Source organism: Protopterus annectens, chromosome 1.part0 (assembly GCF_019279795.1).
Source record: "Protopterus annectens isolate FY-2018-M chromosome 1.part0, PAN1.0, whole genome shotgun sequence".
Classification (NCBI taxonomy): domain Eukaryota; kingdom Metazoa; phylum Chordata; order Ceratodontiformes; family Protopteridae; genus Protopterus; species Protopterus annectens.
This window is the reverse complement of record NC_056725.1, coordinates 1,112,088,273-1,112,160,361: the sequence shown is the minus strand read 5'-3', so window position 1 is coordinate 1,112,160,361 and position 72,089 is coordinate 1,112,088,273.

Sequence of the window (72,089 nt, the reverse complement as noted above, 5' to 3'; positions counted from 1 at the left end):
GTGTGTGTGTACGGGAGAGTGAATCGGGGGTACCTGTACTAATGTGATACATGGGCCTCCAGACTGATTACTCTAGCAAAGTACTGGTTAGCACTTGCTGTAAGACTGTGCAGTTTAGAGGCATGCAAATGAGCTGATAATGAGGTCTTTCTTCATTGTGGCTAATCTACCTCTGAATCACAATTTTTTACGATCATGAAAACTGTTTTTTTTTTTTTGCTGCAGCAGTTTACCCTTGAGGCTAGATTCTTTCTCAATCTAGACCCTGATGCCTAGTCAATGTCTGTATGGTTAATGCATGTTCTAACTGTGAATGTGCTGTTTTTTGTTAGTTACTATGATGTGGTGTTGCTTTCAAAACAAATAAAATAGATTATGGATCACACTTGCAACATGATTTCTGAACTGCAGGCAGTGCAGCACGTATCTGCAAAGGTAGTGTGATACGTTTTTGTGCAAGTCATCAGCACCACCTTGCAGACATAAGATATCACTAGCAATCACAGGCAGCAAGCTGCACTTTAATTTCAGATGCCTGGAGACAAAATGAATCTTTTCATAGACTTTAATGCAACCTCAATAAAATGATGTTGTTGAAGTGCACCACCATTTTATATGCTAAGTCATGCAGATCTTGGAAGCTATATTAGATAACTGGTTAGCCCTATACAGAAGGAATACCCACACTTTCTGGATATACACACAACTCTGAGGAGGTACACAGTACTTTATACATGCCTTTGTACTTAAGGATGTGGTTCATTGGACTGGAATTCATCCCACATAAAGCTATCGGGTTCCTATAAAGTCATTGAACTTTTACAAGTTCGAACTACATATGGTCGAGACCATATGTTCGAATTTATAAAAGTTCGAGGGTGTGAATGGAAATCTCCATAGGCGGAGGTTTCCATTCACTTCAAAGTGGTGGGATCTCGGAGTTGGTATATTTAAGTAGCGGGGGGGGCACAGGTCCCCCAATTGCAACAGTTTATTTTGTTGTCCGTTGTGTTTTTTTTTTAGGTAGTCAAAGTTATGTAACTTCGAACATAATGGTTTGACCATTAGTTGTTCAAAGTTATGTAACTTTGACAATGTGATATAGACCCAAGCTATCAATATGTGTATATTGTACTGAGAGAGAGAGAGAGAAAGAGAGAGACAGAGAGAGTATTGGTAACAAGGCAGCCCACAATATCAGAACAAACTGTCCCGGTACATACCTATCTCTACTTATATTGAGGCTATGGCCTGTCTAATCTATATAGTGACCTATGGTAGTGGGGAAAGCATTCCTATTCCTACACACATGTATGTTTCCACTGAACAAGGACAGGGTCATGTCACTGGTATTTTGTGAGGTGTCCAGTAATGTTGGCAGAAGTTATTACTGCCTTAATTTTTGCATGCATATTTGTTCTAACAAACTGGGTGAGCTCTGAGGAAGGCATATGTACAAGTATGTGGCAAATATCAGCACACATTTCTACATTTACATCTAGTTTGACTTACCATAATAGCTGTCCCTTTAACTATACTTTGCACACAGTGCAGACTGGAGAAGTTGTTGACCGCAACTGAGCTACAAAATATAAGTATCTTGATTTTTTTTTTGATTATTTTTACAGATTACTGTTTTTACAATTTAATATATATAAAGCACTTTGTCTATTCAGTATCTTCACAAATCCTTATCTGTTTAAAAACTTTCATTTGTCTCTCTAGTGCTTGCTGTCTGTAGGCTATTGTGTAAACTGAAACATTTCCGCTGTGTAATTATCTCTTGGCTAGTGGGGCCTGGTTCTTTTGTGTTCTTGTCTAACTTTGGTAGGGTTTCTGTCTTTGCACACAGTGCAGACTGGAGAAGTTGTTGACACTGAGCTACAAAATATAAGTATCTTGATTTTTTTATTATTTTTACAGATTACTGTTTTTACAATTTAATATATATAAAGCACTTTGTCTATTCAGTATCTTCACAAATCCTTATCTGTTTAAAAACTTTCATTTGTCTCTCTAGTGCTTGCTGTCTGTAGGCTGTTTTGTCCCACCCTTCCTCACTGTTGGTGTCTTGCTCTTATTGTGACACACCTCCCAGTCTAGTGTCATTAGCTCATTCTGCTTAATACAGAGAGAACATTTGATAAGGCCTTCTGTTCCTCCTTTTTCCCTTTCAAAAAGTAAAACAAAACTTTTTTTTTTCTCTTTCGCCTGAACCTTCTTGTGTTCTGACTGTCCTTCTCAAACATTTTGGAAATATACAGTTTATTTCAGAGCATTTGTTATAACTGTATTTGCTATAACTGATTTAAGTATTTTTTCTGGCTTTTTGATTATTTACTGCTTAGCGACTGCATTTTCACCTGTTTATACAGCTCTGGATTCTATTTAAACTGTTTTTGTGTTGATTAACTGTTTTGCACTTTTAAAAAGTTGTTTGTTGCTTAATTTTACCTGTAGGCTAACTCACTCAAGTGCTCTAGCTGTTTAAAAGCATTTATAGCATTTACTGTCTGTTTTTCCTCTGTTTTCTGCAAAAAAAAAAAAAAAAAAAAAAAATCTTGTTTTCCCACCTTACTGAACTAGAATAGTCCAGTCTTCAGAGTTTGCTGATCTCTGGGCTTTGTCTTGGTTCCTGTGCTATTCCATATCCTTATTTGGATAAAAGGCGTCTTTGTTCACCAGTGGGCCTATTTATCCCTAGAGGAGTGGTTTCCAGCCAGAAACTTGTAGTCTATTGGCCATTTTGGGTCAATTCCTAGCTCTTTTCAGCCCCTGTAATAAAGCCTATTCAACTCAGCACAGCTCCTTGTGGTGTCCTGCAGAGTTCTACAAGCAGCAGAGAGTGACTTTTCCTGATTTAAGTATTTTTTCTGGCTTTTTGATTATTTACTGCTTAGCGACTGCATTTTCGCCTGTTTATACAGCTCTGCATTCTATTTAAACTGTTTTTGTGTTGATTAACTGTTTTGCACTTTTAAAAAGTTATTTGTTGTATAGCATTTACTGTCTGTTTTTCCTCTGTTTTCTGCAAAAAAAAAATCTTGTTTTCCTACTGAACTAGAATAGTCCAGTCTTCAGAGTTTGCTGATCTCTGGGCTTTGGCTTGGTTCCTGTGCTATTCCATATCCTTATTTGGATAAAGGGAAGCTTCTTTGTTCACCAGTGGGAGTGGGGAGCACTGAGCAGCCTATTTGTCCCTAGAGCAGTGGTTCCAGCCAGAAACTTGTAGTCTATTGGCCATTTTGGGTCAATTCCTAGCTCTTTTCAACCCCCTGCTATAAAGAATGCTTTAGCGTGCTTTTGAGTTGCCCATAGAGCACCATCGGGCTATTCGGGTTAAACTATTTCTGGCTCCGTAAAGTCTGCTCTTCAATTTTTCCCTTAGAACTTCTCTACTTGCAATCTACACAGTCTATTCTCTATCTCAAAAGCACATCACTTGCTCCTAAAGCATTTTGATATATATGTAAAGTACTTATATACTAAACAAAGTACTACATTAGCCTAGAATCACCTTGAGTACCCATTTCCCTATAGGTCCCTCCTGACTCAGTTACACAGCAAACTTTTTCACTTTTTCTAGCATGTCGAAGGGTCAGTTGTTAGCGTCCTCTCCTGTTCAGCTGGTGAATCTGGGCATCTTGAGGCAATGTTACAATTGCCTCATGTACACAGACAAACCACTCCTTCTCCCACAAAACACAAATACATGTGAGAGATGCAACTATATAGCCAAACTGGAGGCTGAGCTCTCTCAACTCAGGACTGGCAAGACCAGACAGGAGGAGAAGGAAACCACACACCACAAACCCAGTTTCACATAGAACTATCACAACTGCAAAACAAACACATAAACACACAAAGACATACTGAGGCACTGATCAAAAATCTACCAAAACTACAGAGGCCTCCAAAGCAGACACCCAAGCAACTGCCACCTCAAGACATAAGACATGCAACACATAGTTCTCAAAGTCAGTGTGCTAAACAGTCACAGCCCTTAAGGCCAAACATAATGCCAGACACACTTGTTATAGGTGACTCCATAGTCAGACACACTGACGTCCCACTCACCAGACTGAACAAGGAAAAGATCACAGTAAGCTGCCTGTTAGAATCCGCCACATAACACAAGCACTCAGGTCACTCCACAGCAAGTACAAGTATGACTCAGTCATTGTCCATGCGTGTGAGCGACCTGAGCCTGGACTACATGAAAAGAGACATATAGGAGCTCTCAGATTATGTAGCCCAGGCCGGTATGACCCTGACCCTGAGCAGCATCCTACCCTCACCAAGAATGATGCCACAATACAGAGACAAAATGATCAGCTTTAATAATTGGCTTAATTACTGGTGTCATTCTAAGGGGATCCAATGTCTGTCTGCCTGGGATGACATGCTTGACAAGCCACGCTGCTTTGCAAGGGACAGCTTGCACCTGTCACCCTGGGCTTCGGATATTGGCAAAGGCTCTTGCCACCCCATAGTGCCTTTTAGGCAAGGCTCAAATGATAAACCTACCGCCCTAGAAAACAAAAATGGAGAAAAACTAAGAGTAATACTACTCAATGCCAGAAGTCTAAACCTCAAGATGCACGCAGCCCTCCTCAGTATGGAGAACATCGATGTCTGTGCTGTGACTGAAACCTGGTTCAAGGCTCCTGAGAGCACCCCAGCACTATCAGGTTATACCTCATATCATGCCCCAAAATCCGGACCAAACCACAAAAGGAGGGGGAGTATCCATATTCATAAAGGATACCCACACCTCCAGGTTAGTGGCAATGCACAAAGCATCGGAGACCATCCAGGTGCAATTAACCATAGGTAAAACTGACCTACAGTTTGTAGCATGCTACAGACCACCTTCTCAAACTCAGGAAACCCACACAGCCTTCCTGAAGACACTGGAGAGTATGAATGTCTCTCCAAACACCATCATATTGGGTGACTTCAACTACCCAAACATAGACTGGGAACATTACTCAAGCCCCAACACCCTAGCCCAAAGGTTCCTGGAGTTCATAAACTCAAATGCTATGGAACAACTAGTCACCATTCCCACAAGAGGAGAAAATATACTAGACCTGATCATCACAAACATGGGGACAAAATGCTCCACACCGGAAGTATATCCCTCATTGGTGAAATCAGACCATAAATTAATCTCACTGGAGATCCACATAAAGACCACAGTGAAGAACTTCTCAAAAGCAAACTTCACACTTCTTAAGACTGGAGTGGTATTCTTCAAGGCCCCTGAGCCAGTGGAAACCACAACCCACGCTGCTGAAACCCTTACAAATGCCTTCTACGAGCACCTCCAGGAATGTATGGATCAAGCAATCCCTAATAAAATCAAGACCCTTTCCACCAAAGGCAGGCCGGTCTGGTGGACCCCAGCCATAAACAAACTCTACAACAAGAGGAGAAAGCTACTACATGACAGAGCAAAATCCCTAAAAGGGAAGGCATCTCTGATCAATAATAGCAAAAAACTACGATCACTCATAAAATCATCCAAGGCCAACTTTGAGAGAAAAATCGCTAATGACACAAAAGACAATCATAAGGCCTTCTTTAGCTATGTTAGAAACCTGGGTGGAAACTCCCAGATATGCTCAGAATTAGTCCAAAATGATAAAAAAAATCACTGAACCCACAGACATTGCCAACATACTGGCAGACAGGTTCATTGCAAATTTCTCCCCTCCCTCCCCCTCAAAAGGAGAAATATCTATCCCACCTGAGTCTAGCCTCCCAAACATCTCGGATGCCCAGGTGAGAGCTGCTCTCTCTAAAGCAAAAAACACAGCATCAATGGGACCGGACGGTGTCCCCAGCTGTGTGCTACACGAAATCAATGAGGAACTAAACCCACACATAAGGCTACTGTTTAATCTTAGCCTTACTACAGGATACGTACCCAAAGAATGGAGTATCGGCAATGTGGTCCCACTCCACAAAGGTGGTGCTTCTGACCCTGGAAATTACTGCCCCATAAGCTTGACGAGCCTTGTCTGCAAAGCTATGGAGAGGATCATAATGGAACTCATAAATAAAGACATTGGGGACCTACAGACACTGGATCCTACCCAATTTGGCTTTGTCAAGGGCAGATCCTGCCTCTTGAACTTAACAGTCACTAAGGCCATTGATGAGGGTAAGGCAGTTCACACAGCCTACCTTGACCTAGCAAAAGCGTTCGACACAATACCCCACTCGGGCATCATAGAAAAGCTCACCAGCTTAGATGTAAACCCATATGTCACAAGATGGGTTGCAAACTGGCTCAAGGACAGAGCACACAGGGTTAGAGTTGCTGGTGCCATGTCAGACTCTAAGCCGATAACGCTAGTGGGATGTTTGAATTTAACACGGGGTATGGTAAATTTAATATTCCAAAGGTCCCATGTGTTAGTGAATTCATGCCTGTTAAGAATAATTCTTGTATAGTTTTTTTTGAGAAAGCTTTAAACAAACAGGTTATTGAGGAATATTTTTCGTTTAAAAAACAAAGGAAAAGTTATAATTTATGTAAGGATGAGTGGCAAGCTTTGTGTGAATTAAGAAGAATGAGTGACAAATATGTGTTTTTGGAATCAGATAAAGGAGGTAACTGGGTCGTTTTTGACAAGGATAGATATAATTCCATAGCCCTTGATTTGCTTTCAGACAACAGGGTGTATATTTCTTTATCTGCAAATAGTATTACTGAGTTTAATGTTACACTACTTGAGCTATTGGAAAAAGGTGAAAGGCTTGGTTTTTTCTCTCATGGTGATGTTAAGAAATTGTTTATTAAAAATCCAAATGATGCCAGGTTCTTTATTTTGCCAAAAATACATAAAGACTTGGCAAATCCACCTGGACGTCCGATAGTTTCAGGGGGGCTTTCTTACAAAATGTTGGCATCTTTTTGGACTCTGTATTGAAACAATATTTAAATAGAATTCCATCACATGTTAAGAATACAAAAGAGGTTTGTGATAGTTTCAAAGGAAGGATTTGGCAAGAAAATTATTATTGGGCTTGTGTGGATGTTGTTTCATTATATACATCTATTTCTACACAATGAAGCTATTTATACGTTCTTAGGGGAAGGACCTAAAACTCACTTCATTATTTCACTGGTGGAATTTTGCCTTACTCATAATGTTTTTGAATTTAACAAAAAATATTTTTTGCAAAAAGAGGGGACGGCCATGGGTGCTAGCTTTGCACCCTCCTATGCTATCATTTTCATGGGGCACTTTGAAAATTTATTTGTGTATACCAAAAAGTTTTTTCAGAATAATGTTTTGATCTATAAGAGATTTATAGATGACCTCATATTTTTATGTAGAGGCAACCCCAAAGATTTTGATGAGTTTATTTTAAGTTTAAAATCAAATCCATGTGGTCTAGACTTTACATATCAGGTAAATGTTAAAAGCATGGACTTTTTGGACGTGCATTTTTATATTGGTTCTAAGGGGACGATAGAACACAAGCCTTTTCATAAAAAAACAGCAGTAAATAATTTTTTACATGCTACCAGTATGCATAGCAATTATTTACTCAATTCTTTGCCCTTAGGTGAATTTAAACGAATTGCTGTGAATACATCAGAGAATATTAATATTCAAAGAGAATTTGACATCATCTGTCAAAAATTAATGGACAGAGGTTACTCTAGGGATAATGTTTATTCCCATAGGGCCAATGTGGAAGGAACACTAAATCTGAATAGGCAGGGGGTTGTTAGTAGGAACAGAGAGAGAATTGGGAATAAATCTTTTTATTCCAAGAAAAAGGATTTAACGGAAATGGATAAAATATTTTTTGTGGATAAATTCTCTCCTTTTTCTTCTTTTTTGAAAAGAATTGTTTTAAACATGTGGCCAGTAATAGCTAGTGATGATTTTTTGAGAAATATAATTCCAAAAAGTATTATTTTTTCTTATACAAGATGTAAAAATCTGAAGGAACTAGTTAGAAGTAAGGGCAAGAAAGAGAAAGCTATGGATGCAGGTTCTTTTGCTTGCAGTAGATGTAAGGTTTGTGATAAAATCATTAATTTAGATGACCACAAAATCAATGGAATTTTATATCATGCATTAGATCATTTTGATTGTAATTCCTCTGGGGTGGTATACATTATTGGGTGCAGCTGTGAAGAACGAAAATGGTACATAGGACAAAGGTCAAGCTAAGAATTTTGGAACACTTGGGAGATATTACAAATAGTAGACTTGACAGTCCAGTTGCTAGTCATTTTCATCAATTTCACAATGGGGATCAAACTGGTTTTGAGTTTAGTGTTTTGGCAAGACCGTGGGGAATAGGGGAAAATAATACAAATTTTCAAACTAAATTATTAAATATGGAATCTAAATTTATTATTAATTATGGAACTCTATTTCCCAATGGTATGAATTTAGATGTATAATCATTATCATGAAACATTATATATTATATGCATTGTTTTTGTATGAATTTAATTCAGTATTTCTTTAAAATGTAATATATTTTTATACAATTGATTAATTGTTTAATTGGTGTGATTGATCAATTGAGGTGTGTATTTATACTGGTTTAAGCATAGTATTGTTATTCCATGTGAAGGCGAAGGCCGAGGTACCAGAAGAATTCAGCAAAGAAAATTTCAATCCAGTTTGGCTGCTTCATTTTTTTTTTTTGTTTGTTTTTTATAGTATTCTCATCCTAAGGGCTGGTGAAAGCCACACACACTCTAGCTAGGCTTATAAATGCCCTAGGGCAGATAGCCTAGTATGTAGCCCTGCTACTCCTCTGGCCTAGTGGTTAGGGGGATGGTTTTATGTGTGCAGATTACAGGGTTCGATCCCTGACTACAGTGAAAGGCAGGCAGTTTCTTTGGGAGGGTGGCGTAATGGTTAAGGTGTTTGCCTTACAAACACAAGGTGCAGGGTTTGAGTCTCACAAGGGATACTTGGCTAGGCTTAAAATGGCTCGCATGGGCAGTTAGCTTAGTACTAATCTATGAATCTATGAATCTATGAATCTATGAACCTATGAACCTATGAACCTATAACTAGGTTAATCCTTTGTCTGTAGCTGTTATCATACTATTTGCAATAGTAGACCGTCTATATCTGTGAGTCATGCATTCTTAGGCATCTGCATGTTTGGCGAATGAGGGGGATGGCAGAAGCAGGACAGTTTTAGCCTTTATGAAAATGATGTCCTGCTACAGGCATCCATGATACCAGGGCAGCACCTCTTAGGAAGAAGGGGGTGCTGACCAGTCTTTACTGGACCAAATGTGGAAGACAGTGGCTCATGACGTAAATTCCTTGGGGAGCTACAATCTGATTTTACAACAGTGTTATAAATGTGTCAGCAGTGCAGGAAATGAGCTGCTGCCATTGCGCACTGTGGTACATCCCATACTAGAGGAGAGATCAGCCATGAGGGAGGTATTTGAGAGCAGTGAGCTAACAGAGCTAGAGGTGAATTCGGTGTCTCTATAAGGGAAATCTGTACTGATGTCATCTCTGAAAGACTTAACACTTGTGACAGACCCACCCCATTCATCTTGGTGGATGGTGCACCAGTTTAACAACACATTCAGCAGATTTCACTGCAGCACATCTACACATATAGATTATAGGTTTACCATGGCTTATGATGCTTATATTTTGTTGCAGACTGCAGTAAGATGGTTGCAAAGTTAGGTTTAAATTGTACTGCATGTTTTGCATGGACATATTTGGTATACATAGCATAGGTACACAGCTATAACATTGGAACTGATGATCACTTAAGTCCATCTTTTGATGTGTATTGACAGGGCAACAGTGTTCTGTCCTCTAAATACACAGGAACTGATGATCACTTCTGTAAATCCTTTGATGTGTACTCACAGGGCAGAACACTGCTGTGGTAATACCTCCAGAGGCCAGAATAGGACAATAGCATGGTGGCAAATGTGTATGGACTGACAATGATAATCAGACATAGATACCTGAGTCGCTGTCAGATTACACAGGTGGACTGTCTTTCTCCATCCTGAGTAGACATCTACCCAGAACACTGGATGAAGATATGGTGTTGTACCATACTCAGTGGGCAAAAGTTTCCTCAAAGCTCTGAGTACTGCTGATGCTACCTGAGCTGGTGCAATGACAAATAAATACACATCACCTGACAATGGTGCATTCACCATTGTGGAACCTCACAGTGAAGGTTCACACTGATATGTATCAGAGTTGACCCAAACACATCGGCAGCACTTGAGGAAATGTGTTAGAATATTATCCAGGTGCAAACTACTGCAATGTAGTCCAGCATATAGCTGAGTTTTATGCTGTGTGGCATTCATGAATATATCACCCAGCTCTGTCAGCAACTCCATGGAGTCCAGCATCCCACTATTGATTGCACTTTAGAGATCTGTGGTGGCACATAATGCATCCATCTCCACCACTAAGTAGAATCATGACAGGGCCACCTTCACTGGACAATGTGGCAGTGTTTTATAAATTCAAGGTAAGGCACACACAGGATTGCCATATTTGTGGGCTATGACAGAGTACACAATACTCACCTGTGTTTTGAAATGTATGATATGTTGCTATCTCTTCTTGTTGGGACTGACAGCACCTAGCCTCTACTGGTAGTACACTTCACTGGTAGACTCCATCCAAGTTATGGTCTCACAGTCAGACACATCCCTACCAGGTGAGCCCCAAGTCCTTGTGCAACAAGCAAGTAAAGTGACTGCAACCCTGGGATTGATTAATGTTTACACTAAGTGTACACCATTCTGAGTGAACAGACAACACAGGCATAACTCACAGTAGCAGAAATAAGCTTTTATTATGCCAAACACACAATCTACAATATTGTGCGGTGTGTGTGTGTGTGTGTGTGTGTGTGTGTGTGTGTGTGTGTGTGTGTGTGTGTGTGTGTGTGTGTGTGTGTGTGTGTGTGTTTGTAAGTGTGTGCGTGTGATATTATATTGAAGACTGACGATGCTCTTTAGGTTCCATATGGGCATTATAAGCCAGGGCTATAGCAGATATCCACCATCATCTGGAAGAAAGAATAAGTTTGTTTGGGAGGGGATTAATACATTAATATATTAACACTAGCCAAAATGTCTGTATTTACTGACAAATTAGCTCTGTGGAATGCCGCTATGCAGGAAGCAACAATATAGTTGAAATGCGTGTCATATTATGTGAATCATACAAAATGCTTGGTTGCTGTGCAGATATATTGGCCATGGTTCAGCATGCTCCACTCAGTACCTGACATTTTACAAAAATGTAGCTTTTCTTGTACACAAATCTTTGTGATTAATGACAGTACCCGACAAATGAATCTAGCTTTAAACAACTCAGGAAGCAAGCCAAAAAATAGTCATCAATGACAAAAAAAAAAAAAAAAAAAAAAACTATTTCTCAAAAGAACTATCCACCCAAAAAAACAATCCCAAGAATTTTTGGAACTCTGTATCCTCTCTCCTCAATCCTGGAGCCACTCAAAATCCATCTCCATCCGGATTCCAAGATGGTCGCCAGCTAGGAAGCACACCTCTCAGTCAGCTCCTGATAAAAATCTGCAATCTAACCTAATCAGGGCATCAGCACTCCAGCTAACTCAATAAAAAACAGGTAATACTACTATATAATAGATATTGAACCATCTCTGCTGAAAATGTCGTAAAAATATAAAGAATTTATACTTATCTGCAAAAACAACATGTGCTGATCTGGGTTTCTTTCAGGGAGTATAGGCCTTGACAGCAATTCACTGGAAGCTACACAAAGAAATAAGCTTTAGATAAATATTGAACTATGGATTCAATGGAAGCTCAAATGTCAAAACCAAGATTTTTTCAGATAACCATGCCTGAGAAAGAAGTTTGTTCAAAGAGACAAAAAACTGTAAAACAGCAACCTGACTTGCAAAAACAAACTGCCAAAATGAAGTCAGAACAACCCCTTTTTATGGAAGAGCTCAAGGCAGCTTTAACACCTTTACAAGAAGTAATTCATTCCTTTTCTACAAAATTAAATACCTTTAGAAGTAATCTTGATCAAATACTAACCAGACTGGAGAACAATGAAGCGAAAGCTGTGGAAAATGAAATAAAAATAGAAGAGATCTGGAGAAGAACTAAATCCACAGAAAAACAATGTTTGAATTCCAACAAAAAATAATAGACTTAGAAGCCAGATCAAAGCGTAACAATGTGCTCATTAGAGGTATCCCTGAAACATATGAATAAGCTTCTCTACAAATGTAATAAAAGAAATCATTGAGCTATTCCTGGACAACAGTGCTTCAGCCCAGAATGTTACCATAGAAAGATGCCACTGTGCATTAAGAAAATCACAAACTCTGGATGCTCCAAGACAAGTTTATGTGAGAATTTTAAATGTCAAACATGCTAATATAATCATACAGGCTGGCAAAACTAAAAAACAAGTCCTACGGAAAGGCAATAAAATAACAATTGCACAGGATTTATCCTTAGCCATTAAGAAACAGAGGCAAGTTCTTTCACCCTTCTGTGCATACTTAATAAAACAAAATAAAATTCCAAATGAAGTTTCCTGCTTCCTTGCACTTTCAATACAAGGGGTCCGCATACCAAGCAAACAGTAACGATGAAGCAATGTCTGCCTTTTTAAAGGCATTCAATGAGATCCCTCCAAAATAACTAATAAAAAGTAAGTAACAACTAATACTGTAAGGATCAGCATTTAAAACATAATTATACTATAAATGACCTTAAATCTGACTAAAACAGGCATCAATAGCCTTTTTTTACTTATTTTTTAAAGTTATTGAAAGCAATTACCTGTTTATTGCATGTGAAAAGTCCCCATGGGCTTTCCTTTCCATTGCAACATTCTAAAGCCATTTTTCCCAGGCAGTTTAGCCCTGTCTGATGTCTTTTGACCTTTGACCTCATGACGCACACGTGAACTACACCACAAAGTGATGTCGGAGTCAATTCAAGTCTATGGCAACTAAGGCGATCCAAAAAAAGTAAAAAAAAAACTGATACTAAACTAAGAGAATCAATAGAACGAGCAGAATGACATCCAGGAAGTAAAGTGTAACAAAACAAGGCTGGAAAATTGAGTGGCAACTGCACTCAATGAACTGGATTGTTTCCAACACTAAAAACTCACAGGTACTGTTAAATGTGCTGTAAATAACTAGCAGTAGGATTTACAAGTCAATTATAGAAGAGAAAACAACATATAAATAATTGAAAGCCTGGAAGATAAGAGGAACACAGAGTGAAAAGAAAAAGAAAGGAAAAAGTACTGCAAATGGGATCCCTGCACAACAAACTGCTCATGCAGGAATATGCATCATGCTATGGGGACCTGGACAATATATCCTTGCAGAGAACACTGTTTTATGTACTTGTCTATCCGACATTTTTTTACCTTAATAATAGCCAGAAAACTTTAGAAGGTCACTAAATGGTATAATTTACTTGTTGCAATGCATTTTTAATATGATGCTTATAGTGGAAAATATCTCTGTTTGATATAGGCAGGTCATATAGAACTGTAGTATATAGCATGTGATCATACTAGATTGTTTCACGTATTATACAGAAAGAGAGTCTACTGCTATATTAAGATTGTTAAATTGAAGATTACCAATTGAGGAAAACACTACACACTACACTTTATTGCAATAACAGATAAATTCTAACTTATTTAGCTACCCTAGAGGTATTTGGTGTTAATATAGTACCTCTAGACACTTATAATTAGTCTCAGGGTCATATATTAAGCTAAAATGTGAAAGTTACAGGATAGCAGTTACCCTTAAATCCTGATTGGGTTAGCAATGCTTATTTTAGCCACAACTTAAAGCTGCTGGCTGAGTGGTGAATATCCTGGCAGAAACGTGATGTTTCTTGGAATACGAAATATTATACCAAGACCCCCCCATTAATATTCCAAAACGTGCATGCTGATTGGCCAGTGTGCACATTGTAAATCGATTTATACTAATGGAAAAAGGTCCGGTCGCCCGGACTTTTTCCATTAGTATAAGTCTTTCTTTAAAACACTGTCTCGCTATGTTAAAAGAGTTTAACATAGCGATACAGGTTTAGAAAAAGCAACGGAGATCTCCGTTGCTTTTTTTAAAGCTGTCTCGCTATGTTAAACTCCTTTAACATAGCGACACAGTGTGTAAAAAGCAACGGAGATCTTGCTTTCTCCGTTGCTGTTTCTTAAACCTGTCTCGCTATGTTAAATGGGTTTAACATAGTGAGACAGCTTTAAAATAATTAACAGAGATCTCCGTTGCTTATTTTAAAGCTGTCTTGCTATATTAAACCCATTTAACATAGCGAGACAGCTTTAAAAAAAAAAGCAACGGAGAAAGCAAGATCTCCATTGCTTTTTACTGTTTCGCTATGTTAAATGGGTTTAACATAGCGAGACAGCTTTAAAATAAGCAATGGACATCTCCGTTGCTTATTTTAAAGCTGTCTCGCTATGTTAAACCCATTTAACATAGCGAAACAGTAAAAAAGCAACAGAGATCTTGCTTTCTCCATTGCTTTTGGCCACAGCTCTGATGTACTGCATAGGCATGCGCAGTACATTAGAACTGCCGCGGATACCAGACAGCTGCGGAAGGGCAGCAAAGAGGCATTATACAATGCCATTATTTAAGAAAAGTAATTGTTTCTTTTCTTAAATAATGTCATAGTATAATAGCAATAACCCACTTCTGGGTGTGGGTAATGTGAGATTTACCCATGGTTGTCTTTGTTTGGTCCCTCAGGCTTCGCCCTTGGGACCAAACCACGCCAACCATGGGTAAATCCCACATTACCCACACCCAGGCATGGGTTATTGCTATAATCACTGTAAGATAGTTAGACTTGTTTGTGTTTTTAGAAGTTTAAACTCCAGTATTATGAATATAGTATTTGTTTACTGGTTCAATCCTTCTCTTTCAGAGGATAGTGGTAAGTGAGCAGGCACTAGGTAGTTTCTGAAAGAGTGCAATGTCATCTTTTCTCTTTTCTTTCAACACATATTACATACTACTAAGCATGGTTTGTCAAACACTCCCCTCATAGAATTCAGTTACTTCAGTAACATGGGTATTTAACCTAATTATTATCTAAGATGATTAATGTAGCCTCATTGAATATAAACGGCTTGCAAGACATTAAAAAGAAAAAGCTAATTTTGCACCTCATATTTCAGTCAAACTCAGGAGTAACCTTTTTACAAGAAACTCACATGACTTAGGAACAATGAAACAATGATATAGATAGAAATATTAAGTGGATTCAACAAATAATAGTCACTGAATATGAACAACTCAAGGAATTCTCATCCAGATGCTGCTTTGAAAAAAAGAACTGCAATTGTTGACATCTATCTTACATGAACTATCTTTGAAAATGGATGGCTTTAAAAATGACTTAGAAAACCTCAAATTAAATTCTCAAAAAACAGACTGATACTCTTAGGTTCATAGGTTCATAGGTTCATACTAGGCTATCTGCCCGAGGGCATTTACAAGCCTAGCCCATAGTTTTGTGGCTTACACCACCCCTTTAGTTTGGAGAAACTATGCCCATTATTTTGCTGTGCCTCTGTCGAGCAGTGACACTGAGGTAATCCCTGGGGTATATCTGCGATCTCCCATCCATTGGTCAAGATTCCTCTTGAACAAGGCCAGCGAGGTGCTCTGCCTCACATATACTGGGAGCATAGGGAGTCTTTGGGTGATGAATCTATCCCTCCAGCACGTCCTATTAATAACCGTGTCGAGGTTTAAGTCTCCCGCCCTTGTGGCTCTGAGGGATCTAGATTTTTTGAGGTGAAGCATGTTCATCAAATCTGGGTTTGACATGGCCTTATATGTCAGGCACAGGTCACCTCTGAGCAAGCGGTAAGCAACTGAATAGAGCTGGAGTTCTTTCAGTCGGGCAGCATAAGACAGATTTTTGAGACCTTTTATCCTTTTGGTGAGGAACTTTTGTGGCCTCTCCAGCTGCTGCAATTGTCGGGTCAGATACATTCCGAATGGGGCATTGTACTCAATCATTGGTCTGATGAGTGATGAGTATTGGGAGACTATGACCTCCCTTGATCTAGATGTGAATCCCTTCATGATAAGGTGGGCAATGTAGAAGGTCTTCCTAACTACTTTAGCAATATGAGTGTCGAATGAAAGGCTACTGTCAACCTGGGCATAGTTTCTCCTCTGATAACTTCCTCTGTGCTCAGTGGATTGCCACCTATATGGTAGCTAGGGGTAACCTTGTTCTTCCCAAAGGGTATGACTATGCATTTCTTGGCATTTAACTTTAGGCCATGGCTCTGGCACCAGTTATCCATTTCTGTGAGACCCTTCTGAAGGATATCTGTGTCAGATGTGTTTTCGACTACGGCGCCCAGTTTGCAGTCATCTGCAAACTTTGTCAGCCATAACCCTCCTGTGTTTGCTTGTACTTCAGAAAAGTAGATGCCAAACAAGAGTGGGCCCAGGACTGAGCCCTGTGGGACACCACTTGTGACAGGCTTTGAGTCTGACATGGCGCCAGCAACTCTGACCCTGTGGGTTCTGTCACTCTGCCAGTTTGCAACCCATCTTGTGATGTATGGGTTTACATTTAAGCTGATGAGTTTTTCAATGATACCCGAGTGGGATATTGTATCGAAGGCCTTCGCCAGGTCGAGGTAGGCTGTATGGACTGCCTTTCCCTCATCAATGGCCTTGGTGACTGTTTCGAAAAAGTCAACCAAGTTTAAGAAACTATTACAGCAACACCATATAAAAATAACAAATATAGAAACTTCTCTAAATGACATTGAAGGGAGACTCATAGAGGAAAATTCCAAAAAGAATTTTTGCTTAAACAGAATACATGGCTGCTTAACAAAATAGACGACTTAGAAAACAGGGAAAGGAGAAACAACATAAGGATCTTTGGTCTGCCTGAAAACACTGAATGAGAAGACATTGTTTCATTCTTAACAACCTGGATTCCTGAATTTTTAGACTCGAAAGAGGGACTTTCATTTGGAATTGAAAAGGGCGCTTAGACACTGAGGAAACCTGCTTCTAACTCAACAAATCCTCCAGCTAGATCAATAGTTATACATTTTTTTTCATTACTGGACCAGGAACTAATATTAAAATCTGCTGGGAGAAAATCACCCTTAAAATACAATCAAAGCCTAATAAGGTTTGACAATAATTATTCTTCCAGAATACTAGAACAAAGGAAAAAAAAAGTCTGGCCAATAATAAAACTGTTGAAACAAAACAACATTAAAGCATAGCTGGCCTTTCCAGCCAAGATAAAAATACTTTGTGCCAATGAGATGAGAACCTTTAATGACTTAGAAGATGCTACTATATTCATCAAAAAAAACAACATAGTGTCTATCCCAGAAGAAATGGAATGGATGGCCCCTACTCCTAAAAGAATAAAATAAACGGTACTTTTCCATTAACCGGGCAACAGTCTTAACCTGCAGTTAATGTGAAGATGTTTCTTTTTTTCTGCTTGTAACTCCATGTTCGATCTCCTAGTCATACTTATGGTATCAGTTGTCATTCATGATAATAGCATTCTTCTCTACAGGTTGTAATCTGGGCTTTGTTGTCTGAGTAATAGTACATTTTCTGTGAAAGTCTCTGCTGCTTATTTTGCAGCTGTGTTTAATGTACACTTTTTCATGTGAGTGATTTCCTCCAAATTCAGTGACACTAGACACTTGTAGAAAGATCCCCTCTTACTTACTAAAACGTACATTACTGGCGTTATATTGGCCGGAAATAAGGACATGCTCATCTTTCTGAGCATCTGTTGATTGTTACGGAGCAGTGTGTTCACATTCTTAGTAACTGCAGGTGATCTGAAGTGACTGCTGATGGGTTTTGTCCCAGCTCAGTGCCACTTTCAGGGACAGTTATAACAAGCTTCCCTCTTACGTCCTAAAAATAGTGTAATGTTATCTTTTGACAAACATTAATGAAGTGCTCCTCCCTCCCAGTGTGTGCTAATTTGTAATGGTCATTGTGTGTTGATTTCCAATGCTGTGAGCCATCTCTGCCAGTGTAAGCAGTAATGCAGGGGGGGACAAAACACTTGTAAAACTAGTGACCTCTGTGGGAAATGTGCAATGAAACTGTTGAGAAAGGGCTGGGTAAAATAGCGACAAACACTGAAAGTGTGAATATATAATCAAACATTTGCAGTACTTCTCAGGGCACGCTTCAAAGCAATATTTCTGTTTCGCAAACTCTGTTGCCCCATTAATGGAAAAGTACCAAAGAAACAAATCCTTGGACTGATGATAGAAAGAAGAAACAAAAAACTGATTCCAAGATAACTGTCCCAAAAAATAACTCTTACAACTACATCTCTTAAAGTATCAACTGATATGGTACATCACTTGTCATCAGTTTTTATTTTAAAAAAGGATGGTTTCTTAAACAACTGAGAAACAGTAATGATTTATTCAGAATGTTCAAAGAGTCCAATAATTCTTTACAAACAAAGGTTGGTCAAAATGGGTTACTATTTACATTACATATAAGCCAAACAAAGCAACATATAATACAAACATGGAAGTTTGTATTCCCCTATTTGAACTCAGTGAATACTTATCTTGTTCATTTTGCATTGATTTTACTTATAATAATTTAAGTAATTAATTTACTAATTCAATAAGGTACCATTTATCAGAGTTCAGTCTCGAATGTAACAAATTAACATCATATATAATAGCAGTAACAGTTGAGTGTTTTGAAAAAAAATGCTGTCATGGAGACTAATGCCTTCTTCAGTTCTGTCTAACTATAGTTAATATCAATTATGGTAGGTATCACAGCTACGAGTGCTGTTTGAGCAATCCTGATATGGTTTGCGTGGATGCAGCTGTGTCTGACAACTAGTACAAATGTTATTATTATTCTGTCTAAACATAGTTAATATCAATTATGGCAGGTATCATAGCTTTGAGTGCTGTTTGATCAATCCTGATATGGTGTGTGTGGATGCAGCCATGTCTGGCAGCTGTTGTATGTTGCCGTTTTCATCTCCAGGAAGCTGTGTGTTGTGGCTTGTGATCGAGGTTTACTGATGCTTGTGTATTAGGAAGAGACATTTGGTGTTTTAGCCTGGATCCAGTGGAAGGGGTTGGATAAAACTGTGATTTGGGATATTTTAGCAGAGAATAGTTTGTTTAAACATCTGCTGAGTGAGAGGAGGGAAGGCTGGAAGAATGTGTTATCTCTTGTTGTGGCGGCTTGTTGGGAGTTTTTTTTTTATCTATTTGCTCTCTGTTCTTTTCCTGGCTGCTGTCTTACTGAAAGGGAGGGAATTTAGGCTTGAAGTTGCAGTGAAGTGAAGCTTTCCTTCAGGTGCATCGCAAGCCTCTGGTATGCAGTACACAGACACACTAACAGAAGCAGACACTCTCAGGTTTCTATGGTAATGGAGACAGAGTGACGATAATGCTTAATGGCTCTGAGGAGCTTCTGAGATGATTCTCGACAATGAAGTTTTTGATATAATAAAGGGGCTGTTTTAAACCACATGTACACATATTGATGGTCTCCCAACACTTTGTTTAGCTCATTAAATTGATTCTTGATTAAAAAATAAAATAATAAGCACAATTTTATATTTAAAATGTATTTTGGTCCAAGCACATTAAGGACTTTCATAAATGTGGAGGTCTGAGTTATTCTGAAAGACTAAGAGCACTTGGTCTTGTGCAGTGCCCTTTGCAGTGGTCTGGGAGTTGAGCTTGCTCACACGTGTTGGGCATATGGGGATAGTTGATTCTAGGGTTGTTTGGGGTTGCCAGGAAGTGCTAGAGAGTCATCAAATTTCCTTCATGGAAATATCTGTGAGAATGGAAGGTGTGTTGAATGGTTCACTGGTAGAGTGGCCACTGCATGGAACAGGCTGTTAAAATGAAACATGACAAATATTGGGTTGGATATTTTAAGAACAGCCTGGAAACACACCACATGAACTAATGAATGGTATTCTGGAAAACTGGATGGGCATTGTTGCCCATGCTTGTAGTACAGATATGTGTGTATGTAAGGATGGAAATATACTGATAACAAATAAGAAACTAGAAGGATCTCATACATTAAAGTCTATGGACTGTATAAACATGCTTGGAAGGAGCTAATAATAAGAATACGCATTACAGCTTGTGGTCTCTAAAATAACTAAGCAACAGCCAAAAAAAAAAAAAACACAATAGTTATGTAATGTATGATTTTAGTAAATCTAGACATAAAATATATAATCGTCATACTGTCTTAACTTGTCATAAATGACATACACTACAATGAACATCAAGGGGAAGCATGATGATTTTCTTATATAAGCAAATATGCATAACAAGTCACATAATTGCTTTAACTTGAATTGTAGTTTTTGTAACCCATCTTGACCATATATAATATTTAAGCAGGTACCAAGGTAACTAATGTTTATACATGACATCAAACTGACAAAGTTGTTCAAGAGAAACAATTGAAGCCTGAACTTGAAATTTCACAGAATGTAACAATCATATTCTGAACAGATAGTATTAAATTGACAATAGACAGTTTAATAACATGGGCTTGTATATAACAACACTACTGTTTTAACTTGTTATAAATGACATACACAATATTGAACATCAAGGGGAAGCATGATGAGTTTCTCATATAAGTAAACGTGCATAACAAGTCATATAATTGCATTAACTTGAATTGTGGTTTTGTAACCCATCTTGAATATACATAATACTCAAGCTGTTACCAAGTTAACTAATGTTTTATACATGACATCAAACTGACAAATTTGTTCAAGGGAAACAATAGAAGCCTGAACTAGGAATGTCACAGAATGTAACAATCACATTCTAAACAAATAGTATTAAATTGACAATAATCACTCAGTTTAACCTTTGCTGATTATACAAAATAGAATGTTGCCATTTAAATCGAAAAACGTTCAGTATATGCTATAAAATGGCAATTTATGAATATGGAAAGGGAACATGTAATCATTAATCACAATAAGTGAATTTGTTGTTTTTAATCTATAACTTCAATCATTTTATAATAAGAAATGACAGATATGAAAATCCTTATGTGTAGGAAATGGGGGCTGGGAGAGGGATGCACTGATAATTAAAATGCTCTAACTTTCATCAATGTTCACATAAAATAAACTTGAAGCTTTAAGTAAGTTAGCAACAAAGTGATTACTTAAAAGCTGACAAACAATGAACTATAACTTCTGATATATCCATTAAAATACATTGTATTCTAAACAGGTATAAATATTATTACTATGTATTTATATTAAGTAATACGTTTTGAAAGACTTCATCGATAAGGGTGAATATGTTAAATAACTTTGTGCTGTAATCTTTTATTGAGGTTTTATATATGATACATCCTACTTTACTATGATTGAATTGCTTGTCATTTACTTTTCATGTAAATATTATTTGCTTATACAATAAGTAGACATTTATATTGTATTAGAATTCTGTCTAATCTACAATAGTTCTATATCTGTTCAAAATAATATAAATATTGCTTATTCCTTTTACAAATATTATCCATATGATAATTCAATTTATGGAACTCAGATGTTCTGGATTGTCAAGGTATGAGTGATAATCTGATGGACTTATCCATCAGATTATGAATGATTTTCATTCCATGGCTAGAGAGGATCTTAGTTTTGTTAACATTTATTAATTTTAATTTGTTATTTCACAAAAACATTTTTAGTATGCCTGACCAAAACATTACTTTATTGGTAAACACTCAAAGTATATAACTGATAATTTCCTTTAAAAGCTCAAACATATGCTTTATAGTTATCAAAGGAAAATGTTTAATAGTTACAATAAAACAAAAATACATAGTCTAAATAACCTAAGATGGATTTAACTTTATTATCTTTAAATACCAATGGCTTAAACAATCCTAGCAAGAAATCAAAACTAATGAAATATTTGAAACTGAACAAAGCACAAATTGTCTTCCTTCAAAAATCTCATTTCAAAACAAATGACAATTACAAATGGAATCCTAAGGAATATATGATATTGGCACAATCCACTTATAAGACAAAGATAAAAGGGGTAACAATTTTATGGAAAACAAATGTGATTAACCCAGAAATCATTTATAAGTATGAAGATAAAGAAGGCTTTATGGCATTAGTAATAGTTAAATATAATAACAGAATATGGACCCTAGCCAATCTATACTGGTTCCCAGGCATTGGAACAGGAACTGTTAAAAAACACTTGGATTTCATTTCCAATAATTATAAAGGCAACTTAATGTTAGGAGAAGATTTTAACTGTATATTTGATATTTCTGAAACTACAAATAAAAGATAGCTGCATACAATTGCTGTATGAAAAACTTTAAACACATGGGTAGGATCATTTCCTCTTGTAGATACTTTCAAATTTAAAGAAGATAAATCTTTGTTGTTTCCCCATCAAGATCACAGATTTGGTACTCAAACTAGATTAGATAAAATATTTGCTGTCCATGACTTACACTGTAAAACATTAATTTCTCAGTCACTCCCTGCCCCTTTTCAGGCCAAAGTTCATTGATACTAAAACTTCAAAATGGGAAAAAGCCATTAATCTTTAACTCCATACTTCCATCATATATAGCTAAAATTAAAGAATTCAAACCCTGGTTATTATCTGAATTACAGTTCTTCTTAGATAGTAATTACACCACAGAGGTAAATAAAATAATAATATGACACTCATTAAAAGCTTAAATATATGGTAAAACCCTAACTTGGTATAAAAAAAAAAAATCAAAGAATGGGATTCTGAATTATTAGATCTACAATCCAAAATTTTGCCAGTAAAATCTGAAAAAAATCAAAATAATTGGGAGATGAAAAAGAGAGTATAAGTATTAAACAATAAATACAACAAAATTCTAACACATAAAACTAGTTTAACTTTAGAAAAACTAAAATTTAATACCTTGGCCACTTCTCCCAAATATCTACATAATTTATCCACAAGAATCAAAATACAATCAAAAGCTAATAGCATTAAAAGCATCTTCCATGAAAAAAAGGGAAAAATGTATTGGATATAGGTGACATTCTTGATGCCTATAGAAATCACTATATGGAACATTTCCAAAATGAAAATATACACATCAATCTATTAAATCTAGATGAAAAATGTTCTAATATTAAAAAAAAAAACAGAAAAATTAAAACTAGACCTGCAAGCACCCATATCCTACAAAGAAATTACAGATACAATAAAATATGGTAAAAATAATAAAGCTCCAGGTATAGATGGCATAATTATGGAAATATATAAACTTTTCCCTTCAAATGTACTATCCCTCTTCCATAAAACTCTTTTTGAAATTCAGTCACAAGCTTTAATACCACCCTCTTGGAAATATTCCTTAATCACACCCATCCTAAAAGAAAACAAATCCCCAAACCTACATACCTCATATAGACCTGTATTATTATTAAATAATGACTATAAGATATTTATGACAATATTAACTAACAGAATGAAAATACCACTATCCAAAACAATAAATGCAGATCAAACTGGATTTATATATCATATATACACACATAACAATATTAAAAGGATAATTTTTCTTGTAGATTATATTAATAAAGAAAATAAAGAAACACTCATAACTGGCTTAGATATAGAGAAATTACCAAAAAGTGACCAGGAAATGACCAATAAGTAAATATCCGTTCCACCAAGATGAGAAACCAAGTCTGTTTATTGAAGATCACAATAAAACATAAGCGCTTTCGTCTGCTACAAGGCAAACTTCATCAGATAAATCACACTGGTACAGATACTTTTTATATATACACAAAACCCTCCCATCAATATTTCAATAAAATCAAACAATTAAGTAATTAAGAATTTTTTAAAAAGTTTTTTAAAAAAATTTTTTAAAAAGACACATTGAATCTCAATAAGTTAGGTCCTTTCTAAACTCCTGTATTTAATACATGATTCCAACCAAGATGAAAATATTATAAATAATATAGGTGAGTAATCCACATAACTAAATTGGACACTCACCCCTAATTCCCAAAAGTACATATCTGACCAAATAGATATGTAAATCTGTTTTTAATCTGTTTTTAATCTATTTTTAATCTGTTTTTATCTGGTATAGAATCAAGCTGGATGCTTGTATGATTTTGCTATAATTTTATACATTGTGAGCTTTGCCTACCAGTATCACAGTTATATTAATATACTCATTGAGACCAGGATAGATATTTGACCTGAGTCTCAATTGCCATTTAATCTCCTTCTGCAATAGCAAATTCTTTGTGGATTACTCACCCTATTTTATTTAATATTTTTTTCATTGGTGGAATCATGTATTAAATACAGGAGTTTAGAAAGGTCCTAACTTATTGAGATTCAATGTGTCTTTTTAAAAATTTTTTTTAAAAAAACTTTTTAAAAAATTCTTAATTACTTAATTGTTTGATTTTATTGAAAGATTGATGGGAGGGTTTTGTGTATATATAAAAAGTATCTGTACCAGTGTGATTTATCTGATGAAGTTTGCCTTGTAGCAGACGAAAGCGCTTATGTTTTATTGTGATCTTCAATAAACAGACTTGGTTTCTCATCTTGGTGGAATGGATATTTACTTATTAGATATAGAGAAAGCCTTTGATTCCCTAAACTGGGACTATTTATTCAAAATCCTAATGCTATTTGAATTTCCTGCATCCTTTGTTCATCTCCTAAAGAATCTCTCTCTCTCTCTCTCTCTCTATATATATATATATATATATATATATATATATATATATACACACACACAAATAACTTAGCATATGTCAAGTTAGGTCCTTTTACCTCTGAATCTATACATATAACAAAAGGCACTAAACAAGGATGTCCCATGTCACCGATTCTATTTGCTCTGGCTATTAAAATATTGGCAGGTTAAATTCGTAACAATATAAAAATCAAAGGAATAGATGTTTCTGAATAATAGTGGGCGGCCGCGGTGGTGCAGTGGTTAGCATTGTTGCCTCACAGCAAGAGCCTCCCCTGTTCGATCCTCAGCTGGGGTGCCTTCTGTGTGGAGTTTGCATGTTTTCCCTGTAGTCACGTGGGTTTCCTCTGGGTGCTCCGGTTTCCTCCACATCTCAAAGACATGCTGTAGATGGATTGGACACTCTACATTGGCCCCAGACATGAGTGTGTGCATGTGTGCTTTCTGTGGAAGGTTGGGTGCCGGGCTGGTAACTCGACACCATAAAACTCCACTGCCAATCATGAGCGGACAGGTGATCCACTGTGGCAACCCCTAACCAGGAAAAAGCAAAAAAAGAAGATGTTTATGAACAATACAATTCTAAAGTAATGCTGTTTGCTGATGACATATTACAAACATTATCTAATACAAAAGAGACATTAGAAGAATTAGATATATTAATTGACAAATTTCACATGACTTCAGGACTCCATTTCAATAAATCAAAATTTGTATTTTTAAATAAAAAAAATAACTGCAGACTAAGGGGATCACATCATAGGGAAACAAGAATCCACCTTAAAATATCTAGGAATTGAGTTATACAAGGATAATAATGAATTAGTCTCAAAAAACTACAATAATATCATCAATACAATTAAAATCTCTGTGGAAAAATGGAACAGAATAATATTAACATTTGAAGATAGACCACAGTTAATAAAAATGGTTTTACTGCCCAAGATCCTATATATATAGCCTTTGCAATACAACTGTTACCCGAAATGAATATACTTAAAGAAATAAATTCATGCCTAATAACATTTTTGTGGTTTCCCAAAAGAAACAGAATAGCTTTAATAAATCATATCAGACCATGGAAACAGAGTAGATTAAGCTTTCCTGATATATAAACATATATAAAAGCATCAGTATCTAAAACAATCTCAGATTGGATAAGTCTAAATTACTCTGCAAATTGGAAAGAATTACTAACTGTAATATCAATAAATTAATTTGATTTACAAAAAAAATTCAAATAACAGATAAAAACATGGCACATATTATGTATTAGTATGCAATATAACATAACTAAACCCATTAAAATTCCTATGATTAATTATTAAATTGACTAATTTAGGAAAATTATTAATGCAAATATAGATTTAATAATCTGGTTTGATATTTTAACACCATTTATAGTCACAAAGAACTTTCCACATAAAATATATAGAGAAATTATTAATTGCTGGGAACAGAAAGGATTTGTTTGTTGGCTCCAATGTATCAAAGAACTAAAAGTTTTAGATATGCAAGAAATAAAAACAACATACAAAATTCCACAACAGGACTAGTTAACTTTACAGAGTATTATTTTATACTCGCAAGATTTAAGTAGAATAATTTACAATTCTTCAATTAAATAAATACCTACATTTATGAAATACATATATGAAATCATATATAATGACTTTGACATGGGAAACAGTATTTCAAAATTTTACAAAATATTAATAAACTATAAAACAACAACCAAAACCTCATATTGGAAATATATAACAAAAGGACACTCAATACAGTTAACTGAAGATATTAAAACAAATATCTTATTATTGATAAAATATACATCCTTTACACAATACTAGAAAGTTTTTAATTGGAAATGCTTTCACAGAGCATTCTTAACCCCAGACAGAATCAGTAAAATTAGTTCTTCCATAAAAGAAATATGTTGGAGATGTGAGCAAGTATACAATGCAGATTGGAATCACATTTTGATTGTGTTAAAATTAAGCCATTCTGGAATGGTATTAACTTTCTACAAGCTTTATTTAATGAATCATCTTATTTAACAAAAGTTCTTGTATTATTAAATGTGAACGAAGGTCCTCATCAGACCTCCCAACCATCCCGAATTACTTGTTTTTTTACCAAGTTTTGGGGTCCAAATGAAAGGGTGTCACAATTCCCGAGTGGCACTCCTTCATTTCCGATTTCTTTGCTTTTGTTTTTTTTTATTTTTTTTTTAAATTTTTGTGCTGTCGGAGCTGACGTCATCACATGCGCGATGATGTCAGCACTAGCAGCCAGACGGAATTGAGCTCAAGGAGCTCACATCATCATTTCTGGCTGGCTGCGAATGCGAAGAATTTGAAAAGCACTGAACTGTTGCTGCCGAGAAAAGAATACTGGCTTTGCTGCCATTTCGGACAGAAAAGAGAGAGGGACTTTGCTTTAGGGAGTTGTTGCTGCCAGTCTGGACAGAAACTGCTGACTTTGGTGGTGCTGCCAAGAGAGGGACTTTGCTGCTGCTTATGCTGCCATTTGGGACTGACTGTGGTGCTGGAAATTAGGTAAGGAACAAAGGGTGTGTACGTGTATGTGTGTGAACATGCCCCCAATGTAATGCACCTGGTGGCTAGAGGTATTTAGGCTCAAACCCTGTACCTTTGGTTCAGGGTAAAAAGAGCCTAAAGTCCCTGGCCACCACCATTTCTCAGCTTTGCCCAGATTTTTTTTTTTGGTGCTACGAGATGAGAGCTATGGTGACAACAGAATTTGTATTCCACCATTATTGGCTTTGTTGTTTGTCCAGGTTTTTTGTACTAAATGTTCACAGCTATGGTGAGTGAGAAGTCAGTTGTATTTACTATTTCCCCCTGTTGTTTGTCCAGGTTTTGTGTGCTAAGAGGTTGACAGCTATGATGATACATGTGAGAACTGAATTCACTAAATGATAGCCATTAAGTCTGTCTTCCTATTGTTTAGCCTGCTGATTTAGCATAGAGGTATGTTGCACTGACTGTAGTGTATAGTGTTCTGGGTTCAAGACTTGCCAGTAACATGCATGATGGTAACACAACATTTTATTCTAACAACTTTCCAAAATTATACAGGCAATGTTTAAAATGAGTCCCTGGTTTTTGACCTTTTGCCCCCCCCCCCAAAAAAAAAAAAACTGAAATTGAAAATAGATGTGAGAAGCTGTGCAATTGTCATTCTGTTTATAGTTTGGGTGTGGAAGTAGACTTTTATGATGGAAATGTTCTGAATTGGTCAGTTTTGTAATTATTGGTTCATGCATTTTCTTTCACTGCCTGCAGTACAGCCTACTATAAAAATGTTCATTCAAACAATAAATTTAAAATGTGCTCTGTCTAACAAGTGTGTTGTATTATACAAGGATTATAACGTAATAAAGTCAGGAAGGTGTATCAAAGAAAAGAACACATGCATGTTTCTTTTTCTGTGTGCAAGGGGCCAATGATTTGAAAACAGCCCAAAGGTAATCTTTATCCAACACTGGCCAGATGCATTTTCTTTGGATGTGGTGAAAGTTTCAATGCTGTTTCAATGAATGTGAGTTTCAAGGGCAGAGAAGTTTTAATGCCAAGTCTATTTTAATTGTGAGACATTATTTCTTTGTTTATCAGATAGTGTTTGAGCATTGATATGCTGTAAAATGTAAAAATAAAATCCAAATAATCATTGTAGAAGTAAAGCAGTATGTACACATTCATGTTTATGGTAAATGGGGGTAAAATAGCCAGGTAATGGGACATTGGAATGGCTGCAGGGGGACTCTGGTGCAACATTTTGGTAGTCTGTTCTTCAGTTTGTGTTCAAAAGTTGGTGTCTCACAATTTCATTGGAGTGGGTGGGGTTATGTAATTATGTATGCAAATTAGATGTTAATCAGTGTACAGATTTGTATCTATTTTTCATGGCCCTTGTCCAGATTTTTGATGATTCCAGGTTGAGAGGTATGGTCCTCATTTGAATAGGTCAAACATGTATCTAGTATGGACTATACTTGCAATTTCAAGGAAGTGTATAAGAAGAAGATGGAATGCAAACAGAATACCAGCTTTGGAAGACTTATACAGCCTACTGAAAACCACAGCATTTTTTGGAAATTTAAATTAAAGAACTAAGAATTTATCCAAAGCCATTTATCAACAACCCTTGGGGAAAAGTCTTATTGTTGATTGACACTTTACAATAATTGATCAGACACTCTGATAATAGATTAGGTATACTTATAAAGAAACTGTATACATTAAGATCCGTTATAGTGTCAGGCTAATGTAAATATTGTACATAGTTATTTAAGAGGTTATGTACAAATACTATGGAATTCATTCAAATGTATTTGAAAAATAAAAAAAAATGAGAAAAAAATTATTTTTATACTCTGTCAATTTGATTTCCCACAAGAATACATACCAATGATCAAAACACTATATAGTAATGCAACTACAACACTTTATATTAATAAGAAAGCATCAAACCTGATAAAAATTGTTAATGGCACCAGACAGAGATGCCCAATCTCCCCAAACCTGTTCAAATTCTTCTACTAATTAGTCAAATAACATACCATCACCTTGTTTCAATATCAAAAACCCAAATAAAATACATAGCCTTTGCAGATGACCTAAATATTTACTTTCAATACCCTAATACTGATATTGGTAAAATCTTAGTTTCCATAGACACTTTCTCCCAAGTATCAAACTATGTGACTAATCCTAATAAATCAATTATCTATCCACTAAATCCCCTAGGCCATAAGGAATTTAATTTTACATAGACTAATATAAAAGTGGAATATACTTTGAAATAGTTAGGTATAAATTTTAGTCATACACAATCAGATATGATTAATAACATATTTAAAACCTGGACCACTATAGGCTGCAACATTAGCAAATGGGAAAAGCTTAAACTTTCTACTTTATCAAAGGCCTCAGTTGTCAAAATGAACATACTCCCTAAAATTTTATATCAAATGAATGCCACTTTCATGAAAATTCCAGCTACCTTCTTTAAGAAAATAAAAGTTTGACTAGCAAAATTCATTTGGTACCCAAAGAGTACAAGAATTAGTTACAACAAACTAATGCTCTCAAAAGAAAAAGGAGGTATAAGCTTTCTGGACTTCCAACTCTACCACAAAATAATTAATGCTAGCCGCATTATTCAAATAGCTAACTATGATCCATTAGGTAATGAATGGTACCCATTATGGATTAAATTATTTCACCAAAATATTATTCTATCTAAAATTAACCCAAAAGTGATTCCCTTCCTAAATCAAGAAACCCCTAAGACATTAAAAATTCACCCATTTCTAATCAATAAGTGTGAAATCTTCAAGAAACTACTGATATCATTAAAACTAAAAAATACAATTATTCTTCTACAACCAATACACAACAATCCTGATATAAAACTAGCAAACTCTATGCTAAACTTGGATAAATATCCATTAATAAAAAATCCTACAGTATGGGACCTCTACCAGTTACAAAACCTTTCAATGGAAAACATCAAGCACATACTTAAAGCAAGTAATAAATATAATGTGATAATAAAACAAATCTTATACTTAGTTAACACAATAACTAAGGATATTATTATAAACAAGCAAGATATCAAGATAGCACAACAAATTCAAAAGTTGCTTTTATACAAAAAAATGCTCTCAAATACATATAAGTTAATAACTAAAATCAAATATCAAAATACAATCATATTTTCAAAGTACTTTGTAAAATGTAGCAACTTGACAGAAAATCAGAAAGAATTAGCCACTGGAAACACCAAAAAAATGACACCATTTAAGAAACTGATATGCACTCATCTCATGGTCTTCAATAATGCATGCCATACACTTGTCCATCTTAACAAATTTAATCCATCTAAGTAACCCTATTGCCCTTTTTGTCCTAACAAAGAAGTTGATATTCTAAATATATTCTGGAGCTGCAAAAAGGTTTATAAACTGTGGTGCTCACTGAGATTCCTCTTAGCAAAAACGGGATACTCAACATCTACTTTATCATGGGAAACATTGATACTACATATTTTCAAGAACACTAATAATAGCCTCACTAAACATATCACTATAACATTATGTGCCCTATTAAAATTTTACATAGCTAAAAACTAGCTGGACAGATCCAAACTTACTTGGACAGAATATAAGAACATGGCTAAAAAACATGTATTAGCTAAGAAGCTGTTTACCAAAAGTAAAAAAAAAACAAACATATTATCAGAAATACTGTAAAACGTTAATTGATATTTTATCATGAATGGCAAAGTATGTGAAAATACATCAAGCTATTAAACACTCTCTTTAGTTAAGAGTAGTAACAACATCAATAAAGGTGTAGTTTTTGTAAATATGTATATATGTATAATAATTTATTTTTTGTGTATCATTATGTTGGTGTTATGCCTCAAGATATACTCATATTGTATTACCAAAATGTATAGGTTAATTGCCTTTCTATAGTCATATCTCCTGACTGTACCATAAACAATTATAACTTCATGGTATTCCTATGTTGTTAACATTAGCTAAATTGAAAGTGTTTTATTACAGTTTGTGAACACCTAGTTTAATAACTTCCTCATGCTATGCAAACTGTAACATCAACAACTTCTGTTGTACTGTATATCACTTTTTGATTTCATATTATGAAAACATTTAATTAAAGAAATTTGAGAAAAAATCCAACTCCATCTCCTGATATGACCCTGCAGCATATAGCTACACTCTTAACTCCCACTTTATTGATGCCATCCTTAAACTCATTCCTAAACCCCCTACAAACTCAAATCCATACACCACCAATAATACAAACAACCATACAAACTTCTTCCGACCATCTTGCATCCCATGAAACTACCACTAAAGCAATACCAGAAACCTATCTCCTTAAAACCTGTTTCCACCTCCCTAATTCTAAAACTTTTTAAAAAACTGAAACCCTGTTCCCTATCCACTGACAATCTCCCCCAGGAATACTGGAAAATCACTGCTGATGCAATAGCATACCCCATCAGTATTCCTGTAAACCGATCCATCTCTGAAGGAACCATCCCACAAATCTGGAAAAATTCCATTATAACTCCACCCCATAAAGCTGGTAATACAAATGACCATACTAACTATGGACCGATCTCTATTCTTTCTTCTCTCTTCAAAATATTAGAAAAGTGCATACATAGTCAACTACTCAACCACCTCATAGACAACAACCTCCTTGTCCCAACACAACAATGTTTTTGCCCATTCCATAGCACCACCACTGCCCTCTTCTCCTTCACAGGCACTATGCACAAGGCTCTAGATGGAAGTCTAATAACTTCAGTAACCCTGTTGGACTTATCCAAGGCATTTGAAATAGTGTCACATAACAAACTACTTCAACAACTGCTAGAAATAGGCTGCTGCCTACATACACTGTCCTGGTTTCCTAACTACTTATACAACAGACAACAATCAGTGAAATGGCAGACAATCTACCTATCTGCTAAATAAAACAGGAGTATCCCAAGAGTCCATCCTTGGACCCTTGCCCTTTAATATTTTCATAAACAATTTACATCTAGTGCCCCCTCAAGCCACACTTGTCCAATATGCAGATGACTCCACAATCATATCCTCCTCCAACAACTTTCAACACCTCCTAAAAATAACACAAAAAAGCATTCATATCCATAGAAACCTGGTTTAATGACTCTCAGTTACTTCTAAATGCCAAAAAAACTAAAGTAAAGTTATTTTCTCCACCAAACCAAACCCATAAGACTTTAAAATTGAATCCCGAGACAGAACTGAAATTCATTTTGTTCATTCTGCAAAATTACTTGGTATAACAACAGACAATAAATTCTCTTATGAACAACACATTCTTAACACTAAAAAGAACTCACTTTAAACTAAGTAAACTGTACAGGGATCAAAAGTACATGGATGGACCCACATAAATCAAACTGGCCAAGTCTTTACTACTTCCCTCCCTCCTTTATGGTACTCCCATTGTCACAAACGTTTACTCATGCCTTTTTAATAAACTACAATGCTACTACTACAAAGTTGCAAAATTTGCCTCCAGTTTGCAAGACTGTACCCATCATTGCCAGGTTATCAAAATGTTTAATTGGTATGAATTCTCCCAGTACCTCAGTTACACAACTAACTCTGGCTCACAAGCTAGTATATAACCCAGAGACATGTCCTGCTCTACTGTCAACCCTTCAACCCTATACCCCCTGTAGAAATCTACATTCCACAAATAAACAACTTCTGATCATACCAAAACCAAACAAAAGAGCAGGACAAAGCCTACACTCCTATTCCATAGCTAAATTATGGAATGCTCTACCAACATCTCTTACTTTGTAAGAATCCGTTAATGCTTTTAAATCCTTACTAAAAAAGCTGCTATCTTAATATCTCCACATGTTGTTGCTACCTTAATACCAGACCCCCATAATCTTCTCCTTATTACTCCCCCTATCCAAAGCAATAACCAATCACTAACGACCAATCCACTTACTATTTCACCCTAACTCATTCCCCGGTAAAAAAAAATATAGTGAGTGGGCACTAGTGTATATCTAAGTTTTTAATGCAATATACTCAAATTGAATTAAATATAATGTATTTTTTCTACAAAATGTCTTTACCTTCACCTCTGTGTTAAATAGAAGGCGCTACAGTATTTATAAAAAAAGTTTGCTATGATGTGATAATTGTCTATATTTTTTATATATAGTTTAAAGCCTTTCTTTCTAAAATTGTATAACTAGATATCTACTGTAATCTGATGTTATTTTACTCATTGTGGAACTTTTCTCCCCAGGACTCCACTGAAAATGGGTTTCTGACCTAGTGGACTTTCCTGGTCAATAAATAAATAAATAAATAAATGATAGACCAGGTGTGGCCATAATTGCTATATGTATACATTGTATGATACTCAAGTCATTGGGGAGTTAAGCAATATCATAGAAGGCATGAATAGTGTTAGCGCTCTCTTGTGGTGTAGTAGGACACCATATATGTTCTTACACATGTAGAAGCATTATGTTAAGAAAATTAAGTTTTCTAGAGGTAGAGATCCGTGAAATACTCAAAGTGTCCTTTGTTCATCTCTTAAAGATGCATGTAGCAAGAGTAAAATAGGTATACATCAACATAACTTGAGTGTTTACAAGTGTGGGAAGCCCAAGCATTCCTGCAGATCCTGTGGGTGAGTAACATATGTCAACCATAGCCTGGACAATATCTTGATCTACTCTGAAGCGATGGTGACATTTTAGTTTGCCATCTTCTGGTAGTAACATTGCCTTTGACATTAGATACCACACCATGCATACCTGTGGGAAAGAATGGCAGTAATTGCTAATGTATGCTGCTGTATAACCAGTGCTGCTGACCCTTGCTGAACCCCATTTTGCAGCTCTGGTAGTTTTGGGGTGCTTTACCCTTTTATAACCAGATACATACTGCTGTGCGATTTCCCAAACATATGAATTATGCATCACATTTATGTTGACCTCACTCAGGTTTAGATATCATTAAATCCTCATATCCCTACCCAGTTCATTTTTATGCCATTATATGATTATTGGCATATTATTTTCTGAGTGCACTTCAGTTCCCTTCACTGTAGTGCAACATGGGACTACAAATCACTTCCGGAATGAACATACAAAATTTCTACAAAACGGAGCACTGTATTATGTGACGTTCCAATAAATCCTGACCTAGGCTTCCAAAATTCCTTCACAGAGTTTTTCATGTAAAACTATTTGTTGCAATGGGTGGCAAAACTTTCAGTGTTTTCATGAAATCAATAAAAATGCTGCTAAGGATATTGTAGAGTTATACATTTAATTGTTCTGGAAAATAAGACAAACCATTCACATTTCTTCAAGAAACCCAGAAGTAATGCTTGTTTACAATTTCATTTTGATGTATCATCTTACTTGTACTGACATGAAATCTTTGCAATGTCACATGTAAACAATGAAAAGAAGGTTATGAGGTTTAAAGTGAAGGTAACACTGAAGAATATATTTTAATAGTGTAAAACACTGTTGTGTTTAATTAATTTGATCAAGTGATTATTAAGGCTACATTTATGGTGTCTGTGTTTAACATTGGTATGAATGTATGGCTGTAATATGTATGCCAAGCATACAAATACCCCCCTCACACACACACACACACACACACACACACACACACACACACACACACACACACACACACACACACACGCACACACGCACACACACACACACACACACACACACACACACACACACACACACACACACACAAACACATATGCATACTCACACTCAAAAATCTTGCTACATTGAGTCATGTTTAGTGTTCAGGAATTCATATGTGAACCACATGTTTAGGACGGCAAAGTGTATTTTATCCATCTGATGTCCTGTTGTTGTAGAAAAGAAATTTAAACATTTTTCTGATGCTTGCTGATACTGCATAGGAAGCATAGAAAATCATCGACTACAGTTTTGCCTAAACTATGTGTATAGCTTTAATATAATATTTGCTCGGATTGTTTCTAAAGGAAACTGAAATGAAAATGCAGTAAAAGCCCCTTTTAAAAGTAATCATGTGTCAAGTAAACAATCTTCTCACTCAGCACACTAGATCTTTGTGACAACATACAAGTCATTTTCCAGGGAGTAACTGTGATGTTATAACCGATGATGAAAGAAGTACAAAAATTAATAAGAAATGTTACAAGCAAGCATTATATATTAACATGCACCAAAAAACGCGGCAAGGACACTGCTATTCCTTAAAATCTTTATTGCACATAAACACAAGATGAGCGCTTTCAGGACTTCTCCCTTCATCAGATAAAATTACAATAAAACAACCCCTTCTTTTAAACTAGTGCATATCCAATAGGATTCAGTAAAAAGCCCGCCTATTTTGAAGGTTGGGCTTAACAGGTATCACATCATTTAAACCTGGTGTACGATTGGCCATAAGCTCAATGATCCATCTGGATTCTGCTAAATCTGTCAAATGCTTCACATCACCCCCTCTAGTGGTAAGCCTTATGTTTACTATAGCCCTGAAAGTGAATTTGTGTGTTGCATTATCCATCACATGTCTGCTCAAAGCATTATGCACATCCCCATTCCTAATGCTAGATAGGTGCTGTAATATCCTTGTCTTTAACATCTGGTTAGTTTTCCCTACATAAAAATTAGGGCGATGGCTACACTCAGCTAGATAAACTATATCCATCGTTCGACAGGTAGCCCTCCCTTTTAACACAAATTGCCTATGTGTGACAGGATGCTCAAAGTTAGTCTTCTTATTAATGTGGCCACAAGCTTTGCACCTCCCACATGGGAATGTGCCCATCGTTATTGTTGCCACTGTATTTTGACTACTTAGCCTTTCTTTGCATAACAAATCCTTCAGATTCTTGTTTCTTCTATATCTGAAGTTAGGTCTACAACCTACTATATCACTCAGCCCTTCATCACTAGTCAGAATGTTCCAGTTATTCTGTACAACATTACAGATATCACCTATGTTGCTACTGTAGGTAAACATTAACTGGGGACTCCTTACAACTGTGGGTCTTTTATTTTTGTCTATCTGGGCTGGAGTGCGTCTAAGCCAAGGTTTATATTTGCTTTCCCTAAAGCCTTTGCTGGTGTTTATCAGCTTATCCACTTTATCTTCCCGATAACCCCTCTGTTGTAAACAGCCCTTAAGTGTAGCTAGTTCTTTGTCATAATCACCATTATCCAAACATAACCTGGAGATCCTACTCGCCTGCCCCTGTACAATGTTCGAATATGTATAACATGGATGCATGCTATCATATGACAGTATCGTGTTCTTCCAACATTCTTTCTTGTATAGTTTTGATGTGAAACCATCTACACTCTGTGCTAAGTTAACATCCAAAAAATCTATAGAATCAAAGGAGGTTTTTAAAGTGAACCTAAAGAATGTTGTGGTCGAATGTAAAAAACTCACAAATATCTGTAACACGTTCAAATCTCAATTCCATAATATAAAGACGTCGTCCACAAAATGCACATACATCATTGAGCTTATGGCCAATAGTACACCAGGCTTAAATGATGTGATACCTGTTAAGCCCACCCTTCAAAATAGGCGGGCTTTTTACTGAATCCTATTGGATATGCACTAGTTTAAAAGAAGGGGTTGTTTTATTGTAATTTTATCTGATGAAGGGAGAAGTCCCAAAGCTCATCTTGTGTTTATGTGCAATAAAGATTTTAAGGAATAGCAGTGTCCTTGCCGCGTTTTTTGGTGCATATTTGATTTTGGAATCGTAGGCTGGACTTTGGTATAGTACTCAACTTTTTTGCTTTATATATTAACATGGCATGCTCCTCAGTTTGTGATTTGGGCACATTTATTGTGCAGGAGATGCAGCTATTCAGTGCTACATTGCATGAGTGAGTGTGCGCTGACTCTGCTGCCCTGCCTGCTTTCATTGTTGCGTATATCAGATGGAAAACATACAGCACCGTAGTGCTGATCCTGTGATTGTGCAGTCTAGCACTGATTCCTATTCCCATTAGCACAATCCTTCTCTTTAATTATGTGGCGCTTTTTTGGGCTGTAGTGTTATTCAGTGCAGTATATGCAGTCTGATTAGGTATGTGGCTCTTCAGGTAGTATTAGGATGTGGTTCTTCAGGTAGTGACCACCTTTGCAACTAGCAATTCACAGGTGCCCAGTACTTGTCTGGCAGTCACAGCCACGTCTTGATTTTTAGACCAACCAGAGAAATCTTTAGATGGATATAGGCAAGACAGTTGAAAAGAGAGATTTCACCCTAGAACAGTGGACATCTCTGAACAGTATAACAGGCTTTGTAAGAAGATAGAATAAATAAGGAAAATCAGAGAAAGTGTTGCTGTAGTTCTTAATATGGAATATTGATGTGTGCTGGCACTTAATAAAAAGAAAAGCACAATGCGCCAACTGGGGGGTGGCAATGATGTAGCACTTTTGCAGGAAAGAAAACTGAACACTAATTCAGACATTGGTTGAAATCTAAAGATTTCTATAATGCAGTTTTAGGCAGTAAGAAGTAGTATCTATAATGTCCAAGAAAGATTAAGAGTAGCAACAGCAGAAAGTCCAAATAAGTGGTAAAAGATGATGAACAATAGTTAGGGAAGATGGCTGACAAGAGAGGGGAACTAAGAAATGTATATGCCCTTAATTGGGGTGAACCAATGTTCTTTAAGGAATTTTTCAGAGAATGGAATGCATTAGTGAAAAATTATATACGCATGTCTTCTGTTGGTTTCTTGCTGTTACTTGCATTAGTACATATGCATACCACAGTATTTAACTCTTAGTATGACCAACTACTTTAATACTGCATTGTACTAAGTACAATAAACACACTGAGACAAACTGCTTCAGTTAGTATGATTTTTCTATTAACGTTTTTCTTCCGGATCTACACGCATGCAGGACAGATGCTGTGAGCTCTCTTTGGCAAATTCCCAAAGCTTGTTTATACACTCATATTTATACCAAAAAGTCTGATATTTTTTCTTAGTGTGATGTATAACAGTCTTCCTTTGTATAACACTTTTCTTTGTTCTTCTAATTTATGATTTGTCCTTGGTTCTTTTTCATATTCAGTGGTCCAGGGAGACAGTCTTGCATTATCGGAAATGTGGTGTTCCAGCACCATCGGAAACTTGATGTTCTAACTTTATCTTGCTTGATGATACATCTCTTTACTTTGTTGATGTCCTTCCAGCTGCCATCTACGCAGTTATTTTTACAGACTTTGTTTCCCAATAACATACTCCTTTACATGGATGCCAATATCTAATTAAGCTATATATGCTTGCCAGCACACTTATTACTTCCTATTTTTCAGCATTTTATACTATTCTAAATTAACCTTGTATATTTCATATCATTCTTGCAGCTTTTTATTCAAGCTAATAATCATGCTAGCAACAGTTTTGAAAGTCAGTGAATATACTAAATAAAACAGGATACTATTATTCTTTCAGTTCCCCTTACTGTATTTTTTTTGAGGAATGGACTAAACGTCAGTTAAAGGTAAGACTGCATTTGTTTCATCAGCATCACTATTTACAGCATTTACCACTCTGATCAAGTTTACAATCATGATTTACTGAGTTAATGCAACTCTTCACAACCTGCAGCATATTAAACAATTCCAAGTTGTCATTATTATTATGACCCCCCAAAACTACCAACACTGGATGTATTAAACAATTTAACAATTTGGTTCCAGATGATGACCACCCTGTGAATATGTCCCACCAATTATGGGCAGTGTCAGCTTACATTTGTTCAGCCAACTTTATCAATTTGCTTTTACTATTATACTATTTACTTCATGCCATAATATGCTGTGGTTACAATGATCCAAGTAAGCTTTAAGATCGTCTGTGTCTTGTATTATTTTTCTTAACTTGTCTAAAGACAAGGGGCAGGATTCACGAAGGCTTGCACTGTGTCTAAGAGTAGTGTAAGACTCCATGCAGCCCTCGCGATCCAGGAACAGCCCGAAATTCCATGTAAGAGACCAGCTAAAACGTCTCTTGCACGGAGTGGGCGTGGATATGCTAATCACCTCACTTGCAGCCGAAAGGCATGCAAATGAGGTAGATTAGCAATCCAGGAAGCCCAAAGCAGCCCGTGTAAGAGCCGTTTTAGCTGCAGAAATGTACTCAGTTGACAACTGAGTACGTTTCTGCAAAAAACACAATGGAGCCATGTCAGCTCCAAATAAAGGGTGCATATGTGTCAGACAGCATGCCAATGGCCAAATATGTGGCCAATGACAAGGTACCCCGATGCAAATATGAGAAATAAATATATTTTTTTAGGCGATGTTTATACGCAGTGCAGCCCCGCGCAAATGGGCTGCGCTGTATAAAACATAAAAATGAAGGTTATAAACCCACAAATGTGGGTTTTATGCAATACATAGATTTACAATGCAGGGACCAGCAGACCAAAAACAACATGGCCACCGTCTAGTGGTTGCTAAGGGGGGAAGCTGAGTCTAAGACATGTAACTAAGCATTAGTAGGCGATCTGATGTAAATGGGTGTTAGGATACTGAATTCCACTGTCACATAGCAAATGAGCACAATCTGAGTAGTGTAAGAGATACATAAGGGGGAGGAATAGAGTAGGAGATAGGTGACATCACAGGAGGGAATGGCAGAAAGAAATGCAGTTCATTGGAGGTCAGTGTTATATGACCGATGTCAGACACATATCATTGAAAGAGGAGTGCCACAAGATAAGCATGGGAAAGTCAAGAAATGGAAGGTGTACACTGTTGCTTACACCAAAGTTTCTTGCTGGGTGTGCATGCGCATGTGTGACGCGCCATGAGGCGCGAGTAGGGAAGTGTGCACGCGTGTAAGGCAGACTGAGCATGTGGGAGCCTGTTGGCAGACTTGTAAGACTGTTTGTGCTGCTGTGCGTGCGTTTTAACCCGAATAAGAAGATTCTAAACCGTGTAAGCATGTGTGCGTGCATGTAAGCCACTGTGAGTGTGTTTCTGCTGGTATGCGCGTTGCTCCCCCCTGAGGAAACAGAAAGGAAAAAGGAAGCAACAGAATTAGTAGGAAGCTAGCAGGGAATACTGCTGGCGCTAGCAGGTGAAAACAATTAGAAGCAGGCAATTACACAGGCGGAATAGTAGCTCAGCTAAGCACTTAAAACTCTGCAAACAGCAGTGCAGGATGTTTCTCTCAAGAGACACTGCAAGACAGGAGTAAGCTATTAGAAGTGAAAACTGAAAAAGCTGAACTCAGAGCAGAAATGCTAGGGGCTGCCATAGCTGTCATAAGGAGACATAGGCTACTTGCTGAGGGTGGTGACAATGCAAATGGTGCCAGACAACCCACAGTGAGGAGATGGAGAAGAGTGTACAGGCCCAGGGTCACCTACCATGGGTTACATGAGCTGGAGATAGTAGAGCGCTATAGAGTGGACAGAGACCTCCTGCAGCAAATTGTCGAGCTGTGCAGGCCACACCTCACACACAGAACCAACAGAGGGGAGCCCATCCCAGTGGAAACCAAGGTATGTGTTGGCCTAAGAATACTAGCAACAGGTACCTTCCAGAGACCAACTGGTGATATGATGGGGATATCACAGGCATCAGCCTCCAGGGTACTGCACCAGTTCCTGGATGCCATGTCAGCACATGTCAGTGATCATGTATATTTCCCCAATGCCCGTGAGGTATTGGCCAGCAATATGCGTCTCTTCCAGCAAATAGCGGAATACCCTGAGGTAGTGGGTGCAATAGACTGCATGCACATACGCATCAAAGCACCAGTCGGTGAGAGGGGTAGGGCCTACATTAACCACAAGGGCTTCCCCTCCATCAACTGCCAGGTCGTGTGTAATGCCCAGGGCATAATAATGAATGTGTGTGCTGGCTGCCTTGGGAACTACCATGATTCCCATATATGGCATTTGACGCAGCTGTACCAGACATTTGCCAATGGGGACATCCCACATGGACACCTAGTGGGGGATGCAGGTTATGCACTGGAGCCGTGGCTGATAACACCCATCAGAAACACACACACCTAAACTGGAATGCCATAATGAGGCACACGCACAAACACGTAATGTAATAGAGCATGTGTTTGTGCTGCTCAAGTCACGGTTCCGGTGTCTGGACACATCTGGTGGAACCTTGCAGTACTCACCAACTACATGTACCCAAATTGTCATGGTATGTGCTATGCTACATAATATGATCTTGCAAAAACAGCTGCAGCAGGACCAGCATAGGGCCGGGCCAACAGCCCCCCACCATTGCCAAGGCCATCACAGGCAGAGCGTGACTCGGAGAAGGAACAACCTCAGCCTGCCCCAGTAGGCAGAAGGAGGCGTGCCCAGTATGCCCTGGCCTTGGCAAAGAGGCAATGCATAGCACATACACTGGCTCTGTAGGAGCCCTGGGAATGATACCCCTCTCTGACTCACTCATATAATAACAGGGATGCCTAAAATGACATAACCTGTTCTCAAACATGTACAGGGAGTGTAGTATGTGCATCCGACAGAGGCAGCCCTGCAGCACCACCTGAGGCATGAATGCCATGTGTTATGCAATGTAACACCATGTAGTATATGCACACTTGATGACCCTGACTAACATCCTACCCTCACCAGGCATGATGCCACAATATGACGATGAGATGATCAATTGCAATAATTGGCTGAAGTATTGCAGTTAGTCAAAGGGGATCCAATGTGTGCCAGCCTGGGATGACATGCTGAGCATGACATGATGCTCCACTTGCTAGGGGTGGCGTGCACCTATCAGTCCAGGCCTTATGGATACTGGCAAAGGCTGTTGTTACCCACAGCGTGCCCTGAATAAGTAAGGCTCAAAACACAAACCCACCTCCATAGGTATCACAAGGGATAAGAACCTAGATGTAATGCTACCCAATGCCAGAAGTCTAAACAGCAAGATGCATGCAGTCTAAACTCCCCCAGTATGGAGAATGTTGATATCTGTCCTATACAAGAAAACTTGGTCAAGGATAACCACACCCCCATGTTGGTACCACAACAAGAAGCAGCATGGACTAGCCATGGTCAAGTAACAGTGGCTAAAACTGCCTCCCAGTTTATAGCCTGCAATAGACTACCGTCCTAACACCAGGAACTGCACTTGGCCTATGTTGGAATACATGAATATATCAAGCCCTCCAAACCACATTATATTGGGTGACTGAAAATACCCAGACATAGACTGGGAGCATTATACTAGCTCCAACACTGTAGGACAAAAGTTCCTAGAATCCATAAACCAAAATTCCCAGGAACAACGTGCCACTCCCACAAGAGGGGTAAGCATACTGGATGTGATAATCAGCAACATGGGTACTGGATGGCAAGATGAGAAGTGTATCCCTCACTGGTAAGACCAGACCATAGATTAATCACACTGGATATACACATCCTGACCACAGTCCCTGGCCAGAAAACCACAGTGAAAAACATGTGTAAAGCAAAAGTTGCACTCCTCCAAACTGATGTGGAATCCATTAAAGCCCCTGTGCAGGTGCAAAATATGGGCCACACCTCAGAACCTGTTATACAGGCATTCCATGAACACTGCCAGGAATGCTTGGATTATGCAATCCCAAATAAAACCAAGACACAATGCCATACACGCAGGCATCTGGCATGGTGGACTCCAGCCATTACCAAACCATGCAAGAGAATGAGGAAGCTACTACATGATAGAGCAAACATAAAAAGGGAAGTAACAACTGATCAGTAGTATGGCAATAAAATATGTCTACACATACAATCCACTAAGGCCAGCTACAACAAGTTGAATCTGTGAATCTTGAGGCAATGTTACACCTGCTCCAAGTACACAGACAACCCTCAACTCCCCCCAAGAAATACAAATATATGTGAGAGATGCAACCATTTATCCAAACCGGAGGCTGAGCTCCCTCAACTCAGTACTGTCAAAACTAGTCAGGAGGAGAAGGTAACCACACACACCACAAACCCAGTCCCACATAGACCTATCACAACTGCAAACCAAAGACATAAACACAGAAAAACATTCCCGGAGGCCCTAATTACAAACACACCACATCAACAGAGGCCTCCAAAGCAGACATTCAAGCAACCACAACCTCCAAACATAGCGCATGCAACACATAGTACACAAAGCTGGTGTGCCAAACAGTCACAGGCCAGAAGGAGAAACAACATGCCTGATACAGTTGTAATAGGTGACTCCATAGTCAGACACACTGCTGTCCCACTCACCAGACTGAACAAGGGAAAGGGTACAGTAAGCTGCCTGTAGGCTTCTACAATACACCACATAACACAAGTACGCAGGTCACCCCAAAGCAAGTAGAAATAGGATGCAGTCATTGTCCATGCTGGTGTGAATAACCTGAGATGTACCTCCCCAGACTACATGAAAAGAGATATAGATGAGCTCTCCGATTATGTAGTCCAGGCCGGTATGACACTGACCATTTGCAGCATCCTACCCTCACCAAGAATGATGCCACAGTACAAACACAGAATGATCAGCTTTAACAAGTGGCACAATTACTGGTGTCATTCCAAGTGGATCCAATGTCTGTCTGCTTGGGATGTCATGCCTGACAAGCCATGCTGCTGTTCCAGGAATGGCTTGCACCTGTTACCCCTGGGCATCTGGATATCGGATAAGGCTTTTGCCACCTCCATAGAGCTTTCGTAGGCAAGGCTGAAAAGACTAACCCACCACCCTAGAAAACATAAGTGGAAAGAAACATAAGGGTAATGCTGACCAATGCCAGACGTGCAAACCTCAATATGCATGCTCCCGAGGCCCTCCCCAGTATGGAGAACATTGATGTCCGTGCAGTGACAGAAACCTGCAGCAAGGCTCCTGACAGCACACCAGCACTACCAGGTTATACCTCATATCATGTGTTATGGCCCCAAAACCTGGACCAAAACATAAAAGGAGGGGGAGTATCCATATTCAGCACAGACACCCATACGTCCAGGTAACTGACAATGCACGAAGCATCGGAGACCAGCCATGTGCAACTAACCATAGACAAACTGCTGTACAGTCTGTAGCATGCTACAGACCACACTCTCACACACAGGAACCCCACCCAGCCATCCTGAAGACACTGGACAGTATGAATGTCTCACCAAATACCAAACAAGGTACTCACAAATTACCACATAAGTGGTAAACCATTATGTATGGAAGGAGTAATCAGGGACCTAGGGACACAAGTGGACAGTAACCTGTTATGTGACACTCACATTGCCAATGTGGCTAGGAAAACTGTCTATATTGGACACCGTATCATGAAAGGATTCACATCTATGTCAACAGAGGTCATTGTGCCCCTATACTGTTCTCTTATCAGACCCATAATCTAGTAATGTGCCTCATTTGGGATGTACCTTACATGACACCTGCAGCAGTTAGAAAGACCTCAAAGGTACCTCACCAAGAGGATAAGGGTCTCAAATATATGTCATATGCTGCCTGGCTGTAGACACCCCAGCTGAATGCAGTCACATACTGCCTACACAGAGGTGTTGTATGCCTGTTGTACAAGGCCATGTCCAACACAGAAGTAATGGACATGTTCCACCCCAGAAAACCCAAAGCCATCGGAGCTGTGAGAGTGAGAGATGTCAACCTCAACACATAATGAAATAGGATGTGCTGGAGGGACAGATACATAACCCAGAGGCTCTCTACACCCTGGAACAGAATCCCACTCCATGTTAGGCAGAGCCCCTCACTGACACTCTTCAACAGGAATCTTGCCAAGTGGATGGATGATCATAGATGTACACTGGGGGTCTTCACTGTGTCACGTCCAGACAGAGGCACAGTAAAGTAAATCATAAATGGCCATAATATTCACATAGCAAGGGGTGGCGAAAGCCACACACACTCTGGTTAGGCTTATAAATGCCCTAGGGTGGATAGCCTCGTATGAACCTATGAACCTATGAAGATACAAATTGTACAGGACACTAAGGATAATCACAAGGCTTTCTTAACTGATGGTAGGAACCTTGTTGGGAATTCACAGATATGCTCTGAATCACTCAAATATTACAAACAACATACCAAACACACACACATAGTGCCAACATCCAACCTGAAAGGTGCAGTGCACCCACCCCCCCAGAATGCAAAATATCTATCCCAGCAGACTGCTGGCCCCCTGATATTGCAGATGCTGAGGTAACAGCCAGCATCTACAAAGCAAAACACACAGCAGCAATGTTATGAGATGGTGTCCTGGGCTGAGTCCAACATGGACTCCAAGAAGAATGGAATGCCAAATCACACTACTGCTCAATGTCAGCCTTACCACAGGATATGTAACCAATGAGCAGTGTACAACAACAGTGGTCCTTCTCAACAAAGGTGTTGCCTGAATGGATACTGCAAACTACCACCCAGAATCCTGACAAGCTTGGTCTGCACAGCTATGGAAAGGATCAGCATGTACCACAGACATAAAGATATTGGGGACCTACTGACACCAGACCCTACCCAGTGTGGCTTTCTTAAGTGCAGATCCTGCCCCTTAAACATGTTTGACTCATTTGAAACAGTCATTAAGGTAATTGATGAGGGCAATGTGGTCCACACAGTGTAGCTGGACCCTGCAAAGGCTTCCATACAATACCCCACGTGTTCATCATAGATAAGCTCACCAGTTTAAATATAAACCCCTATGTCAGTAAAGGGGTTGCAAACCAGACCAAGGACAGAACTGACATGGTCAGACATGCTGCAGCCATGTCAGACTACAAACCAGATATAACTGGCATCCCACAAGGATTGGTCCTGGGACCTCCCTCGTTTGGTATATATGTCCCATAGGTACAGGCCAACATGGAAGGACTGTGTCTGAACAAGTTTGCAGAGGACTACAAACTGGCCACCATATCTGACCCTCCAGCTGACACAAGCATCCCACAAAAGGGTCACATAGAAATAGACAACTGGTGCCATAGCCATGTTAGCAAGCTAATTGCAGAAAAGTGTATAGTCAACCCCTGTGGATATACAGTAAGTGCCCACCAATTACCACATAGGTGTTAACCCATTAAGTACTTAACATGTAATGAGAGACCTGGGGACACAAGTTGATAGATATCCTGCATTGGACAAGCATGTGGCTGTAGTGGTTACAGAAACATACCATATACCCACCTAATCATGAAGGTTGTCAGATCTAGATAAGGGGAGGTCATTGTGGCTCTGCAGTCATCCTTCATCAGCGTTACAATTGACTACAATAGCCCCTGTGGGATGTAATTCAGCAGACACCTCCATCAACTGTAAAGTCCCCAAAAGTACCCCACCAGGAGTATCAAAGAGCATGATCAGATGCCATGTGTTGCCTGATTAAATAAACTGCAGCTCCACACACTGCCATACTGCCCACCCAGAGGCAAGCTGTGCCTGATGTATAAAGCCATGTCCAAGCTGGAATCAATGAACATGCTGCACCTTGTACAATCTGAATGGCAGTGAGCTATGCACATGAGAGACCTGAACCCCAACACTGACATACATAGGACAAGCTGTATTGAATGATCCATAACACAGAAGCCATCCCCACTCTTGAGTAAACTCCCAGTACAGGTTAGCCAGAGAGTCACTCATCGACTCTCCTCAAGAGGAATCTTGATGAGTGGATGGGAGATGGTAGGTTTACCCTGGGTATCACTGTTATGTCATGGGTAGACGGAGGCACAGTATACTAACCATGACATATGTTATGGCAAACTCCACTTACAATGTGTGTCGAAGGACAAGCACACTCTCCGACTAGCATTAGAAATGGCCTAGGGCACATCGCTAGTGTTTGCCAATGTACACCTATGTTGTGGAATACACTACCAATGTTGGACAAGCCTGGTTTAAGTAGTTCATATCTGAACATAATGCAACATGGTCAGATGTGTACAACTGGCCCCTAACCAGGCTGTTGTGCTCACTATGAAAATGTAAAGCAGTGATAGGACTAAAGCCCAGGATACTGTCCACCACAGTGAAAGTACTGAACCAGTACACTATAAGGTACTACAGTGTTAGGTCAGTATGAAAGGATGTTGACAACTGTATGCAAAGTATCCCATGCAAACCCTGTAGGCACAGTATAATCCCTGTTGTGTTCAGACACAAAGCAGTTGGACAGTAACTACACAACATGACACACAACACACAACCATAAACTTGAGATATTGTTGAAGTTCACACTCATCCACAAATGTGGTGGGCTGCAGAGTTCAACATATGGAAAGCTCATACTGGGCATGCTTGCACACTTTGATAAATGAGACATATGTCAGACAACATGCCATGGAAAGCCTGAACTGGGCATGCTCACACACTTAGCCCAAATCTCAGTTTAGCAGTTGGCCACACATATCTGGTATTTGTACGTGTTATTCCAAGTGATATAGTGGATCCCTCTCATATTCAAACATCCTCCACAGATACACAAGTTGTTCATAGAAACAGGGAATGCTATGGCAATAAAGACCTGCAAACAGTCTATCAGCAACAAGTATTGTGCATCTGACAATTAAACATATGGGTGTAGAGGTCAACACTAGGCTGTTTGCCCTAGGGAATGACAGCTTAGCCAGAGTGTGCTTGGCGTCTGCCTCCCCAGTACAGTAGGTTACTGTGCCACTGTAAAGTAGGTCACATAAGGCTCCATGTGAGGCTAGTTTGCTGTGCCTCTGTCAAGCAGGGACACAGTGGAGATCCCAGGGGTTGTATTTGCTAAGCCACATCCATGTTGTTGGTGTGTGCTGGAAGAGGGTTGGTGAGGACATCTAACAGTAAGTGGGCATCAATAACTGACTGAGGGGAGCCTTATCTGCATTGTCTGGACAATTTCACTGTCAACACTTTGTTGTGATGATTATGAGGGATTGAAGTGTCATGCCAGTACCATTCAGAGATGTCCTCTCTCTGTGGGCTACTGCTCTGCAATGTATTAGCTCACTCTGTCTGTTGGACAGCTCATATATGGCTGGTGTACACCTGACAGGTGTCCTGTTGTGGAGGAGTCATGGGTATATTTGGGATAGCATGATCAATGCAAACATTCCGCATGCTCATAGAATGCAATTGTCAAGGATTATTTAGAGTGGCCTGTATACTCCCCCAGCATGGGTCCTTTGAAGTCTTCCACCCCAGTCTTCACAAGTGTAAAGTCTGCTTTTGATAAATACACTTTGTTTGCAGTGACAACCTTGCCTGGGGGTGGGGATGGGATATGGGTGTCCAGGGAAAGGTGGGTATGGTCAGATATCAACAATGGTGGTCTACCTCTGGTGTGGAACAGTGAGTACCCATGTTGCAGATGGTCAGATGCAATATGTATTCCCCCTTGTGGCTGTGGTGAGTGGTTCTGCCATAGCACATGGACTCAAAAATTGTAGTGGCTGTAGGGTAATGTTGTAAAGGCCTGAGTAGTTCCCACACACAATATACCTGTACCTGACGTTAACAACTGGAATGGTGTATGTGAACACCTGCATATCTTGGCACTGTTCCCAGGGAAGGAAAGTGTGTGTCCTGGATGTGGGAGGGGTGGTCCGAACTGGTTGTGTTGTGTGTTACAGGTCCTGTGGTCACAAAGCATGGTATAGAACATAACCTGCCAGTGCGATGTGCATATCTGACCCTGAAGTAGGTGGCTGCAAATGCATATATATCCTATCCCCCACCTGACAGGTAGTACTAGATGTACATACCTCTGTAGAAATAATGATGTGAGCACCCTATAAATACTGCAGGTGCAGAACAGATGCCCACTAATTTGGATAGTGCACTCTGCTAATGTGTCACCCTCAAGTGTCATAATATAGTTTGGTAGCGGTCTGAATCCTGCAAATGCTCATTGTGTATGTGGGTGAGCGGGGTTGGTGTGTGCAAGTCTGTGTGAGGGAAATGTCCCTTTTGGCAACTGGGAAAACACACTACAGGATGCACATTCCCCTTTCTAAACACTGATGATGTCAGCACCCTATAAGTACAGCAGGAGAAGGGAAACCTCCAAGTAATGCAAATAGCGCGCTCTGCTAATGCATCTGTCTCGAGTGTCATAACATACTAAGGTAGGGGTTTGAATCCTGAAAATGGCAAGTGTGTGTGGAGAGTGGTTAGTGTGTGTGCAATTCTGTATGAAAGAAATGTCCATTTTGGCAACTAGGAGAACACACTACAGGATGCACATTCCTCTTTCTAAACACTGATGATGTCAGCACCCTATAAGTACAGCAGGAGAAGAAACCTCCCAGTAATGTGAATAGCGTGCTCCGCTAATGCGTCCGTCTTGAGTGTCATAACATAGTTAGGTAGGGGTTTGAATCCTGCAAATGCTCAGTGTGTGTGTGTGGGGGGGTTAGTGTGTGTGCAATTCTGTATGAAAGAAATGTCCCTTTTGGCAACTAGGAGAACACACTACAGGATGCACATTCCTCTTTCTAAACACTGATGATGTTAGCACCCTATAAGTACAGCAGGAGAAAAAAAGCCTCCCAGTAATGCGAATAGCGTGCTCTGGTAATGCGTCCCTCTCGAGTGTTATAACATACTTAGGTAGGGGTTTAAATCCTGTAAATGCTCAATGTGTGTGTGGGGGGGGTTTGTGTGTGTGCAATTCTGTATGAAAAAAATGTCACTTTTGGCAACTAGGAGAACACACTACAGGATGCACATTCCTCTTTCTAAACACTGATGATGTCAGCACCCTATAAGTACAGCAGGAGAAGCGAAGCCTCCCAGTAATGTGAATAGCGCGCTCTGCTAATGCATCTGTCTTGAGTGTCATAACATAGTTAGGTAGGGGTTTACATCCTGAAAATGGCAAGTGTGTGTGTTTGGATGAGGGGGGTTAGTCTGTGTGCAATTCTGTGTGAGGAAAATGTCCCTTTTGGCAACTAGGAGAACACACTACAGTATGCACATTCCCCTTTCTAAACACTGATGATGTCAGCACCCTATAAGTACAGCAGGAGAAGGAAAACCTCCCAGTAATGTGAATAGCGTGCTCTGCTAATATGTCCTTCTTGTGTTTCATAACATAGTTAGGTAGGGGTTTGAATCCTGCAAGCATGACGGAGGGGGGTTAGCGTGCGTGCAATTCTGTGTGAGAAAAATGTCCCTTTTGGCAACTAGGAGAACACACTACAGGATGCACATTCCCCTTTCTAAACACTGATGATGTCAGCACCCTATAAGTACAGCAGGAGAAGGGAAACCTCCCAATAATATGAATAGCGCCCTCTGCTAATGCGTCTGTCTTGTGTTTCATAACATAGTTAGGTAGGGGTTTGAATCCTGCAAGGGTGTGGGGGGGTGGAAGTAGGGTGTGTGCAATTACTTGTGTGAGAGAACTGACCCTTTTGGCAACCAGTACAACACACCAGTTGCTGCATATTCCAATCTCTACACAGAGATGATGTCAGCACCCTACAAGTACAGAAGAGGGCAAATCTCCCAGTAATGCAAATAGCACACTCTGCTACAGCGTCTCTCACTACTGTCATAGCACAGTTAGTTATGGCTTTGAATTCCACACATGCCACGTGTGTTTTTGTCACACAGAATGTCCATGTGTGTGGGTTGTTGTTCACAATAATGCATGACATCGATTAAACCAGTAATGGCAATGGACACAAATGATGTATGTGTGTGCCAAATACACATATGTACCTGTGACCTTCAATAGTTCCCATGTCTGATGCCTGCCACATGTGAATACATGGTATTTGCACTGGATAACATTATGACTGTGGTCTTCTGTGCGGGTGCTGCATGTGGTATGTGTATATACAGTGTGAGATGTATATGGTATCATCCTAGCAGCGAGGGATACACATCTGGTCTGGGGCATATAGTCTACATGTTGTTGATGAACATGTGCTGCATGTTTTCACCTGTTGTGGGAGTGGTAACAAGTTGTTCCATAGCAATGCAGTGACTACATGCTAGGAACCTTTCAGCTAGGGTGTTGTAGCTACAGTAATTCATCAGCATTCAGTAATACGTCAGCATTCCTGGTGAGGGTATGATGCCAACCAAGGTCGTCAGGGTCATACCAGCCTGTGCCACATGCTCAGAGAGCCCTTTCATGTTCCCTATCATGTAGTCCATGGAGGTACATCACAGGTCAGCCATAGTGGCATGGACAATGACTGAGTTATATGTGTCCATGCCTCTGACTGACCTGTATGCTTGCGTTATGTGGTGGGCCATAGTTCCCCACGGGCATATCACTGTGACCTTCACTTTGTCCAGCCTGGTGAGTGGGACCTCACAGTACAGGACAATAAAGGTACCTAACACAACTGTAGCAGGTGTGTTGTTTAGCCGTACAGGCTGTGACTGTTTGGCACACAGGATTTGTGTGCTAAGTGTTGCACGTGCTGTGTTCCGGCTTAATGTATGCCTGTGTGCCAGCTGCAGAGGTGTCTGCTGCTCATGCAGGATGCTATTCTGAGGCTCCACGAATGGCCCAGTGTGTTCACGTGTTTGGATTGCTGTCAGTGTAGGTCTACATCAGACTGGTATTGTAGTCACTGTAGTATTTCATGCCACCTGACAGGTTATGCCAGTACTGGGATCAGAGTGCTTAGTCCCGAGTTTGGCTATGTGGTTGCATCTCGTACATGTGTTGTACGTCCATGTGTAGGGGAGAGGGTTGACTGTGTACATGTGGCAGTTGTGACATTGCCACATGACCCTCATATTCCACAACTGTACCATAGAGGTGACTGACAAGTGACCTTTGCACATGCTACCATAGTATTGTGATTGCCATGGTGATTAACAGCACATAGGGCCAATGGGGAACAAGGTACAGAAGGTGAGTATGTGAGGGTGTAGTGAATGTGATTAGTTAGCACTGGCATATATGACTACTCACGTTGACAAATGCCAGGTAAGTCATATGCAATGTGTCACAGGCAACATACATGTGAACAGGACAAACAGTGACGTTCTGTCAAGTGAGACATGGACATACATATAGTAAGCTATGCAGATGTCACTAGGAGTCCACAGAGGCTCTGTAACTCTGCATTGCAGGTGGGATCAGTGTTCCAGGGTAACTGCAAGCAAACATGCATGCACACAAAGCCACAGTAAGCAGGGCTGCGTGTAGTCCATTGTACAACAAAAAAGCTGTACCACTTCCAGTAGGTAACAGTGCAAATATGCAGGCACTATACACATGTACATGGAAATGCACAGGTCAGATGGCTAAGGTCCACTCTCAGCGCACACAAGTGTACAGACCATGTACCGTCAGGATGTACAATAACTGGATGGAAACCTAAGTGCTCATACATGCAGTAATATACATGTCAAATAACAGACACTGAGCCTTCACTCAGTGGTTCCATACTTAGTAGGATGTATGTTACCTGTCCTGCCACCACAGTATCCCTGACATTTATGGGGACTCTCCCTCCTGTGAAAGTTAGTTTTGTGTGTTGGGGCTGTCTAGCATGGTATGAGATGTGAGCTTGCAGTGTTAGGGTGCTCCTGTGTGTCCTGTACCAGTCGTGTAGTACTGCACACATATCAACATCCCCAAACATCCACATTGCAGAGTCCAGTATGGGCAACATGCCACTTGCAGTTTACATGTCCATCATTGCATATCAATACTTTCATTTCCTTATCCCCTACGCTACCTATGTATGTAGCCTTCTGTTGACATCCTTACCACCAGTATGCCAACATGTGCAGATGATACACTATGGTACTTACCATGGGTGTAGACAACAGTACAATACATTCATACCCTTACTGCATCAGGCATGCTGAGATTTACCCACAATTATATCAGCACACAGTACTGTTAACAACATGATACTATTACTACATGTCTATGTAGTCACACTGTGCACCAGCAACATGTTAACCTGTACCTGCACTGATGTTACAGATTGCAGGAGGTGGCACAGTTTCATCATATGCACAGGGTGTGAACTTGGTATGCCTGAGTCTGCCACTGATACAACCAATTGACATGTATGTGTATGTGTGTTGGTGAGGGACAGCAGTACAAGGTGGGGCAATGTTGATGCAGTGTGTGCGTATATGCGGTAGCTCTAGGTGTTGTCAATTCACATGTGTGTATGGATGCACACAGTTCCACCTCATGGCTGCCATATACTGGTGTTTGTGGACAGCCACACACTGTACCTGCCAGGTCATACAAATCAGTGTCTCTGGCTATGGACATGGTACCTGTGCCTTGCAGGGGTGCTATGGACCGTATCCTTTACCAATCCAGACTGGGTACTGTCATCAGAAACAGGTGTTCGTTGACTGGACACAGATCCCTGTCGGGCCTGTCCAGAGCCACGTGCACGTGGTCTCCTGGGGCGGTCTGATGACAGCACAGACCCAGCATTGCTGGGGCTGCTGCTGGCACTATGGAGGTGGCCGTGGCTCTGTTGTCATCCGCGACGACTGCCAGCTGCTGCTGTTGCTTGCATATGCCCACGTTGACGCATCAACCGTCCACCATCGCCCTGGCTCATGGACATGTAGTTGTGGAACCGATCTAATATGTCCCCACAACATCTGTCTATGACATTGGTGAAATTACGGATGGCAGCCGCAATGTCACGCATACTGTCAGTCATGGCTGTGCGACATGCTGTCTGGTGTACCGTTCCATACGTGACTGTGCCTGCATGACAGCCCAAAACATAGCTGAGGTTGTAAGACCTCTGTGGGCACGTCTGACAGGGGCAGTACACCCACAGATGCTCCCACGAGAACCCCTGGACATCTGTCTGTGTGGTACCATCTCAGGGCCATGCCCATGGCTGCTGTGTAGGGAAGCATGTGCCACAGATACCACATTACCCTGGTCAATGCCCACTGTATCCTGTCCATCACCTAGGGACACTGGTGACAAAGGGTGTATTGGCAGGATAACTGTGCACATTGATGGGGTTGACAGCTGACCAATGACAGACCCTGGCATACTTCCTGTGCCATTACACAGATGTCATCATTAAAAGTACCCATGGCACCTGATTCAGGTTCCCTGCTGCATGACACCAGAGCAGCACCAGAACCTGTGGGAAGGAAACAGGAAACACAGTTTACAATGTCTACACAATGTTACCAGTGATGCACACATGCACACATGCACAGGTGCACACATGCACACATGCACACGTGCACATGTGCACAGGTGCACACATTCACAGGTGCACACATGAACACATGCACACATGCATACAGTTGCACACTTGCACACTACTCAGTATGCGAGATATCAACACACAGACACAGACACACCTGCATGCATACACAGAGCACTACTCAGTGAGCCTAATATTACTATTACTATCAAGACTATTAAAGGTATTGTTAATACACATTCACCAGCATGTATAGGCTGCATTGCTGTTACACCGGAGGGACCTGCAGAAGTGAGGAAATTAATGTCAGTGGGCACAACTGTGCCATTGTTACTGAGTATGATACAGGTCAGTAGTACAACAGTCGCCTTTCACAGGTCAGCTGCTGATATTGAGAATATCACACGTGCACATTAAATACTATGATGACAGCTACAAACCAAGGACACACCTCACACATGCATTAACTACCAGTGTACACAACAGTCAACTATACATATGGCATATTACCTGCACGCTCGTATATTACCTGCACGCTCGTAGTCTTGCTGCTGTGTGGCTCCAGCCTCCATCATAATGCAGGTCTGCTGCTGTTGTTGTTGTTGGTGGGCTGGAGCCACAACACTTATGAGTAGTCCCTCCAGTCTGGTGAGTGGGGGATGTGTAGCCACCCCACCACCTGTGGCAACCTGTTGCCTGTGGATATCTGACGCATGCTGACGGACATTTCTGATTAAATCACTGCAGTGATGTTGTACCTGCTCATATGTCCTATTATGCGTGCCTATGTCATTTACCCGATGGACCAGGTCTTGCCACAGTGCAGCCCTCTCCTGCTGATTCTGGCTGGTGTGGGAAAAGAGTATTGCATAATCCCGCACCAGGCTCTAGTGTATCTCCTCATCCTCAACTGCAGAGTATGCTGGATTGGGCTGGTGAGCCATGGTCCTGAAAAAGGAAATAACATGATATCAGCAAAATATGTCAGCAGAATTTGGCACACATACTACACATGCTACTCGACTGTTGTGATACAACATATCTCACATATATAGTATCTGTCTGTCTATTGGTAGATACACATGTAAATGGCCAGTTATCAGTGCTCAGCCAACAACTGTGCAACAGTACCTGGCACACTCCATATGACATACTACCAAACCCCAGCAGTCAGAACACTGATTCAGGTCCAAAGCACCTCCTCACTCTGGGGGTTTGTATCGAGGTACTGTATGGGGTACATCATCAACTACTGTGAGCAGACCACAAACTAATTGCCCTGGATATACATATCCCACCTCCACCACCAGCACAAACGACTACAGTGAATAACATTTCAAATGCAAACTTTACACTTTGTAACACTGACATGGTATTATTTAAGCCCACTGGGCCAGTGGAAGACACAACCCACAATGCTGACCCCTTCACAAATGATTTCTACGGACATGTCTGAGAATGCATGGATCATGCAATCCCATATAAGACCAAGACACTCTCCACAAAGGAAAAGCATCCTGTCTGGTGGACCCCAGCCATAGACAGACTGTATAACAAAAGATGGAAGCTACTGCAAGACAGAGCATAATTCCATAAAGGGAAGGCATGTCTGATCAGCACTAGTAAGGAGCTATTTTCTCTCATACAAACATCCATGGGCAACTTTGAGAGGGAAATCAACAGGGACACTACAGATAACCACAAGGCCTTCTTCAGTTATGTTAGCAACCTGGTCAGAAACCCACCAATATGCTCATAGTTAGTACACAACAACAAATAATTCACTGAACCCACAGATATTGGCAACATTGTGGCAGACAGGTTCAGTACAAGTTTCCCCCCTCCCTCTCCCCCAAACTAAGACATACTTATCCCAGCTGACTGTAACCTCCCTGTCATCACAGATGTCCAGGTGAGGGTCGCCCTCAGAAAAGCAGAAAACACAACATGAATGGGACCTGATGGTATCCCCGGTTACATGCTACATGAACTCCAAGAGGAGCTAAACACACATATAGAAGTGCTATGTAACACTAGCCTGACTACAGGATATGTACCTGTACACTGGCGTACAGCAGCAGTGGTTCCACTCCACGAAGGAGGCACTTCTACATAAAAATACAATACAACACAATACAATACATTACAATACAATACAACACAATATGCTATTGCCCCTGGGACTACAGCAGCATACTGTTCTGCTACCCTGACCATCGTGACACATGTAATGTGATGGTACCTGCTCCTGTCAGTTACACAGGGTGAATCATATGGCATATTACCTATCTGACTAATATTCAGCAGGGGTATGTGTGACATGTACTCATGGGGAGTCTTGCTTCTTAATGCTGTGTGGTTTATTGCAGGGTATGTCTTATCTGTGGGTAGGAACCTGTACCTCCACCATGTGCTCTCTACTGCAGTGTCACGGATGACACACAACAGTCATTTAGGTTGTGGATGGTGTGAGGTGTTACTATGGTTGTTGGACATCTGTCATGGGTGTGACTTAAGTATGTAAATCCAGGAGTGGTAACCTCTATGTGGGTAGTATGTGTGTACTCTGTGGTGTTGTCAGTCACTGTGCATTGGTAATGTGTTTGAGTGCATTGTCACAGTGTTGTACATGTCACTGTGTCCTTCTCCATATCTGTAGCTGTCATGTGAGGTACATACCGTGGCAGCCATTGTGTGGTGTGGAGGGGTACACTGACCTACATGTCCATAGCTGACACACCATGTCTGCTGACACATACCATGTGCAGGTATTCCAGGAATAGTGTGCCACTGTGAATATCATTGGGGACTATTGTACACATTTATGACCCTGTTCACCCCTGACACATGCAGTGGTGGGCAGCCAATCACATATCTGGTGGTTACTGGTGTAGGTGATTTGAAATGGGGTATGGTACTCCAGTTTTGACACTGGTGTTCACTCCATGCCTTTGTCACCAGGCACCTGTTGCAATACATCTGTACACATATGCCTCACTCAGAATATATATACATCTCTCTCTCTCTCTATATATATATATATATATATATATATATATATATATATATATATATATATACATATATATATATATATATATATATATATATATATATATATATATATATATATATATATATATATCTATATGTATATATATCTATATATATATATCTATATATATATATATATATATATATATATATATATATATATATGTCTGTATACATATACACATATATATCGATGTACATATATTGCTATAGATATGGAGAGAGGGGAGGGTGTGTGACAAAGAGGGGGTGAGAGTGACAGAGGGGGTGGGACAGGGGGAGTGTGAGATCATCATATACAGTCATATCTGTAGATAGTCAGATCTGTCTGTCTATGTATATATAGCTACATATATCTATATCTGTATATGTGTATTACATATATATGTTTGTACATATTCTATCTATCTACATCTGTCTATGTATTCTTACATCCCTCTCTATGTATGTATACATATATGCATATTATATATATATATATATATATATATATATATATATATATATATATATATATATATATATATATATATATATATCTACATACATACATATATTGACATACATACGTATCCATATGATAGATAGGTATATCAACATGTTTGTTTACAAAACTGTATACACACACTAACATACTGCTAAACATACATAACTGTGAAACCCACTTTGTACATTGCACTACAACCTACATTCAACCTACATTGATATGTGCACATAGATGCCCTCACAGACATATGTATGTACAGCCTTCACTGATAGTTGCTGTATGTCCCCTGCCCTATGCACATCTACATATACATATGGATACAGACCAATGACACATATGGAGGGTTCACAGTATGTAGACTTTTAAAATATTACTTTACATTACCTGTGTTTGTCACAGCTGCTTGCGTTGCCATCTGGTTTGGTGTCCTGCTGCTCCAGTTGCCAGTTGTCAGCTTTCGCGTGGTTGTTGATGACTGGTTTTGTTTGTGTATGTTTCTCTCTCTCTCTCTCTCTCTCTCTCTCTGTCTCTCTCTACCTCCACAGGGTGCAATGAAAGTATTGCATGTGTGGACTGGGAGTACAGCATGCTTTTGTAGGTATCTGCATATGTCCATGTGATGGCCTCTGCACCAATTGTTAGCCAGCATTTGCTAATTGCATGCAGCCAGTTGTGTACTGATTGCAGTTCTCACTGTGATTCCAGGACAGTGCTATAAAAAGGTATGTTAGATAGGCGCAGCCCTTTCAGAGTTTAAGGGCAGGGACCATGCTGGTATGCTGTGGACACTGTTCTGTGAGTGTAAAGGTTAGTATCCCTCTCATATTTCTGGCTGTGTTGTAGATTAACATTTCTCCATTCATTTCTCCAGTTTCCTGTACTAAGTGTGTATGTACACTGACACCTAAGACTACTATTGTTAATGTGGGTGGGTGTGCTTTCCTGTGGGACATGTGGTATAACTGGTATATAGCAGTGGCTCTTGCACTTTGTTGCTATGGCTTCAATATTTGCCCTTTACATTCACTACTTGTATGCCTGCTAGGTGTCTTGACTGTAGTGTGTTGCTGTGGCTTTCCTAATTTCCATGTACATTCACACCTTGGAATGCTTGCTATATCTGCTAGGGTGTTACTGCATGCAGTGTGGTCTGGCCATGGTGTGGGCCTTGACATCTATTAGGGTATTTGAGTATGCTGCTGAGCAGGCCCCAGAGCCTCTCAGGTGCATCTTTTATTTGCCTCATGGAATGGTACATATCAGTGGGGTACACCCATTAAATTGTCTGGTATTCTGCAGTTGTGACTGTGGGATAGCATGAGCATATGTATTACTACACTATTTCTGCCGTGCAAGTGGTGCATACTTTCAGTACTTCATAGTTACCATTGCATGTGTTGTAACACCTTTCTGCCAACTGTTTGTACATTTCATAGGGAGTCTGTGGGGCATCCCTGTAACTCAGTCACTATTGCTATGTCTAGGCTCTTAACTATTCAAATATGGCAGTGTCAGACCTCTCAAGTGTACAGATATTTGCAGGTTGTCCACATTTTTGCCTCATATTTTGGTCAATATCTCATAAACAGCTTTTTCTGGCAATTCACTCTGGGCTCAAGTCAGACTATAGTGACAAACATTTCAGTTTCAGACTTCATACCCTTCCAAACATCCAACAAAATGCAGAACCTGCTACTCTCTGAACTGTCTAAGTTTGTTGTAGTATTATTTGGAATGTGTCTCTGTTTTTGGCCCTTTGCTCCACATTTTTTATTACTTAGTCCGGATGTGTTCCTGTAAGAGGTTGTGAGGTATGGGTAGTGATTATCCTGCTCTGAGTATGTGTGTGGCTTGCAAGGTGCTACAGTGACATTATTACCTACTAGCTACCAACTAGCATGGCTGTTTCTGTTCACACACTACTATTCTAGAAATCCACTACATTTGACAGTAAATATACATGACATGCTTTGTGTACTACACATCCTATATTCCCTTTACATTCATTCCTACTATTACATGATATATTTATTGTAGCACAATGTTCTTATATAACAGTCATGGCTTAGTGGTAAGTCATGCAGACTACTGTTTCCAAGGTCCTGGGTTCTGGACTGACAGTGGGATTTTATTTTGCTTTTGAGCAGACTACAGGACTTGTCATTCAGAGTGACTAAGGCACTTTTAAGCAGTTGTAACCGGGTTAGCGCTGGTTTGCGCGGAGCTCATGCATGCGCACTGATGTTCAGCTCCGCGCACACTCGCTTACAACTGCTTAAAAGTGCTTACTCTTGCACACACCCACGCTATTTTCTTTGAAAGAAATGAAAATGGTGAGACAGGAAAGTGGTGAAAAAGGGGTCACAAAGAGGGTAAGACAGTAGGGAAACAAGCTCGGGTTTTTCAGGAAGGATGTAGGTAAGGCCCATAGCTGCCCATTTCTTCTTCAGCAACAGCTGTGCATATGTTTGTAATTTGGTGTGACATTTGAAACCTTCCACCCCTGAGAGAGGTGTAAGGACAACAATAATACTTGTACAGCCAATTGTAATTGATAGTTTCCATGTCCAGCAGACATGTATGCGAAATGGGCAGCTATGTATGGGGCATAATTTTTTTGTGGGTACAGAGTGCCCTTTTTTTTTTTCAGGTGAGAGTGGTATGTCAGGTATGGGAAGTCGGTATAGCTGGGGAGGTAGGTTGGGTAGGTTAACAGACAAGACAAACAAGACGCATACAGGGGCGAAGTATGACACATGTGGGGGTTACACAATTGACGGGGATGGATGTTTGGATATCTAGAGCCCATGAGCCCACAGATGGCAACAGTGGAACTGATATCCCCACCCATGCTAAGTTGTCACTGTGCCTTCACGGCCCAGGACAGGGCTGTGCTGGGGGCTGTGTAGGCCGGGCAGCAGGCACGCCCGTTAGTTGTGCCACCTGTGCCTCAAGCTGGCGTAGGGGCCCAAGAACAGCTTCCCGGATCTCCCTACGCACCACAGTCCGGACATTACGGAGGGTGAGTGGATGTTCTCCTCTGGCCACACTTGCAGAGGGGGATGAGCCCCATCCCCTGCAGCGCTTCCACCCGCAGGTGGCACAGGGCCACCGGAGGAGGGTCCGGCCTGGGCACTACTGCCAGGTGCACTCGCCAACTGAGGAGGGAGATGTGGGTCTGCTGGAACCCGCCTTCCCTGTCATCCTATGTTTTGCATTATGTCATATCAGTTTGGGTTAGTAACATACAATACCATTCACAATTAGTTGTAACAGCATGCATTAGTATTCCCATTAACCAAACACCCAGATATTCAAACCATTGAACAGCAAGCATAACACATGCATATTTTGAACAGCAATACACAGTCCAACAATATGCAGGGTTGACTGATGGCAACAGGCCATCAGGTTTGGATGTATGAACAGGGCAGATGCATCAATGTACATGCAAATATGTATGAACCAACAGGACAAATGTCCAGGGGTGTTAATTGTGATTGCACATACCAATTTCACATGGAATGGATTATATGTGGTTATAGGGTAGGGTGAAGAAAATGTAATTAACAACTTCAAATACCAATACATATGCTGTACATTTCTAATAGCTGCAGATATATACACACTACAGTTCTGCCTACAGTTTCCTATGTGATAACTACTTCAAGTTGGTGATAGGAATTTACTGCTACATCAATATACATTTTCATTTTTATTCATACACATTCATATCTGGCTCTGTTCAGCTACATCTTCCTGCTACATTTGCTTTATATAGCTATAGACAACTGTGGATGTTTGGTATTTCAGACAACCATACTATCTGCATATTGCAGACTGAGAGCAACATATCCAGATTTTGGGATACACATTCCAGCTGCGGTAACATTTTCAACACATTTTACAGTTTGGTTCTGCTTGTCACATTCATTTCATTCTGTACTGACTGCAGTATACTTTATTCAGGAGTTATTACTACTTTATTGGTGGATTCATAACTCTTTCTCACACTCTCTCACTTGTTTTATTTTTAGAATTCAGGATGGTACTTAATTCTAGGCTTTATTGACATGTTTTACCTGTAGTTATTACAATCCTTTCCAACAGTCTCACTTCTGTCATGTTTCTATATTTCAACAGGGATATATTTTACACGTGTTTTACTCAGCTTCTGCAGCTGTACTTTTCAGCCTGCTGCAGGTTATGTACTATTATATTACAGGTGGGACATCTTTATTTCAGACTTTTTCATTTTTCTGTTTGGATTACAGACTGCATCACACTTTTGTAATCAAGCAATACTTGCAAACCCTCTTACACTGTTACTTGCACATGTTATTACTTAGTGACTACACTGCACTCTTTTGCTGTCATACTTTTATATTTATTTACAGTTACAGGGAGAGGATTACTGACCTGCCTGTTGGCGCAACCATGCCAGCCTATTGCCATAGGCTCTACGGTTTGCAGAACGGACACCTGCAGCTGTAATATAAATAAAGTAATATTGGAATACACATCTCCATAATATCAGCTAGGTTTATTTCTTACATAAATAATTAGATGTAACTTACTCAGTAGTGGGGCGTTGGGCCTTTGCCGGGCCTCCTGGATCCAACGGTTCCGTTGGTCCTGCTTCCATCTCTTCAGGTTTGCATGGTGGTGATGGACCTGCTCACCAGTCCTTGGTATCCCTGTGGCACTGGTGAGATCATGAGCCAACCGGTCCCACGCCTCAGCCCTATATGCTCCCCACAGGACCTGGCCCTGCATGAGTTGGGCCTCATGATTGTGGACAAGGAGCCAAACCATATATTTGGACTCCTCAATGCCCCACCTCTGTGCTTGAAAGCTACTACCCTCACCTACACCTGACATTCTGGCTGCAAGTTGGTTCTACAATCGGTTATGCTGTGTATTCCCGCCTATGGGGCTTATATATGTCGTTTTTCCTGCACTTATCTGTGATTGGCCATTTTGGAATTGTATCAGCTTCACAAAACCTACTTTGTCATGCTCCTCTTTCTATTCATTCCTATATATTTGCTATTACTGCATTTCTAAGTGCAACTGTCATGGCTTAGTGGTTCAGTACCTCGATTATGGTGCATGGTATCCTGGGTTCGAACCTGCCCACTGCTTTTTATATTTTATGACTGTCTACACAGGCTAGGAGGTGTGTCTGTGTAAAGGCAGTTTTGTTACAGCTTGCTCAACGTTGCCCGTCAGTTAGCTTGTTGGCACGGCGCGCAGCTCTGCGCAAACGGGGTATGCTGGTTTACGCATCATTTGGCTGTCAGCACGCATATTACGCTCAGCTCAGCTACGGGCACACAGTTTCAGCGTGTTAAACCACTGCTCACCTACGGGCACTCATTTTACACCTGTTAAACCACTGCTCACCTACGGGCAGATGCACTCAACTTGTTAAACTGTAGCTCAGCTATAGGCACATCTGACATTTTTTATTATTTTGTTATCTCACATTTCTTCAAAATAAATGGCCCATTTCATTACATTTTACATAAAATATAATTTTATATGTGTACATATATGTCAGGGACTTGTTTTGTGCTTATTTCACTAAAAATAAAAATTGATGTTGGGGGGGCTCGAACCATGACTGCCTGCTCTTCAGCCGACGTCTCTACCGCTACGCTATTGCTTCTTGGCTTACTTTGCATATGTAGTTCTTATATGCTTTTCCACTGACTGTTAACTGTGGCTAAGCTACACTCATGCCCGCGCAAACGAGCGCACTCACGGGCAAACATCTTTACAATTTAAAAAAATAAATAACATGTTCATTTATATATTTTATGTTCATAGTCTGTGGGGGCATGTGTTGTGTTGTGTTTATTCACATTTACACGGACTCTGTCGTGGGGGTTTACTTCCGGGACTTTTACTCTTCTGGGGTCATGTCCATTTGCAGGGCTTGGCCTACGGACTCGCCCCCTACTGTCTTCCACGGACCATGTAAGCCTTAGGTGTGATTCAGCATGCCCTCATGCATATGCATGACATGCTGACGTCACACCGTTTAACTGCAGCATCCGTGTAAGCCTTGTAACTCTTACACGGAGGCTTCGTGAATCCTGCCCAAGGTAATGTTAGGAAACTGAATCATTTCATATTTCCACTGAAAGTTTCCTTTTTTTTAGTACTTGTAGAAAACACATAAGTCTCATTTTCCCAGGTTAAATGAGTGATAATACCGATGCATCCCACAAAGGGTGTTTGCTTATATTTTAACACTGGTTTATTTGAAACCACACACACAAATTGTGGTGCCACTTCGACAAACATTTTGAAGTTTGAAGGCAATATTGTCCATTTGCACATATTTACAGAATGTTGTAAAAAAGATGGTTCATAGATGGGAGAGTACTGCCCACATATGAGACCATTCATAGTTTCTGTACAATGTTTTAACATGTGTATTTTGTTATCCATACCTATGTAATTCCCTTCAGGTTGAGGTAACCAAAGTTCAGTATCATTATAAGTAGACAAGAATATTATGGGTAATACCATGAATTGACACATTACTGTTTGTTTTGTTACATTATAGTACATAAGCTTTCCAGTACAATAATTGTGCTCCCCCTGAGTCTGTTCTGTGAACAGTCTTACCCAGCTAGTGGATGGAATCCATCTGCTGAATAGTTATTGCCACATATACTCATTTTTTAACATCAGCTTTGTCTGTAACTCATTTTGCTGCATTTTAACATATGACTGTAAAATACATTTTGTCCAATCTGCAAATATAGATATCTACGGTCCTTTTCCTTGTATTACTGTGTTGTTTATACAAATAAACAGAGTATTGGTAGAAATCATACCTGTTTCTTCCCCTGTCAAATTTAATTTTATCTTTGTGTTATTATCAACACACTGTGACATTTTTTGTATGATGTCTTCCTTTGTCAGAATTGTTATATCTTTAGGGGGTAATGTACAGCATCTAATAGAGACTGAGCTGTTTAATGAAATGTTTATATCAGTCTTTGGCTCTTCTTCTACTTTTATGTATGCCTGACCCTGTTTAGCTAACCATGCCATTATATTAGTGTTAAATGTTATACGTCCAAAGATACACTTTGCATTTTACAACTGAAATTGTCTTGTGTTCTATTTTGTGTAGCATTTTCCCAACTTAGTGTCATTTGTGAAATGTTGTAATAAACAACCTTGATTCCCTCTGTTTGGCAATCTACCAAAAGGAGTCCACTGAGTACAATCCTTACAATACCAATCCCGTTTTTCATGTTTATCAAAACTTCCTTGTCCTAACAACCTTTGTACAACACTTGGCATTCAGTCTTGAATGTTGTTTCTAAAAACAGAAACAGAAACTTTATTGAGCATTTGCTCCCCCTCCTTTCAAAGGCAATGCATTCTGCTGCTGATCACTATAAACAATGACTCTCATTTGATCCCTGTGAACTAGCAAGGTCTTGTTTTTCTTACTTTGTTTGACCTTATAGACCAAAGGCCCTATTTGTTCCATTACTTCAAAAGGTCCTCGCCAATTGCTATCCCATGGACTGTCTGTCTGAAATGTTTTAATTAATAACTTTGTTCCAGAGGGAAGGTGTTGTTCCTGTGGCATTATGGGGACCTTTTTCCATAAACGTAATGCTTGCTCCCTTGCCAAGTAATCACACTGCTCTGTGATGTCTTTTAACCATTTTTGATGTTGTGCTACCTCTAACAAAGGTCTGTTATGTCCAATCTCTGCATCAAAAGGTAGTTGTGTGGGCATTCTCCTGCCTGTCATGATTTGAAATGGTGAAATCCCTGTCTAGCTGTTTGGGGTAGCTCTTACCCTTAACAAAATTCCTGGCAAATGTTGCACCCAATCCCGTCCCTTTTCCAAACATGCCATTTTTAGTCTTTCTTTAATGGTCCTCTTCATTCTCTCAGCTATTACGTTGGACTGTGGATGGTAGGGTACATGAAATCTTTGTTGTATTCCTAACAAATTACACATTTGTTTGATTAGCTGACTGCCAAATTGTGGCCCATTATCAGACTCGATATCCCGTGGCCATCCCCAATGGCAAAAAAATGTTAAACATAAGGCTTCTGCAGTTGCTTTAGCAGTTGTCTTTTGGTAGGAATTGCTTCTACCCATTTTGAAAATACATCTACCACTACTAACAAGCAGCAATACTATCCTTTTGCCAGTGGCTATTGTCCTGTATAGTCTATTTGGACTGCATACCATGGTCCATCTGTTGGCATGACCCTGTGTAACTGAGGCTTTTTACTTTTGGCATTAACCTGTAAACAGATTAAGCACTCTTCTGAAACTATCCTACACAGCTTTTTTAAAGCTGGATTCCAATACTTTTCTTTGACCACTGGCCATAACTTTTTACTACCTACATGTCCTAGCACTTGATGATTGTATTTTACTAACTGTTTTGCTAGTTGATATGGCACATAAGGTAATTTTAATTCTTTTATAGTGAGATAAACCCAGAATTCTCTCAGTGGGACCCCTTCAATCATACATTGACTAGTCTCCTCTTCTAAACCTTGCTGCCTCTGAATTCAGACTAAATCCTCAGTGATATCCCTGTCCTTATTTACTACACTAACTTGCTGTATTGCTTCGACTGATTTCAAATCAGAATATAATTGCCATCCTGTCTTCGCTGCTTGTTTGGTTAAGACATCTGATTTTGCATTTAATTTGAACACTTATGAAGTTGGTTTATGATGGGCTTTTACCTTTAAAATACTGAATTGCCCTTGTACATTTTTTTGCCGTATGGTTTTCCATGCACATAACTGTAACTGTACTACTTGCTCTTCACCCTCATTGTCATCCTTCACTGTCATCTATTTACTTAAACGTTGTAACTTCTGCTTTTAAACCTTCTGCATACTGTGGATTAACAGGTGTTTGGGCCTGAAAATCTTCCGGACAATCTATCGGACATATATCCCTCTGTGGTGTCATTTGTTTTACAGTATAATTATCCTTTCCCTGGTTATAAGGCCATTGCTCCTTTACTTGTTGCTTTCCCATGTTCCCATCTGTAACTTGCTTAATAAACTTACCCTTTCTTTCCTGAGCTTCCCTCCATTTCCTGAAATATGGACAATCCTTTTTAAAATGACCAATTTGCTTGCAGCAAAAACACTGTAAAACCTTTTTTTCTTCCCCTTAATCCTCTGCGCCCTTTGGAGCCGATGGTGCAGAAGCTACTCTCTGCTGCCATTATTGTCCTTGGTCTATCCAACGGTTTCTACCTCACCCTTTTGAATGAACTTCTATGACTTCAAAAGGTTTCATGTCTTCATCTACTGCGAAGACATGCGAAAAAAGACTGCCATCATCACACATTATTTTGCCTCTCATTAATTTTTGCACTAAATCATGCAAATCCTTTGAAGTTTCCTGATAAATACACTTAATGTCACCTGCAACCCCCTTCACTTGCTCTAAGAGGCAGCGATTAAACTGTTTTTGAGTGTCTTCATTATTCATATCCTCGTCAGATTTATTAAATACTATCTGATACACCAACTCTAAGTGATCTGCCTGTTCAAGCATTTTGTCTGAAATGACAATATTGAAGTGGTCTAACATCCGAGTAGTTAACGGTTGTCCTTGTGTGTATGCCTGTAACACTGCTGCCATATGTTGCAGTTGAGTGTTAAGAGGATAGCTTTTTAGCTGAATAAATGTTTTAAAACACTTAGGAAAAAATGTCCAAAAACATTTGGTCAAAAAATCATTCTATGCATCTGCACCTGCAGTGTAATTAACCCATTCTTCAAAAGCTAACATGTTGTAAAATATACCTTTTTTATCATTCCATTTGGGGAGGGTCTGTAACACTCTTGATTGTTGATACAAGTCAGCTGGTGTTTCTGCCCCTATAGTGTCTATGGGATGCCTGACATTTTCCCGTGCTGCAGTTTCCAATTCTTTAAGATGGTCTTGTAAGATTTTTAGTTCTTCATCTAGTGTCTTGAGCTGTTCTGTGTTTTTGTCTAGATCATACTGCATCTGTTTATACTTTTGATCCTTAGCTTGCCCTTCCTTTACCTCTCTCTGTAGTATCTGTAGCTGCTGTTTGCACTGTTGGAGTTCAAGTTGCATTGTGTCATAATGTGCAGTTTTGTCCTGCTCTGCTTGTAATTCCTGTGTAAGCAATGTAAATCTTGCTTCCCAATCTTGGAGAGTGTTTTGTTTGCATTCAAGTGCTTATAACTGACCCTCTAGGCTACCCAAACATTGCAATAACAAAGATGCCATAGACTGACAGAAATTAATCCTCTCTGTCTGACTATCCCTTTGACATTTTTTAAACTGCTCATTTAACTTTTGTCTAGAGTCTAGTGATAAAGCTGAACTCCAGTCTGAACAATAAATAACAAAAGATGTTACCAAATCAATGTCTAGGTCCTGTAAGAGCTTATCTTTGAAATCAGTGACATCTTTTAAAAGGTTTTCAACAGTACATACAGGAGAACCTAGAAGTGTATTTGGATCAGGATACAGAGGAAAAGATAAGGGCTATATTTCAGGGGACTTATCCCTGGATGTAACCTGTGTAACAACCTTTCTGTGGCACACAAGACAAAGAGATTTATCATTACTGCCACAAAATACACACCCTGGTTTGTACTTATAAGTTTTGACATTAGACATGTACCAATCATAGGTAAAAATACATTTACACAAAGCATTGACATCAACATTACCTTATAAAGTACTGCATGTGCTACAGTTTTGTTTATACCAATCTTAAAATTCTGACCATACATGTGCTGGACTGTCATTACTGTCTACTTGAAAGGTAGTTTTACATTTTACACTTTTTTGTTTTATGGCATCCATGCTACAGAATGAGAAACGAAAACAGAATTACCAGTTTCTGTGTGGAAGGTGATCAAGTCTTCCATTGAGAAAGAGTGGAAACTCCCTCACTGATTCTCCTAAAAAGTGGTCAAACACAGCTGGCATATTCAGCTGCATGAAAGTACAGGACCGGTGGAACTTGCAGAGATGCACTGTTCTGTTACTGGATACTGTGCATAAGAAGGAGGCAAACGTTTGCAATGCAACTGAACATACTAACTGAATAAAATGAAAATAAAAAGAAGGTGTAGTTGTCACAAGAAGAAACCATTCAGTCTGTCAACTGAGGCTCGCCAGTGAAAAATTATATACGCACATCTTCTGTTGGTTTCTTGCTGTTACTTGCATTAGTACATATGCATATCACAGTATTTAACTCTTAGTATGACCAACTACTTTAATACTGCATTGTACTAAGTACAATGAATACACTGAGAGAAACTGCTTCAGTTAGTACGATTTTACTATTACATTTTTCATTTGGCTCTACAAGCATGCAATACAGATGCTGTCAGCTCTCTATGGCAAATTCCCAAAGCTTGTTTATACACTCATATTTATACCAAAAAGCCTGATATTTTTTCTCAGTGTGATGTATAACAGTCTTCCTTTGTGTAACACTTTCCTTTGTTCTTCTAATTTATGATTCGTCCTTGATTCTTTTTCAAGTTCGGTGGTCCAGAGAGACTCAGTCTTGCATTATCGGAAATGTGGTGTTCCAGCATTATCTGAAACTTAATGTTTCAACTTTATCTTACTTGATGTTACATCCCTTTACTTCGTTGATGTCCTTCCAGCTGCCATCTGTGCAGTTATTTTTACAGACTTTGTTTCTCAATAACATACTCCTTTACATGGATGCCAATATCTAATTAAGCTATATATGCTTGCCAGCACATTTACTACTTCCTAATTTTCAGCATTTTATACTATTCTGAATTAACCCTTTATATTTCATATCATTCTTGCAGCTTTTTATTCAAGCTAATAATCATGCTAGCAACAGTTTTGAAAAAACAGTGAATATACTAAATAAAACAGAATACTATTATTCTTTCAATTAGGGGAGGTCAAAAGATATAAATTGACTAGTGCAGATTTTAATGTAAACCTGAAGTATGAGTAAGACAGAGTGTTTGGGAAAAATGTTATTTACACCAAGATGCTGGTATCTCTTAAGAAGGGTAGGGAGAACAGAAACTGGGTGGACCTGTGGAAGAGTTGGCCTAAAATACCCAGATGGCTGGAAAAGCAAGGTAATAGACTGGGTATATGGTTAGGAAAGCAACATTTACTAGAGCTTATTGACTGTATAGAAATGAGGGCTAAGCATACCGTGGGTGTTGCGCCAGTAGGAGTAAGCCCCAATTGCATGTTGTTGTGTCTTTCGGCTTTTCCTGGTTAGGGGTCGCCAAAGCGGAACTCTGGTCCACTAATGATTGGCAGCAGATTTTTACATGCCGAGTTGCCAGCTCTGACGCACAACCTTCAACGAAGGTATGCCCATTCATGCATGTCTCCACACAGAAGAAGCTCTAGCTGAGAATCGAATAGGACAACGTCATACTGTGAGGCGACAACGCTACCGCAGCACCACCACAAAAAAAGAAAAAAGCAAACAATGAAGATGGTTACATTTCAAATGGAGATCTCTGAGGAGTCAAACTATAATGAATAAAATAGTCAAATGGCTACTGAATAAAATTATCAAGGGTATCAGGAGGGAAGAATCAGGAAATGGGATGGAGTGAAGGAGATAATAAGAAGACAGGTAATAGTGGAAGAGTGGTTAAGAAGGAAAATTAATTATAAGAAGTTGGGTTAGGTTGGAAGACAGCTAAAGAAGTTCAGAAAGTAGTCCTTGAGAATAGAACAGGTGATTAAGAAGTCTTAATAGGAAAGGAAGGCTCTCTGCAGAACCATCAAAAGCTTCTAAAACTGATGTCATAGTAGACATTCAAATTAAAAGCAGAGAATTTAGTGGATAAAGGAGATGTACACCCTAACCATGCAGCATGGACATTTACAAAACAGAGATGGCAACTAGAGAGCTTAGAAGTTAAAACTGAAGTTATGATAATCACACACAAATCAAAGGAAATTAGACAATCATTTTGATTGACACATAAGGATTTGTACACAGAAACCAGAGCAATGAAAGGCAGCAATATATAGTCAATAAAAAGGTTAATAAAAGTACTGTTGGTGAGATTGGATGATTCATGTACAAGGAAAAAATATGAACAAATCAAGAAAGTGACTGTCTAGATAAAGATATTACAGTCAAATAACTATTAAAATTAAAGAGCAAAAGGGCAGGGAAATTGGTGGGGGAGCAGAATGATATCCTACTGAATCTTATAACAAAGGGATAAAACTGACTTAGACTTTATATGAAATGTTAATACTAGGACTTTGGAAAAGCTAATGCCATTTTTTGCCAAGATTGAGTTAGACTGCTTTCCAAGGGTAAGGATCCAATATAGTGAACTATGTAATCATTTCCGTAACAAATATAGCTATGAATACATTAGTGGAAAATTAACACTAGACCCTGGCCTTTGATGATATTGATACTTTGTTTAACTTATCATTGTTTTGTATGTCATTTAATGTACCATCATTTTCAAAAATAAAGCATGTCTTTTTTCCTGGTTATGCCTAAAATTACCCAGTGTGTTTAGCCAGTCAGCAGAGTCATGTATTAATCAATTAACCAGTCAATCATTTTATTGATCAATCAGTCAGTCATTCATTTGATAGATCAATCAATGAATCTTTTATAGGACCATCTGACATGATCAGTCATAGTTGTCCCATTGGCGATGAATGCGATCAGGCATATTCCTTGGAATGTACAAATCCAGAATTAGAAGTAATAAAATTATAAGTCTAGGATCAATGCATGAAATAGATGAGGAGGAGGAGGTACACCTTGTGGATCTGGTTTATTGCCTTAATACTGATAGTGCTTGCAAATGCAGGGGAAAAGGAAA